The sequence below is a fragment of the Cryptomeria japonica genome, chromosome 3, assembly GCF_030272615.1.
Source record: "Cryptomeria japonica chromosome 3, Sugi_1.0, whole genome shotgun sequence".
Taxonomy (NCBI): domain Eukaryota; kingdom Viridiplantae; phylum Streptophyta; class Pinopsida; order Cupressales; family Cupressaceae; genus Cryptomeria; species Cryptomeria japonica.
Genome location: NC_081407.1, coordinates 841,303,330 through 841,375,418, shown reverse-complemented (window position 1 = coordinate 841,375,418; position 72,089 = coordinate 841,303,330).

Below are 72,089 nucleotides of genomic sequence, written 5' to 3'. Positions count from 1 at the left end.
AATCTTCAACACTATGGTTCTTTTTTTTTACCTACCCATAGTATTGATGATTAATGGTAATGTCCTCCATTTGTTCTGATGTAAGGTTTCTATTTTCACTCATGTAAATAAATGCTTTCCTTTGTTCTTCCATTGGCTTCGATCTGCTTCCAACATTGGAAAAGCTTGTACAAGAAATGAAAAGAAATATTAAATAAGGCAAACGGAAAAAAATAACCTAAAATATGAAAAACTGAATTCCATTACCTTGAGGATCCTAGTGCAAGATAGTGGATACTTATCTAAGACAGACAGAATGGGATGTTTGGGATGCATACAAATAAGTAACAAGTTAAGGGGAATATGAAAGTGGATCAAAGGCTGAAAGTACTGAAATAAGACTAGAGTTGGAATTAGCTCAACAAAATAATAAAGGAAGGGACAATCATGATGGTGCAATTTGTTATATAAATAAATTGAAAGGTTGTTATAGAAACATAACAACAAAGTTAAGACTGGGCACTGCACTAAAAATCCTAAAAAAGGAAACAACTAATAAAGGAGTAGTAATAGAATTATAATAAAAAAGATTAATATCATGAGCGAAAATAATCTTATCATACAAAAACAATAGAAAAATTCTTTAACTTTAGTATGAACCTTAGAAGCAGCCTTATTATAATTGATTATTAAAAATAAATTTTATTTTCTTACCTATTGATGTAATTTTTGAGTCGGTTAATTACCGAGTAGAAGTTCCATTTGACCATCCGCCTCTTTATATTCTCTACCGATGCCCATTTTCTTCAACGTCTTCTCATCTACCATAAAAATTTAGGGTTCACTTGTTTGAACGACTTATAAGGTGCAGATTTGGAAGCTACGACTCCATAGTAAAAATTGTGTTGTTGGGTTCTCACAGTGAAAAGCTCTCAATGGATCGAGGGAAGTCTGCAGGAGTTAAAAATTCAGTAAATAACCCTTATTTTTTATTATTTTGAGAAAAATGGAGGCCAACATTGGACCAAAAGTAGATATTAGAGTCTAATATGTAGGCTTCTGGAGACAGAAAGTACTTTAAAGCTTAGATAGCTGAGATAACTGCTGTGTTATAGGAATACGGAAGAGTATAAGTCAAAAATATATCTTATTGATTTCAAAAATGCAAGAATGAACAATCACAAGCCAGAAGCATGTAATTTTCCTACTGATATAGTTTTACATACTGTTACAGAGTTATATATAAATTACTAATAAAATTTTATGCAATACAAATTGGAAACAATTGAAATAATCCATGTAAAAAATATTGTTTTTGATTTAGAATTAAATTAATTTGTATATAAACATAAAATCCAATATATGTATAATCTCTGTGTTTTTTCTTGTCTAATGATAAATCACTGAGTTACAATCTGAAAAATAAAATAGAATGCTTGCCGAGTTAAATGCATGAATTCAGTAAGACTGTTTACCGTTTATCATACAAGATATTTAGGAAAATAATGATGTGGCTCAAAATTCTATTTCTTGTATTTCATTTTTGGAATTATCCAGTTGATACAAAATTATATTTTTCAGATTCCAATTGCCCTGCACAATCAAAGAAGTTAGAAGACAAGGTTTATGTAAAGGTAAATAATCGAAATTCTTGAACATTTTTACTTGTTTGATATGAAAATCATTGCATTATTAAATCATAACTTTGTCCATTCATGGATCAAGAAGAAGTAGTGTGGAGAACCTTAGAACTATTCCCTCTGCATCCTGACATAGGTGGTTTATTGTAGGCAATAAAACAACATCCTCATCCTTTGTAAATGCGTAAGAACTTTAGTATTCTTCCACAGAGAGATTCGGTCATATGTGTGAAAAATCTATTACAATTACTGATTATTATCCTCCTATCTTTGATAGATTATTTGAGCAAGAAATACTGGAAAATAACACAACTGTAATTTCACAAACTCATATGAATGCGCAACACAATGAACACAATATTTCTAGACAATTGTCCCTGGAAAAACCCGAAGGGAAAACCAGTACTGCAGATGAGGAATATATATTAACTACAGCAAATCAAGAGATACAAATACTGCTTGCCTGTTACTGGCAGAGCTTCGACGACCTCCCAATTTCTCCTACTGAGATTCCACCCTGCTAACACTGCAAGACTACTTGCTAACACTGCAAATTCTTCACACAATTCATTCATTCATTCATTGTTTTCCAAATGCCCCCTGACCCCCTTATATACTACTCTAATTGGAAAACCAACGGCCGAGATTAATTATCAATCAACGGCTGAGATTAAAACAACTAAACAACCCTAACCAAATTGGTTGCTAGAAGTTTCTAAAAAGAGTCAAATAATCAATAAGAATTGTTTGAACTCTAACTACATTTGTTAGCAAACAATTATTTACTAATTATTTAGCAAATGGACAACAGTTGTCCAAGCTAACAAACTAACACTCCCTCTTAGCGAGGAAGTTGTTCTGCATGACACCCAACTTCTCTCTGAAGAAGATGAATTTCGCCTTCCCCAATGCCTTTGTCAAAATGTCTGCTACCTGCTGATCTGTAGGTATAAACTATAGTTGAACAACTCCACGCTGTACACAATCTCTGATGAAGTGATACCTGATGTCTATATGTTTCGACCTATCATGAAACACCGGATTCTCAGTCAACTTAATGTAACTCTGATTGTCGCAGTGTATCACTGTAGTCTCCACCTTCTAACCAAACAAGGCTACTAGCAACTTCTGAAGCCATATAGCTTCACATGTTGCCATGCTAGCTGCTATGTATTCCGACTCTACAGAACTCAGAGCCACAGACTTCTGCTTCCTACTGAGCCAAGAGACAACTCCTGACCCCAGACTGAAACAACACCCTGAAGTGCTCCTCTTGTCTGTTGTATTGCCTGCCCAATCTGTGTCAGTATAGCCCATCAACCTGATTCCTTCACCTTGAGCATATCTAATCCCATACTCAATTGTACCTCGCAAATAACGCAGCACATGCTTTGCCACTATCCACTATACTCCCTTTGGCTCAACCATGAACTAACTAAGAGAGTTAACTACAAATGCTATATCTGGCCTGGTATTGACCAAATACATGAGAGAACCAATCAACTGCCTGTATAAGGTGGGATCTACATCCTTCTTCTTGGATGTATCTACCTTCCTCCAATTCGTGATCATAGGTGTAGACATGGCTTTGCAATCTTCCATCCTGAACCTTTTCAAGATTTCAATGCAATATTTCCCTTGTCCAAGGAAAATCTCTCCATTTGTCTGCCATACCTCCATGCCTAGAAAGTAGTGCATAAGTCCCAAATCCTTCATCTCGAACTCTGCTGCAAGGTCCCTCTTGCACTCTTCTATGAGCCCTAGTGAGCCTTTTAGAAACAAGTCATCCACATATAGAACAAGAATGAGAATCTCACTCCCAACCACAAAGTAGTAGAGATTAGCATCCGCCTCACTCTTCACAAAGCCCATTTCCTGCAAGTAACTATCAATGCATTCATACCACGCTCTAGGAGCCTGCTTGAGTCTGTACAAAGCTCTCTTTAATCTACACACGTGGGTCTCTTTGTTGTGTGCTACAAAGCCTTTTGGTTGTTCTATGTATACCTCCTCTTTCAACTCACCATTGAGGAACGTTGTCTTGACATCCATTTGATAGATCTACCATCCCATTTGTGCTGAAATTGAGATTATAGGTCGTATAGAAGTATACCTGGCAACTGGAGCAAATGTCTCCTCATAGTCTATTCCCTCCTTCTGAGAGAACTCTTTTGCCACAAACCTTGCCTTGTATTTCTCGATGCTACCATCTGCACCGTGCTTGATCATATAGATCTAACATGATCCAACCATAGCCCTATCTGTTGGTCTAGGCACTACCTCCCAAACATCATTCTGCATAATTGAAGTATACTCCTCAACCATAGCATCTTGCCACACTTGATGTTGTGCAGCCTCCTGATAGCTAGAAGGTTCACTATCTACCAACTGACTAACTAATGCAACATAGTCATCAAACTTGGCTGGTTGTTTTCGTTGTCTACTACTTCTCCTAGGAGTACCCACTAACTCCTGAGTATTTCTTTGTGTCTGTTGAACCTTATGGTTGTTGCTGGCAACTGTAGAAGATGAAATATCAACCTCCATGTCTTCTTGATGCATCTTTTCTTGCACCTGTTGCTCCATACTCTGAGAACTCTCACCTCTTGAGCCTATGCTTGTACTAGTAACTGTACTAGAGCTTTGCTAACCTTGATTCGGTTGAGTGATCCTTGGAGCTTGTGTTGGCTACTCACTCTGATCATTTGCGAGCAAATCTCTAGACCTTCTAAATGCCTTGTCCTCCATGAACTTGACATCACGTCGAACAATAATCCACCTGGTCCCTGGAATGAATATCCGATATGCCTTTGAGGTTTCACTGTACCCCACAAAGTACCCTCTTTTTGTAGTCTGATCTAACTTGGTACGTGTATCCTTTGGAATGTGACAATATGACAAACTCCCAAAGATCGTGAAGTGACTAACATCTGGCTTCTTCCCAGTGAATGCTTCCTCTGGTGTCATCTTTCCTAGCACCTTATGTGGAATCCTGTTCTGTATGTATACTATCGTACTACATGCTTATGCCCATAAGTAACGGGGCTGCTCCTGATCATGTAGCATATCCCTTGCTACCTCTGATATGGACCGATTCTTCCTCTCAGCAACCCCATTCTGTTGTGGGTTGTAAGGAACAGTCCACTCTCCCTTGATTCCTTCTCTAGTACAAAACTCTTGGAATTCATCCTTGGTCTTCAAGAAGTATATCGAGGTCTTCTTGGAGAAATCATCAATAAAAGTATTAAAGTACTCATACCCTCTGAGAGATTTCATCAACATTGGTCCACATACATCTGAATGTACTAGATCAAGAACACCCTTGGATCTAGTGTCACTCCTTGCAAAAGTTGCTTTCACAAACTTCCCCAACACACATCCCTTACATGCATCATCATGCTCTGTGCTCACCTCTGGAACACCTGTCACAGTCTCATGAAGCAATTTAAGTGCTCCATGATGTATATGGCCCATCCTCCTATGCCATAGCTCTCCAATGTCTCTAGGATTACTGCTGCTTATGAGTACCTTAGGAGTATCAAACTGCAACCTATAAAGTCAACCACTCCTAACTCCAATAGCTATGGGTGATTTCCAATCCTTATGCTTAATCAATACATTTGCCTCTCTAAAGAGTACATTGTACCCTTTGTCCTGAAGGACAGATACAGAAATCAAATTCATCCCTAAGCCTGGAACATGCAACACATCATGAAGAGGAATCATCTTACCATTCTCCCTCTGAAACTGAACAGTCCCTTTCCCAACTGAGTTGAGTTTGGACATGTTTCCCATAGAGATCTGGATTCTGGTGCTCTCCTCCTTATAACTGGAGAAGTATTCTGTAACTCCTGTCATATGAAATGATGCCCCACTATCTATGTACCAAATACTCTATGAGGTTGAGCTAACCATACACACTATGAGCGCAAACTCATCTTCCATTCTATTCGAGAGCTCATCTGCACTTGTTGAAGCTACAACTTGCTTCTTGCCTTTCTTGTCATTCTTCTGCCTTTCTGGGCAATTGCTGACATAGTGGCCAAACTCGTGATAGCTGTAGCACTTGATCTTCAACAAGTCTTTCTTCTTCTTCTCACCTTGTGGATTTGATCCTTTGTTGGACCCCTTCTTTTCTTTTCCTTTACCCGCTTGGGCAACGTTCTCCTATTCTGCCTCACTTTTCTGACTCTTATTGTTGGCTCCATTGACAAGGCTTAGTCTAAGCTCCTCCTAAGTGAAGTCACTCTAAAGTCGATCCCAACTTGGTAAGGTGTCTTGTCCATTCACAACTTGAACAAGGACATCCCACTGCTTAGAAAACCCATTCAGGGCTATCCGTACTAGCTCATCATCACTTGGTTTATCTCCAACAGCCGCTAACTCATCCTTGACAAGTCTGAGTCTAGTGAGGTAACTCGTCACGTCTTCTCCCTTATTCATTTGGGTATTCCTCAGTTTTTCTCTGAGAATCAGCTTCCAATTAGTGGTAGCATTCTGGTACAGATTCAGAATGGCATCCCACATCTTCTTTGCAGTATCTAACTCAGCAATATGTGGAACTATATGGTCCTTGACACCATCAAGGATTAGCCTCCTTGCCTTAGAATCATCCTTCTTCTATGCTGCAAGTTGTGTTGCATCTGTAGGTACAGTCACAACAGTGGTAACATATTCCTTGATACCATTCCCTTCTAGCAATCAAGAAATTTTGGCTTTCCAGACACCAAAATTAGAGGCTCCATCCAATCTATCCTGATCTCTTAAACCAACTGAGGCCATCTCAAAGGTTAAAGTAAATAAAAATTCTAAAGAGGTTAAACTAAGTTTTATAAACCCTCAGTTTCCTTCGCCTAGGGTAAATCTCTTCTACCCTTAACTTAGCTCTAATACCATGTGAAAAATCTATTAAAATTAATGATTATTATCCTCCTATCTTTGATAGATTATTTGAGCAAGAAATACTGGAAAATAACACAACTGTAATTTCACAAACTCATATGAATGCGCAACACAATGAACACAATATTTCTCGACAATTGTCCCTGGAAAAACCCTGAAGGGAAAACCAGTACTGCAGATGAGGAATATATATTAACTACAACAAATCAAGAGATACAAATACTGCTTGCCTGTTACTGGCAGAGCTTCAATGACCTCCCAATTTCTCCTGTTGAGATTCCACCCCGCTACTATCCCAACGTTATCAATGCGCCCTTGCTAACACTGCAAGACTACTTGCTAACAATATAAGTTCTTCACACAATTCATTCATTCATTCATTTTTTTCCAAATGCCCCCTGACCCCCTTATATACTACTCTCATTGGAAAACCAACGGCTGAGATTAAAACAACTAAACAACCCTAACCAAATTGGTTGCTAGAAGTTTCTAAAAAGAGTAGTTAGCAAACAACTATTTACTAATTATTTAGCAAATGGACAAACAGTTGTCCAAGCTAACAAACTAACAATATGGGATGGTAGAATGTCCTCCTATCTCAGTTTAAGGTGAAAGGACGACACAAACGATACAACTGATGGTTTTTTGCAAAGTAGTAAGAAAGTATGTAAATTAATTTCACATTTATGATGACAGTTTGATCAAAAATATAAATTTTTACATTATTAGAAATACATGTCAAGATTAATTATAAAATTATTATTTAAAATAGAAAAATATTATTTTTTATTAAAATATATCAAATTTATTTCTATTTTCTCTCTAAAAGTACAAGGAGAGAATACATGTCAAGAAAACTTACGTCTTACACTTTCTCCTTTCCAATGTCGATTATTCTATATTTTTATGCATCAAATATTAAAAATGGGGTTGTTCACTACATCAAGAATTGAAAGCTAAACAGAAATTCTGTTGTATTACTTGGCGCATACGCTAAAACAGTATGCTTATCACGTACAAAGCAATCAGGAATAAGATGCTTTCTACTGAAACTGAAACTATGTAGAACAAAACCTAATTCATTACTTGAGATCAATGGTATTTTTTAGACCATCATAGCAAAATAAGCCATTGATCACTACAATTTCAGACGAAAATAACAATAAAACAGAAATTCCGTGCTATTACTTGGTGCATACGCTAAAACAGTATGCTCCATTTTACCATCCCATATAAGCAGGAAACTCTCTGGAAAAAAACTAAAGTTCTAACGCATTTACAAAAGATTTGGCCCTTGCTTCATGGCCTATAATAAACCAGGATGCAGAGTATTGCAATGATTTTCATGTCAAACAAGAAAAAATTTAAATAAATTCGATTACTTATGGAACCATAAACCTTGTATTCCAGCTGCTTTGATTGTGCAGGGGAATCCAAATCTGAAAATAATATTTCTATGTCAACTGGATAATTGATTAAATGAAATCTAAACAATAGAACATTGAGCCCCATGATTCCTTTCAGATTGATTACCCTAACCTAGACCTAGCTTGATTGCTAAACACTAAACAGTCTTACTAAATTCATGCATTATATTTTATTTGTCAGATTCTAACTCAGTTACCCATCATCAGAAAGAGAAAAAACATACAGAGAATCACAGAGATTATTCAGATTTTATGTTTACTTACAAACCCTAATTACAGATTAAAAACAATAATTTTTAAATGGATTATTTCCACGGCATTGTGTTTCTAGAAGCCCACATAGAATCTAATATCTGATTTTGTTCCAATGTTGGCTTCCATTTTATCCATCTGACCACTCTTGAATATTGAAGCATCCCCTTCGCCTTCCACCTCCTCTACAAATTAAAAATTAAAAACCATCATTTTAATAGGAGAAAAGGGAGAAAAAAATCACAAAATTGAAAGGGTTATTTACTGAGTTTTTAACTCACCTGCGACTGTTAGGATGAAGAAACGAATTTAAACAGCAGATAAAACAGAATTATAAACACACAAAATAGACAATTGAGACACACAGATTTATCGTGGTTCAGCAATTGCCTACATCCACACTTGAAGCAGGGGAATCAATAGATTAATAACCAATCTGGTTTACACACATACACAGCTGCAAGCAGCTCCAGAAAATCACTCTACAAATGAAATACAATCAACTCTTAAAGAGCTTGCAAGGAGAAATTGAAGAGCCAAGAGTTTTGGCGGCAAGATGAAGGAGTCCGTTGGACTTCACTTCCAACAATCTCCCACTGAAGGCCAATGAACTGCTGCAACAAGTAGATTCCCCCACTAAGTCCTGCTATCAGTTATTGGAAAGGCAGAGAAGCTCGGCAGAAATCGAACTTCTCCCACTTAACTACTTTAGTGAGCACATCAGGCGGATTCTTGTCGGTATGAATTTTATCTACATAAAACTTGTCTTCTTTGACCATATGGCGAACATCAACATGTTTTGACCAAGGCTGAGATATCTTATGTTTAGTCATAAACATGGCACTGCTATTATCACAAAACAAAGCAAAATCTGATTGCTTCAAACCCAACTCGCTGAACAAGAGTTGCAACCATACAATCTCTTTTGCTCCCTCAGAAAGAGCTATATATTCAACCTCCGCAGTCAATTGAGCAACTGTATGTTGCAATTTTGAAGCCCAACTAATGGCTGCCCCGATGAATGTGAAAGCATAGCCTAAAGTAGACTTTCTTTTGTCTAAATCTCCAGCAAAATCAGAATTAGTAAACCCTTGCAAAACTACCTTGTCCTTTCCAAACCATAAACAAAAGTACCCTTGAGATACCACAAGATATACTTGACCGCCTCCCAATGTGATTTGCCTAGATTAGCCATAAATCTACTCACCACTCCCATGGCATGAGCAATGTCCAGACGAGTAAACACCATAGCGTACATAAGGCTGCCAACTGTAGATTTGTATGGAATTTTGTCCATAAACTCCTTATCTTCTTGTGTTTTTGGACACAATTGAGAAGACAACTGAAAATGAGAGGCTAAGGGTATGCAAATAGACTTAGCATCTACCATACCAAATATGTCCAATACTTTTTTAATGTAATCTTGCTGAGATAGTTTGAGTTCGCTCTTTTTCCTATCCCGAAAAATAGTCATTCCTAGAATCTTCTTCGCTGCCCCTAAATCTTTCATGGCAAATTCCTTTGCTAAGTGAGTTTTAAGTTCACTCACAATCCTCATGCTTGTGCCGACCACTAGCATATCATCCACATAAAAGAGAAGTATGACAAATTCGCCACTAGGAAGCCTTTTAAAGTAGATACAAGGATCAGACTCGCTGCGAGTAAACTTGTGATCAATCATGAATTTGTCAAATTTAAGATACCATTGGCAGGGGGCTTACTTAAGCCCATACAAACTATGTTTCAATCTACAATAGAGGTGTTCCTACCCCTTTTTAATGAACCCTTCCGATTGATGCATAAATAGTTCCTCGTCAAGATTGCCATGGAAAAATGTCGTCTTCACATCCAACTATTCAAGTTCAAGATCTCAGGCTACAACCAAGTCCAATACTGCTCAGATGGTAGTCATTTTCACTACTGGCAAGAAAATTTCTTTGAAATCGAGATCTTGTTGCTGAGCATATCCCTTTACAACTAGTCTTGCTCGAAACCTTTTGCAACCACCAGCTTCATCTTTGAGTTTATGCACCCATTTATTTCTTAATGCCTTTCTGTCAGGTAGAAGTGGCACCAAATCCCATGTCTGATTTTGCAAAAGTGCATCCATTTCTTCGCACATTGCAGCATGCCAGTTATCACAATCCGCAATTTTACAAGCTTCTTTGTATATTGCAGGCTCTGTTTGATCAGAAATTAGCAAAGTAGGCTCAACTTCTTCACAAAACAATAAATCATAGTCAAAGAACTTTGCAGGAGGTCACCTCTATTTGGTAGATTTCCTCAATTGATTCTCTGTTTGGGTAGTAGAATTATTTAATTTATGCAAATCAACATCACTCCTAGTATTAATGTGCCTGGTAATATCTCTGTTTTTGTGTCTGGTAATGTCTTTGTTTCTTTTCCTATCTGCATGGTATTCGAAGTCCTATGGATTTTTGTCCACATTGTGTGAAGGTAGATCAGAAATGTCCCCCATGGTCTGCACGGGAGGATGATGCCCCTGTTGTGTGTTCGCAAAGGAGGTCGCTCCAGTATTGAGCCCGCGACCACGTGAATGGTCTTCCACGAGACCATCACCATCAACAACAAAGGCATGTGGTGGCAGTGAACCTGTGGGAAAAGAATCTCGGGGCAAGCATGACAACCAATCTGCAGGTTGTGGAGAGTTCTCAGCAAATGGTGGTGAGTGCCCAGCCTCAAGTGACCCCCTTCCTTGCAGTGAAAGACCACTGAGCTGTGGAGTATGTGAGTTGGTGTTCTTGGAGAGGGCAGCAACATGGTAATGTGTAAGCATCAGCACTACCTAGTTGAAGACATCTTTAACAATCTTCCTGCAAGCCTGTGATGGTTCTGAGGAAGGTTGAGAGGTGTTATCCGGTCCCTCTATTCCATGGTGTGCTATTTTGAATGGTTGTGAACAGTCATGGTAAACACTTTCTTCTTCATCATTCTTAGACTGAGAATTGTATTCAATCGTGGTAGATGTCATAGGGGCTCCCACTAAATGAGAGACCGGAGGCAGAGCGCTGGTAGTCGAATTTTGAAACAAAGACATAGGGACATATTCTTTCTCTGATTTATTTGAATCTTGTAGCATGGGGAAGGAGGTCTCATAGAAAATTACATCCCTACTGCGAACAATCTTTTTGTTAACTGGATCCCACAATCTGAAACCAAATTGCTCTTCACCATACCCCACAAAAATACATTTCAGCAACTTTGGATCCAATTTGGTTCGCTTCTCCTTGGGTATATGTGAGAAGGCTTCACATCCAAACACATGAAGATGTGAGTATGAAATCCTCTTCCCTTTCCATTCCTCTTCAGTAATACCAAAATCCAATTTAGATGAGGGACTTCGGCTGATTAAGTACACTGTTGTGTTACATGCTTCTACCCAAAATTCCTTGCCTAAGCTTGCATTAGATAACATACATCATGCCTTTTCAAGAATTGTTCTATTCATCCTCTTGGCTAAACCATTTTCTTGAGGAGTGAAGGGAACAACCTTGATTCTTCTAATCCCATTATCAGCCCAAAAATCATCAAATTCATGTGAACAAAATTGTCCACCATTATCGATTTGTAAACATTTAATCTTATGCCCAATCTGATTTTCAACTAAGGCTTTGAAAATTTTAAATTTTGAAAAGACTTCAGATTTCCTAGATAGCATATAAATCCATACTTTTCTTGTACAATCATCAAGAAAGGTTACAAAATAGTTATCTCCTCCAATGGAGGTTACCTCGATAGGCCAAAAACATCCGAGTATACAAGCTCCAATGGTGTTGTCTTTGTGTCACGCCCACCTATCAAAAAATGACTCTCTTTTGTTTGCCATAAAGGCAATGTTCACAAAAGGCTAAGTCAACAAGTTTGAGGCTCGGAAGCTGATTTCTTGTATGCATAACATGGAGACCTTTCTTGCTAATGTGCCCAAGTCTTTCATGCCAAAGATCCACTTTTCTATTCTCAATCACTATTGCAGCTCCCACTTCACCATGAGTCTTAAATATGTATAAACTACCCACTTTATTGCCATTTGCAATCAGCATGGTACCATGAGTCACCTTCCATGTATCTGGGAGAATTTACATTAAGACCTTGATCATAGAGCTATCCAATGGATATCAAATTCTGCTTCAATTTTGGGACATGATGAACATCTTTGGGCAGCCATGTTTTACCACCTTCTAATGGCAACAATACATCCCCTTTGCCTGTAATTTCACAATCTTTGTTATCTCCTAAGAAAACATTTCCAAAATGACCTTCATGGTAGTTAATGAATGCTTCAAGACATGAGGTAGCATGATGGGAGGCACTGAAATCAAGCACCCATGAATATGGAGTAGTGTCAGTTGTTGAAAGGATTAGAACACTATCATCTTTATTGTAGACTATATTTGCTTCGTTGTCCCTCACCCTCTCTTGTGCCCTTTTGAAGTTTCTACAATCTTTCTTCACATGACTAGCTTTGCCACAAAACCAAAATTCACCATTTCTGTTTCTAGACTTAGATCTCCTTGCTGATTTCGAACATCTATGGTAATTATTTCTACCTCTATTATGAATTATACCTCTATTTTCAGTGCTGATCACCGTTAAGGCTTCACCAGATGAAGGTGCATCATTCTTTCTTCTCAAATCCTCGCTGAGAAGAGTAGCTACTACATCATTAAAAACAAATTTATTTTTATCAGATATAGATGTGCTAACTGCTATTACAATGCCATCCCAGCTCCTTGGCAAAGAACATAATAAAAGAACAACCTTGCTCTCATCATCTTGTGTCATCCCCACAGAAGTCACTTGACTAATCAATGTATTAAATTCATTGATGTGGTTTTCCATAGCACAACCTTCTTTCATTTTCAATTTGTACAAGCGCTTCATGATAAACACTTTATTTGCAGTCGATGCCATTTCATACATGGTTGTGAGTCTATACCCATACATCTTTTGTTGTTGCATCATCTGTAACATTGAAGAGAACATTGTTGGACAGCGAGAGAAAAATTATCACTCTTGCCTTCTTGTCTAATTTTTCCCATTCTTTATCAGCCATCCTAGCTAGCTTCTTTGCTTTCCCTTCAAGCGCAAGTGAAAGGTCTTTCTTTATCAGCAAATACTCCATCTGCACCTTCCATAACTCGAATCTTTGATTGGAGAACTTCTCTATCTTTGCTTCTTCCATGATTCTAGAATTTCAACCACCAAAATCTTAATAGCAATCTAACCTCGCTCTGATACCAATTTTTAGGATGAAGAAATGAATTTAAACAACAGATAAAACAGAATTATAAACACATAACATAGACAATTGAGACACATAGATTTATCATGGTTTGGAAATTGCTTACGTCCATACTTGAAGAAAGGGAATCAATAGATTAATAACCAATCTGGTTTGCACACATACACAGCTGCAAGCGGCTCCAGAAAATCACTCTACAAATAAAATACAATCAGCTCTTAAAGATCTTGCAAGGAGAAGTTGAAGAGCCAAGAGTTTTGGCGGCAAGATGAAGGAGTTTGTTGGACTTCACTTCCAACACCGACTTCCCTCAATCCATTGAGAGATTTACACTCTGAGAACCCTACAACACAAAATTTTTACTATGGAATCGTAGCTCCCAAACCTGCACCTTCTATGTCATTCAAACAAGTGAACCCTAAATTTTTACTATAGATGGACATGGCTAGATAGTATAAATAGGTGGATGGTCAAATGGAGTTTCTGCAATGCTATTTAACCGATCCAAAAATTATATTAGTAGGTAAAGAAATATTTTTTAATAATAATTTGGTGTAATTTTAAATGTTTGTCATTATCTTTTTGTCAATCTAATTTTTAGAAGTTCGTACAAATATTTGTTGTTTTGAAGGAAAAGTTCACAGGTTTCTAGATAAATTTGTGACCATAGATTTATGAATAGTAATCTATAGGAACATGTCACGTAGAATTTTCTAATACATAATCATTTTCATTGCCTTTTTTAAAAGTTCTATGATTAGCTAAATTAATAAATAACACTTTTTTCAATTTTTTTTAATGGCTGAACTATAAGGACACTACACTTTGATCAAATTCTTACAATTTTTAAAAATATAAAAAATAGTAGGCAATCATCTAACATATATTAGTTTACTAATTTTGTTACAAAATGTGTCAAGTATGACTGTTCTACATATGGATTGTGCTATAATTCAACTCAATCATTATAATGAATCTATTGTTTGTCTTTCAATATTATCCCATAACATCAAATTATTCCTCAAAATTGTATTTAATTAGACTATTGTAGAAGGGCGAAAGATCTTAGTTAATCAAATTTATTCTTTTAATTTTTAAATTTTAATGAAAATCTCATGAGTATAAGGTAACCACTACAGTTTGGGTCTTGTCCTATAATAAAATAACAACTACATGTAGGTTGTAAGTTAATAACTAGAGGTTAGTTCATAAATAGGCATCATAAACATGTAAGTAATGTGACTGTATAAGAGTTTTTAAATTGGTATGGTTGGGATTAATGCAAAGGGACACACTAATGTGTGAAGGGATATTTAGGTTCTATGACCCCAAAATCATACATGTAACAAGAATTATTTGTCACTATGTATATTTATCAAATTATGTCTTCAATATATACAAACAAATATAGGGATAGGTCTATATAGATTTGTTAGTTGTATTTTACCTCCACTTCTATGGACATGTGAATCATAAAGATGATAAATATTCAAGAACTAGCATATTATAAAACAACTCCATACAAGCACATCTTTGGAAATTTTAACTACCTTATGTAACCATTAGATCATGAGATAGACAACTCTTTGAAAATTGAAACTATTGATTTGCCTTGAAATGAAAACGTGTTTCCCTTACCTACCATATTTAACTATTGGACTACATATTTCAAACGATTTATTTCCTTTGTCTATCCACTACCTGTATATTTTCATTTAGCCATTCAACTATTTGTTTTGCTCTATCCCTTGATTTCCTCCAATTCATTCTCCTTCATCTCATGTCATTCACTTGTTTGAATGGCCAAGAAGGTGTAGGCTTGTGGATTAGAACCATAGAGAGTGTTAAAAAATGGATTGAAGAAAGTATACACGTGAGAGAAGAAGCCTTTCAATTTTGAGTTTTCTTTTTCCCTCTTTTTAATATTAAAATGTTTTTTTAAACCTCTACACTTCTTTCTACTATAGGGTCTTGGTTGGATTGTTCCTTGAGTGTAGTGGAGAACACCAACAGTGAGGAGGATACAAGCAGCTAAGTCTGTTCACAACATAGAAGCCAAAAGCCAAGGTAAGTATTATATTTCCTTTGTTTCTAATAGTTTTTTTTCAAAGATTATTGTAGTATAAAAATCATATCTACTAATTCATGCTCATGCACATTCATTAAGGAGAAGAGAATGGTGGGATTTGCTAAAATTATGCAATACATGTTTTTGAATTGAGAACCTTGGAATTATTTTCTCTGTGTTTTGATAGAGGAGGGTTAGTACGATATTATTGTGGTATGAAACAATGTTGGTAAATAGATTTGTCACTGTGAATTCTCCTTCAAAATTGACCCTATTTGCTCGACAAGAAGTGACAATTGTTCCAACAATTGGAGAGATTGCAATCAAACTGCAATCTTCCTCAGTGTTTGAGAGGGGCATGTCTATTGTATGATGGGGGATTTTGGGGATTTTTGTGTACTTTTAACCTGAAAGTAGATAAAGGAGAAAACACAAAACTAAAAAAGGATAACCAATGAAAACCCCAACAGTAGACATACGAATACCATTTATGATGAATAACAATTACAAAGAGGTTTTAATCACAAGATATCTTTTGGGTATGCAATGATGATAAAAGAATGACATAAAACATCAACATATGAAGAAATAAGTTGTACTAACACATACAATTCAAGATACCAAGAAATGATGTGTTTCATCAATTGCATATATTTTGGAATCCAAAAACAATGGATTCCACCAATGCACAAAAGGATTATCAACTTAACATATGAGAGATTAATAATCATAACTCATAAATACATTCCAGATATACAAATCAAATGTATTCTTTGTTATTCTTTTGAAAAATTTACAAGTCCAAAATCTTTGAGAATAAAATGTGAAACCAAAAGTTCTCCTGAATTTTCCCTCCATAAGAGTCCCACCCTTTGCAATGCAAAGCCTTGTATTTATAGGCATCCTGCAATAACTAATTCATAACCACTTAGTGTAACTACTTAGAATAACTACCGAGCTAATCCACTTAGGGTAACTACCTAGACCAATACTTAGAATAACTACCCTTTACAAATAAGTTAGGATTTATCTAACTTTTTACAAAGCTCAAGCCAAAAAGCTAACTTTAGTTACAATAAGTGATTTAAGTCACTTTTACAAAAGGCAATTTGAAACTTGTTACTTCAATGAAAAACCATGTCGTGAGTTATATTGAGTTACTTCTCCATCTTTATCTACTAACATATAGCCATTCAAGGACACAACACATATGTCTTTCCCTTTGAAAAGAAAATAGAAATCTAAGGGTCTCCTTAAGAATAAATAAAAATCCACCTTTCAAACGAGCACTATCATGAACAAGATGGTATTTTTTTGTTATTGCAATCCCTATATGCTATGACGTGACATTTCTTGCAGGTGGTCTTTCAAACGTTCGAACTGTATTGCCTGCAATTCCACATTTTATGTGTCTGTCTACAAGAGCAGTTGCAACTCGAACATCCGATCTATCTTTTTTTAGCATATATTCATATATGGTTTACAAGCACCAGGAACACACACCCAGACAATATCCACAAACTTGATTTGCATCGTAATAACAAGATTTACTGTGTCCTCAAGATAGCTGCAATGGGCATGAAGGCAAGCCAAGAATATCCATTGACCAACTATATATGCAGTCCATTCAACTAATTGGAGTACCGACAACACTCATTCATTAATAAAACACAAACAAAGCTAAGCTCATATTGTTGGGAGTGCTTCATCGATTCAAAGAATTTGACAGCTTCCTTGTGAAATCCATTTCATGTACATTCATAAATCATCTTATTGTGAACCTTGCGATGATGTTTCTTTCAGGCAAGACTTGCATACATGTCGACCAGATCATTCCAAACTATTCTGATAAAATCACCCTATCAAAATTTTTTGATGGATGCCCATGACCTCTTCTAAAGCTCCCATATTGGTTTGCAAGCAGAGAGGGTGTGTGCTAAGGTCATGGAATGTGGTTTTACACCTGCAAATTGCACTTGCTCGAGAGTTTATCAAACCTCAACAAGTCTATTCTTTGTTAAACTTGCAACCATTTCATTCAATATGATGACATCTCTAAATGAAGGTAATCAATATTTTGATACATGACCGTAACCTGTTCAAGAGCACATATTATGCATAGATAGGGAGAATATTGGCACGGTTTGCTTGAAACTTTCTAAAGTCTTTTCAACAAATCTATTTTGTGCGAACCTTGGAATCTTTACAATGCATGAGATGACATCCCCTTGTTGTATTCTATCAAACATTTCACTTATCTTTTTTTTATGCTTCTATTATTTGCATTCATGTCGATCCATGCATTTCAAACTATAATTACTGATAAAAATCTCCTTTCCATTATGCCTTGATGGATGTTGATAGGCTATTCCAAAGCTCTTTTTTTTGGCTAGAGTGGGAAGGATATTGGTAAAGGTTGCACGGAAGTTGGCTTCGAACCTACCAATTGTATTTTCTTGAAAACTATCTAAAAACTTTGTTATGAATCTTCCACCCAATGCTTGAATAAAGTAGTTATTTGCAAGTAGTTATAATAACTACCTCCCTCTTGGTCTTTGAGTACAAACAAAACTCCCTTTGGCTTTTTGTGCAAGATGGCCAACTTGTGTTTGTTGTCAACATTGCCGATAACTTTAAGGTTTGAGTATATCAAGATGTTTAAGAATTTGAGCATCTCACCGAAAAATTATGAACACAATAAATTACTATTTTTGTAAATCCACTCGACTTGCCAATGCTTTTACATTTGTATTTTCATCAGTGATTTGTGAAAGTGCTTCAAGTTGCCGATATTTGAATTCACTTACCGATTTCACGAACCCTTAGCAATAAGTTAGATATCGGTGACTTGGTGACACAAGCAACTTGTCGATAACAATTTCCAAATGATCTTCAACATTTGTGAATAACTAAAAATATCATTGACTAAGATGTTATCAATTTGAGGAGATTGGCATGAAAGTTTAAAATTTTGCAAGTTGAAAAATGGGGCTAACAACAGGCTCTTACTGGGGACAAGGACTGCAAGGGACTTAGGATGAACCTAGAATCTTAACCAACAAAGATCAGTGCATTATCTTTTGGGCAACATAGTCGCAAAAAGAGGAGACAACATAAGAGACTTATTGGAGAGACCAAGGACAAACCAAAAATGGAACCAACACAACAAAAACTTTTGACTAGATATGTACATGGTAGGTATCCCTACCTCTTGCGGCTCCAAAATGATCATACAAATCCATTTATAGGCTAGGAGAAGTAGGCACCTCTATGAAAAAGTGACATGCATCCATGTAACACCTTTAAGATCGATAGGTTGGAAACATTGAGAAATGTGAGATGTGGAGGAAGTTTGAACAACGAGCCGAGAAACCATATCTCATCATAAAATTGTGACTCCTCTTGAATGACATTGGTACCAAATTGAATATCATTGATCACAACTTCAGACATCATGTCAAGTATACCAATATCCTTTGTCTGAAGATCCTTCTGATAGTTTGGATTGGATGGAATCAATCCTCAAATTGGATATCCTTTATATAATTTGTGATGTGAAGAAACTTGAGTTGGTACAAGTATTGAATCTTTTCCTTCAATGTTAGCTTCCAAGAGGATAGGGACATCTTTTATCAAAATAATTTCCTCTTGATTTGTCATTAGAATTGCAAAAAACTCTTTCTCCATAGAATATGAGAATGAAGAAGAAGGGAGCACATCTGCATCTCTAGAATTATTTATAGAAATGGATCCACTAGAGGGCTTAAAAGAATCTAGGTAGCTAACTTCACCACATAGAAAATAATCTTCTTCAAGAGTTTCCAAAAGTATTTCATCAAAATGGAAAGATTCAAAAGTTGGCCAATTAACCACCTCCTTTATCAACCTTTCTTTATTATTATCTTTTCCAATGAATTTGAATTCTTTATATTCAAGTTGCAAGCATGATGAAGAATGTAAACTTGATGATTCATCTCCTTGTGCTTGAAGGTGATTTTTAGCTTTCATGTTAGCTATGCCACTAATCAAATCTTCATCATCTTCAAAAATGAAGGTCTTCATTTCTGAAACTAAGGAGGGTATTTGCAAAGGTTCACTCATGGCTTCCTCTCCATCAATTAGAGAAAAATATTGGCTACTAGTCTTCAAATCTTTGACTTCATCAATGGAGCCATCATCTTCTATAATTAATGATGAGCAAATAGGAATATCTTCTCCATGAATTAAGTCATCATCAGAAGCACGAATACACCAATTTGGAATAAAAACCGTATGAGATTCATCTTTATTCCTCTCCTCTTTATCATTTTCTTGAAGCTTGGGCTGCATGGAAGTCTTGAAATCATTTACTTCTCCTTCAATCTCCTTGTTTTCAGGTTCATGGAAGACTTCTTCCTTGTTATGGTAATCTTCATAATGCTCATGGCATACATGGATGTGATCTTCTTTTTTTCCCTCACTCACTTCATCTTGATCTTTTTTTTGACATGTGTCCTTATGAGCTGATATAGCTTAATCTTCCTTGACACATGCATATTGTGATAGATCTTTTTCAAAACTTGGATCACAAGACATCTCATCTGGAATATGCACATCTTTGAGAAAATAATTTTCTCCCTCCTATTTTTGTTCAATCATTTGGAATTTTTGAAGCAAGCAAGGATGCACTTTATTAAGATAAAGTTGCCTATTACCATAGAATCTTTTCAAAAATTGAACTTGTTCAGCATCATTAAGATCTTGATTTCTTTGAGCAACAAGTGAAATAGAAGGATCTTCTTCTTCATCATTGTTGTTGTTTACCTCTGGTTCAAGTGAATGATATGAGAAAGAAACAATTTTACTCTTCCCTCTTTCTCTTCAATCACTTGCAAAGATTGGAGTAGAGAAGGATGAATTTTATTAGGATCAAGTTGCTTTCCACCATAGAAATTTTTCAAGAAGTAGACTTGTTTAGGACCATCAAGACTTTGATTGTGTTGAGCAACTGGTACAGGAGAAATATCACTTTTATCTTCATCTCTCTTGATTGTTGTTGATTTCAAAAAATGATCATAAGCAAGAAAACCAATCTCTTTTCCATGCTTTTCTTCATTATCTTGCAACACTTGACTTAAGGAGGGGTGAATCTTACCAAGAGTAAACTGCATGCCACCATAAAAGTTCTTCAAGAAAATAACTTGCATGAGCTCATCAGGAACTTGCTTCGTTTGATATAAATAGTCTTCATCATCACTTTCACTATCACTTTCCAATTTTTCTTTGTACCAAACCATCGTTCTAAATTTGATCTTTCAGATAGAGTCACCAACCTTCATTTTGAAGAAGATACTTTGAAATTTCTGACGAACAAAACACACTGGTATTTCGCTCCCCAACAAAGTCACCAAAATCTGCTGGTAAACACATTTGTCATTGTGAATTCTCCTTCAAAATTGACCCTATTTTCCTGAAGAGTAGTGACAACCATTCCAACAATTGGAGAGATTGGAATCAAACTGCAATCTTCCTCTGCGTTTGAGAGGGGCAGCTCCCTCATATGATAGGGGATTTTTAGGATTTTTGTGTACTTTTAACTTGAAAGTGCATAGAGGAGAAAACAAAAAATTAAAGAAAGATAACGAATAAAAACCCCAACAGTAGACATACGAATACCATTTGAGATTTATGATGAATAGTAATTACAAAGGGTTTTTAAGAACAAGATATGTTTTGGATATGCAATGATTATGAAAGAAAGACAATAAATGTCAACATACGAAGAAATAAGTTGTACTAACACATACAATTCAAGATACCAAGAAATGATGTGTTTCATCAATTCCATATATTTTGGAATTGAAAAACAATATATTCCACCAATACACAAAAGGATTATCAACTTAACATACGAGAGATTGATAGTCATAAATCATAAATGCATTCCAGACATACGAATCAAATGCATTATTTGTTATTCTTTTGAAAGATATACAAGTCCAAAATCTTTGAGTATAAAATGTCAAGCCAAAAGTTCTCATAAATTTTCCCTCCATAAGAGTCCCCCACTTTACAATGCAAAGCCTTGTATTTATAGGCCTCCAATAACTAATTCATAACCACTTTTTGGTAACCACTTAGTCTAACTACTTAGGATGACTACCTGGCTAATCCACTTGGGGTAACTACCTAGGCCAACACTTAGAATAACTACCCTTTACAAATAAGTTAGGATTTACCTAACGTTTTACAAAGCTCAAGCCAAAAAGCTAACTTTAGTTATAATAAGTGACTTAAGTCACTTCTACAAAAGGCAATTTGAAACTTTTGACTTCAATGAAAAACCATGTCGTGAGTTATATTGAGTTACTTCTCCATCTTCATCTGCTGTCATATAGCCATTCTAGGATGCAACACATGTCTTTCCCCTTGAAAAGAAAATAGAAATACAAGGGTCTCCATAAGAATAAATGAAAATCCACCTTGCAAATGAGCACTATCATGAACAATATGCAATTTTTTGTTACTGTAATCCCTATACTCTATGACATGACATTTCTTTAAGGTGGTCTGTCAAACTTTCGAACTGTATTGCCTGCGATTCCACATTTTATGTGTGTGTCAACGAGAGCAGTTGCAACTCGAACATCTGATCTATCTTCTTTTAGCATATATTCATATATGGTTTACAAGCACCAAGAACACACACCCACACAATATCCACGAACTTGATTGGCATCGTAATAACAAGATTTATTGTGTCCTCAATATAGTTGCAATGGGCACGAAGGCCAACCAATAATATCCATTGACCAACTATATATGCAGTGCATTCAACTGGTTGGAGTACCGACAATGCTCATTCATTAATAAAACACAAACAAAGCTAAGCTCGCATTATTGGGAGTGCTTCATCGATTCAAAGATTTTGAGAGCTTCGTTGTGAAATCTATTTCATGTAAATTTTGCATTCATCTTATTGTGAACCTTGCGATGATGTCTCTTTCAGGTGGCCCTTGCATACATGTCGACCAGATCATTCCAAACTATTATGATTAAATCACCTTATCAAAATTCTTTGATGGATGCCCATGACCAGTTCTAAAGCTCCCATATTGGTTTGCAAGCAGAGAGGGTGCATGCTAAGGTCATGGAATGCGATTTTACACCTGCAAATTGCACTTGCTCGAGAGTTTATCAAACCCCAACAAGTCATTTTTAAGTTAAACTTGCAACCATTACATTCAATATGATGACATCTCTAAATGAAGCGTACTCAATATTTTGATGCATGACCGTAACCTGTTCAAGAGCACCTATTCTACATAGACAGGGAGAATATTGGCACGGTCTGATTGAAACTTTCTAAAGCCTTTTCAACAAATCTATTTTGTGCGAACCTTGGAATCTTTACAATGCATGAGATGACATCTCTTTGTTGTATTCTATCAAACAATTTCACTTGCCTTGTTTTATGCTTCCATAGTTTGCATTCATGTCGATCCATGCATTTCAAACTATAATTACTATCAAAAATCTCCTTTCCATTACGCCTTGATGGATGTTGATAGGCTATTCCAAAGCTAAAAACTTTGTTATGAATCTTGCACCCAATGCTTCGATAAAGTAGTTATTTGCAAGTAGTTATGATAACTACCTCTCTCTTGGTCTTTGAGTACAAACCAAAACTCCCTTCAGCATTTTGTGCAAGATGGCCAACTTGCGTTTTTTGTCAACGTTGCCGATAACATTATGGTTTGAGTATATCGGTATTTTAAAAAATTTGAGCAACTCACCAAAAATTATGAACATAATAAATCACTGTTTTTGTAAAGCCATCTGCCTTGCCAATGCTTTTACATTGTAATCTCCATCGGTGATTTGTGAAAGTGCTTCAAGTTGCTAATATTTGAATTCACTTACTGATTTCGCCAACCCTTAGTGATAAGTTAGATATCGATGACATGGTGACACAAGCAACTTGTCGATATGAATTTCCTAACGATCTTCTGACTAAGATGTTATCAATTTGAGGAGCTTGGCATGAAAGTTTAAAATTTTGCAATTTGAAAAATGGGGCTAACAAATAAGAAGGCATGTAATGTGCTCAGCCGGTTAATGTGATCTTATTTTTTCTTTTACAACAAAAGTTACTATCCTAAATAGCTGAAAGTGGTTTTTATGAAGCTTGCTAATAGAAATAAGAATTTCAAAATAAAATAAAATAAAATTATTTACTTCATTTCATAATGCCGCTTATTTTATAGTTTAGAATCATTTTTATTTATTTTAATACTTATTAATTTCAAATCACTTAATGTGTATTATAGCATTGCAAAATAATGTCAGTAGATTTCTACAATCCATTAGTATATCTATATGAGCTTTTGGATTTGATTGTGTGATATTTTTTTCATCAACATTTGGAAACATTGATGCAAAAAAGCTCACACAATCAAATCCAAAAGCTCATATAGAGAAATTCTCTCCCACCACACCGCAAGCCAAATTGGATTCAATGCAAACAAATAATTTACAACAAAAGGGAGAGATGCATTGATAAACATAGATATGAGTAAGAGAACGTGGTGGTTGGTTTCTTTATTAAATGAGGTGATATTTTTATTTATTAGGAGTTACTATGAAATACAATTTTTTAATTCTTTCAATATGTAATAGTGAAGCAACTCGTAGTGCATATTTTAAGGGTTGTTGTCACTATTTAATGTTAATTATTTATTGCTATTAACTTTTTTATCAATTTGTTAAATATTTGTTTTTCTCATTTTTTAATGCATGTGAAGATATTTTTTTAGCATGTCAGAAATTAATAATACATCAAAAATATATCACTTATTAATATATAAAGATATTAAATAAATATTTTAAAGTGTTTTTTTTTTTGTGGTCAATAAAGGCAGAGCCGAGTAATTTTATATTTATTAGCATATTCAAATAAAAAATAAAACCATACGAGCAATATCAGCCAGTCATTAAACGAGTCTGAACAGAGAAATAGGAAATAAAACAAAATGGAGGATTCATACCTCCACCAAGTCCATTTTGAACTGATAAAACATAAAACCTAAAATGCCCAAAAAGAAACTAAATTCTTATCAATGCAGCTTAAACCTAGATTGAAACACCTCTATTAATGGCTTTCCAAAGAGGTTCCAGCTCGACCACCACTTTTGTAGAGTGGAGGGAGACCTCTGCCTCTGCCACAACCTCGACCCCATTTGTGGCTACCTGCTCCAATTCAACCCTGCAAGTGCGCCCATGGCCATGGACTCCCACATTTTCCATTTGATATTCCACCAACCTGTCACCATTTTCATTATCACCTTTAGTTGCAATTTGATTTTCTACCAGCCAAACTCCACTATTCTTCTCATCAGTCTTAAGGAAGCCATTCAAAATGGTGAAATGTTTAAAATCTCGTCCTTATCTTGGTCCAGGGACATATTGGTCAGAACCTGCCATTTGAGATAATATGTCGCCATCCAAGAAAATTACCCGTGACTCTTGAGCACAAGTCCTTTTAGGTCTAGAAGAAGAGGGTAGAAAGTTACAATGTTTCTAGTTCATTCAAAGCATCAAGTCCTCTCGTCTAGGCAAGCCCGCACACTTCAAAGAATATTTTAAAATTATTTCTAACCTGCCAAGAAATTCAGCCTCAAACAATTTCCTAGCTAGAGCTCTAGCCTCATCTTTAGAAATTCTGCAATCCAGTAAAGAGGCAATAAATCTAGATGAGATCTGCATATTATCTCGATAATAGTCCTTCCTATCCAAATGACCTTGTCCAAGCACCATTTCAGTTGCAAAAATTACCATGGGGTTGACACTGTAGAGAATTCGCTTAAGCCTCAAGTCTAAAATATCCTTAAAGGTGCACTATCGACCCCAAAACGGGCTACTTGGTCTAGGAAGATTCTTATGATGATTCTAGAAGTGCCCTCATAGGATTCTACCATCATCAAGAAAATTACCAGAGCTCTACTTTTTCAAACGAGATGGAGAAAGATTGATTATGTTGAAATAACTTAACCAGGAAGCTAGGAATAATGCTTATGATAGACGACACAACATGTTCTGTCATCATTAATGAAGGCAGCTAACATCTCCTTGCATACATAACATCTTCAAACACAAAACACTTCAACGAAAAGAAAAGTCAGACAAGAAATTTAAAGCATTAACCACTCCATCCATAACAGGCACAAATCAAGGAAAGTGGGTTATAAAGCCGTTGTCAACAAAGCAAATATGAACTTGCTCGAGAATCAATTTTTTTTACTCAGATCTTATGAATCCTAATTTCAAACACCTTGCCAGTGATCATGATGCATTTAATGAGTGCCACCCTACTTCACTTAAATAAAATTTATCCCTTCGCTAATTTTATAGGCCCTCCAGCTTGAATAGAAAGTTTAGGTCCAGTTGCCAAATATAGTTAGCCTCTCTTAGCAAGAATGAGAAGGGAGTTGGGCCTATAAGTACAACCTAGGAATAATAAGCACATATACAAATCCACATCAGCCAACATTTCTGGAAAAAGTCTAGATCATTCAGAAATAAGAATGAATAAAAGAAAAGTAACTTTGAACCCCGATTTTCTTTGCCAACAATCTATCCATGTTCTGTCGTAGCCTCAACATTCAGATCAATATCAAATCTATAGGGAAGATTTGTTAGCTTCTCTAATGGTGGTTTTAACCTAGTCTTTCCTTCTTATAGTTTGATGGTAGTTTCCCTCTAATAGTCTTCTACTTCCTGCTTCCCATTAACTATTTAATTTTTGTGTTGCAGCTTATTATGAATAGGATTGGGGGGGCTTAAAAGCTTCTTAAACCCTCGGGCCATGTGATTGTGTTACTTTTATGGAAGACCCTCTAGTGGCAGATTTGCCATGTCATCTTTCTGCTCCCCAATACTGGCATGATGTTTTTACAGAACTTGAATCAGGGTCCTATGTAGATATGCTTATGGGCGGGAGCCCTGGAAAGATGGGGAAAGCTTTTGATAGTTCGTCTCATCCTATTACCTGTGTGATCAGTGAGAATAAATTTGAGGTTCCAGATGTGTTAGTTAATACGTCCATTGTTGAACATGGTCTCTCCGTAGTGGGGAAGTTCTTGGCCTTTCAACCCACTTTAGAACTGGTGAAAAAGTGGGTGTTCTCTAATTGGAAGCTGAAAGGAAGCATTTCTTCTAGTGCCATGGTTGGTTGGATCTTCCTCTTTAGCTTCACAAACCAAGCTAACCTAGATAGTATTCTTATTAGTGGGCCTTGGGTCTTCGAGTGTTTGAACTATCTCTCTATGCAAATGGAAACCTAACCTTGACCCCTAGAAGGGTCTAGGTGTAGTTGCCCCTACTTGGATTCATCTTTCGGGGCTCCCCCTGGAATTCTAGAATGTGGAAATTCTCAAGGGAGTTGCAAACTCTTTTGGTAAGTTCTTGGCTATTGATAGCATAACTCAAAGTAGATCCAGGATTTTGTTTGCACGATTTTGTGTGAATGTTGCTATTAATATTGTTTTTCCTACCAAAATTATTGTGCTATCCAGGCGTAGTTCTTGGGTTCAATAAATTGAATATGAAAATGTGAAAACTTGTCAAATTTGTGGCAGATATGGTCATTTTATCTTTGCCTGCAAGAAGAGTAACAACCAGATACCTCTTCAGCCTAACAACTCTGAGAAGGTTGGGAAGAATACTAATAACATGGTTGAATCCAATTTGGTGATTTTTTTCCTCTATTAAGCATACTCGTTCGAATGAGGAGATTGTTACCAATCTACTAAAAGATAAAAATAAATTTATTGATGACCTTATGACTTCCACATCTGTTATTGAGATGCTTGTGGAGGCTCCTGCTCCTCCTCCCGCTAGAATGGAACCTCTCACAAGGATCTCCCTTTGTGTGAGTGAGATTGTCATTGATATTTTTCAAGCGGGTGGGAAGGGACTATGCACTACGAAGTTGAAGGAAGATGATATTATCTCTAAGGAAGTTATTCTACCTAACTCTCTAAGTGAGGTGGAGCTTTCCCATAAAATCTTGTTGGTGAATCCTAAAAAGAAGACCCTCGGTGGCTTTGGTAACCTCAAGGAAAACCTGCAAATATTGGGATTCTCTGCTACCCCCTGCCAGCTAAATCAAAGCTCTAGTTTGCTAAAGAATAAAAATAAGACAAGGGGTCGGAGCAAGTACCAATCAAGAACAAGAACAAGAAAAAGTAGATGTAGGCGACAACAACAAGATGGGTAGACCAACTAACAAATATTCTAGACAGAAGGATGTAGATTAGGAGGTGGCAATAGGGAAACAAAAAACCCTCGATGGTATCCCTAAAAATAAGAAAAATAAGACCTAATCCCCTGGGAATTGTTTTTCTCTCTATTCAAGTGAGTAGGGAGTTTTTTTTTTTCATTTGTGTTAATGATTATTATCTCTTGGAAAGTTAGGGGCCTGAATAGCCCGTTAAAATAGCATAAATTTAAGTGCAAACTTATGGAACAAAAGGTGGATATTCTTATGATACAAGAAACCAAGATGAACAAGGATAACTTCTAGAAGGCCATTAACTCTTTTTAGCCCTCTACTAACTTCCTGAATAGTGACTCTGTTGGCACTTTGGGGGGAATAGCCACCCTCTGGAATCCCACCCTTTTTGAAGGAAATCTGGTTTTCTCTATAAAAAATTACCTGATTATCAAAATGAAGGATATCAAGTCCAATGTGTAGAGGTATATGGTCAATGTTTAAGTCCTGAATGCTCATGCTACTCATGTTAGATTATGGAACTTCATTACCAATCATATTGGTAACAAAATTGATGAGTTATGGATGGTTGCTAGAGATTTTAACTCCTCCCTATTCCTCTCAGGGAAAGCTGGTGGGATTGAGAATTTTTCAGATAGCATGTCATAGCTAGTTGAGTTTATATCCTCTTTGAGGTTATTGGATATCCCTCTCATTGGATCTAAGTTCACTTGGACCAACAGAAGGTTCTGGGATCGGTTGATTCAAGTCAAGTTAGATAGAGTGTTGATCTCTTCCAACTCGAATATCCTTGATTCCTTCTCTCTCTAGTCCTCTCCTCAATCAGGGTCTGATCATAATTATATCCTTTTAAGGTTGGATGAGGATGGGAACTGTAAATTCTATCCTTTCAGGTATGAGATGATGTGGGCCCAGCACAAGGACTTTAGTATGCTGGTTGAGAAATGGTGGAATACCCTTGTTTTGGGCACCCCCTTGTTTAAAATTTCTCAAAAACTCAAAATCCTTAAAGAAAACGTTAAAGGCTAGAATCGATACTCATTTGGTAACATCTTCGAACAAAAAAAGAATGTCATAAATGGTCTAAGTGCTATTCAAACTAAAATGGAAGATAAAACATATGAGGAAGAATATTTTAAAGAAGAAATGGACTTAAGAAACCAATGGCTCATACTTAATAGAAAAGAAGAAGTGTTCTAGAAATAGAAGTCAAGGTTACATTGGCTCAAGGAGGGGGACAATAACACTAATTTCTTCCACCAATCTACTTTGAAGCATAGAAGCCAGAATAGAATAAGGAAACTCCTAAGAGAAGATGGATCTACGATGGAGAATGAATATGATATGGCTGCCTTGTTCATTGAATCTCTAAGTCTAAACATTCTCATGTACCACGGTGGTGGTAAGGATCAGAACAATATTTTGGATGTCATCCCAGAGATTATTGGGGACACTAATATTCTTCATCTCAATAAAAGAGTAACTTTGCAAGAGGTGAAGATTTCTTTGTTTTATCCATTGCCCCTTGCAAGTCCCTTGGTCTGGATGGGTTCCCTCCAGCCTTCTTTCAAGATCATTGGGATATTGTGGGAAGTGACATCTTCAACATTGTTAGAGACTTCTTCAGAATAAGTAAACTTCATAAACAGATAAATGCAACCTTTATAGCTCTGATTTTTAAAAATGATAATGTTGTTTCCACTAAAGATTTTAGACCCATTAGTTTATAAAATACTATTTACAAAATTATTTGTAAAGTGATGGTAAATAGAATGAAACACCTATTAGATAAAATGATCTCTAGCAATTAGAAAAGGTTTGCGAAAGAAAGACATATTCTGGATGCAATCATTATGGCACATGAACTCATTCATTCTATGGAAAACAACAAGAAACCTACTATGGTCTTAAAATTGGATATCTCCAAGGCTTATGATAGAGTGTCTTGGGACTTCCTTCTTGAAGTCCTTAGGAGATTCGAGTTTAAAGGTAGATTCTTAGGAATGATAGAACAATGTGTTTGTACTCTGAAAATCTCTATTCTCCTAAATGGATATCCTAGGGGCTACTTCTCTTGTGAAAAAGGTCTAAGACAGGGTAACCCCCTCTCCCCCTATCTATTTATTATTGTTGCTGAAGTGTTTGAAAGAAATATAGAAAAACTCAGAAGAGAGGGCTCCCTCAAATGCTTCAAGGTGGCCTCCACCCTAAACCCCATTACTCACCAACAATTTGTGAACGACACTATAAATTTTGGAGAAGTTTTTTTCTCGGAGGAAAAGTAGTGAAAAAAAACTTAGACAACTATGCTTCAATTTTAGGATAGTATATAAACTTTGTCAAAAGAAAATTGTTCTTTATGAATGTCAACTCTAGCCTTAAAGCTAAAATATCCTCTATCCTTGGCTGTCAAGCTACTACCCTCTCAGATTCCTATCTTGGGCTCCCCCTCATCTCCAAACGCCCTTCCCTGAACTTTTGGAACAACATGCTTGAAAGGTTCCAAAATAAATTGGTTGGCTAGAAAGGAAAGCTCCTTAGTATGGCAGGAAAATTACAACTTGTCAAGTCCTATTTGCAGAATATGTCGATCTATTACCTCTCTCTATTCAAAATGTTAGGCTTTAATGTTGATAAGATAGAGAAGATTCAAAAAAGGTTTCTATGGGCTGGCACTGAAGAAAGAAGTACACTTTCCTTGGTTGCTTGGGAAAAATTTTGTAAACTCTTGAAGTGTGGAGGGTTGGGTATAAGGAAGATCAAGTCCTTTAACAAATCCCTCATCACCAAAATTGGCTGGCAATTAGCTGAAGCACAAAAAGATTGCAATGGAATCTTTAAAGCTAAGTACTTCCCTAGCCAGAGTGAGGATAATTTCTTCAATCATATGGATCTCCCTGTTGGTTATATTATCTAGAATTATGTGGCTAAAACCATAAATGACATCAAAAGAAATGGCAAGATATTAATAGCAAATGTTATAAAGACTGAGTTTTGGAAGGACACTTCGTTGTACAATTTGCCCCTCGATCATATCCCACAATTTTGGAATATCAAGCAATTCTTAAGTAGTCACTATGGAAAGAATGTCCACGACTACATAATTTGGAACAACAATTGTGCTTCTTGGAAAGATTTGAATATAATTGTTTCCTCCTAGTTGAATGTTCATACCACCAGTAAAAATCAACTTTTCCTTGAGGCTTTTGAACTCTCTGCTCTTCTGCCCAACTGCTCCCTTTTCTCTCCCTTGGTGGAAGATGAGTGGATTTGAAAACCTAATGCCTAGGCGAATTTCATGATAAAATCGACTTACCAAATTTTGGAAGAAGACACTGCTGAAGACTTCAATTGGAAAGCTATTTGGATCAAGGGTCTCATCTCGAAAATCAATTGTTTCTAGTGGGATACAACCCATGGAAGGAGCCTCACAATTGATAATTTGAGTAGACGAGGATTCTTTCTTGCTAACAGATTGGAGCTCTACCAAAAGGAAATGGAAATTATTGAACACATATTCCTTCATTGTGTTTATGCCCAAGAAATTTGGAAAGAAGTTCTAATCAAGCTGAAAACTAGCTAGACTCAACCTAGAAATATGAAAGACTTTATAGAAGCTTGGAATTTATATCCTTACTCGCACCCGATGGGAAAAATTATTTGGTATCAAATTGCCTTATTCATGGCATGGAATATCTAGAAGGAAAGGAACTATAAGGTCTTCAGAGAAAGGAGAAGCAACATGATCCTTGCAAACATCATATTAATTTTTTTTGGGGGGCTTTTTATCATTTTTTAAAAATTAATATTAATGTAAACATACGATTGAGAGAGACAAATTCAATCATCTTCCATCCTTCTAGTCAAATTTGAACCATTGATTTCAATAAGTAAGTTGAAAACTTCATATAGGGTATGCCTTCGGCATAATAAAATATTTTTGGGGGTTTTTTTGTCATTTTTATAAAATTAATATTAATGTAAACATAAGATTGAGATCAATTCAATCTTCTTGCATCCTTCTAGTCAATTTTGAACCATTGATTTCAATAAGTAAGTTGAAAACTTCATATCAGATATTCCTTTAGCATAATTACCTCAAATTTATCTTGGAACTATGAGGTGAACTCATAAAGAGAGTGGGATTGAGAAATTTGTTCGTTGTTACAAGGCATTCAAAACCATTTAAATTATCAATTATATATCCTTCCCCAACATACCCTCCTTTAGTATCTTATTTTTTCTGTGATTTTTTCAATTTTTAATCATTTTGTTCTACAAATCAATTAGGGAATTCAATACAATAGGTCTCTATACATCAATTAGTCAAATCAGATGCATAGAATATAAAATAGTTTTACATATACAAATATGTTAGCAAAATATAATCAATGGGTAAACCTAGAAGAACATGACCCTCATAATCTAATAATCTCCCTAAAGTATTGTTCAAATGGTAGATGTCAATATACATTAATCAACCAATTAAATTCTACATATCATGAGATAGTTCTTCATATTACAACATTTTAGTAAGTTGTAATCCACTATATTTACCTTAGATAACATCACCCTTGCTATTGAGAATTCTCATTAAGATATTATTCAATACTGTCAGTTTTGTTGGCATTGAGTTGTCACTGATGTCAACCGGTATTTCAGGCTACCGGTAGAGGTATGTCAACCCAGTATGAAGAAGATTCAAAGCAACATAAGGAAGATTAACATGAAGGCTTGTCAACTAGTATGATGGAAGACAAGTAGGTATTAAGACTATTAGTGACATCACCGGTAAGAGGTGATATGAAGTTGTGTGTTGGCGTGACAAGTTGAAACCGGTATAAAGGCTGGTTGTTTGCTTGTGATAATGTTTGTGATAAAGAGGTAGAGTGACAAAGAGATCACAAACCACCGGAGGTGAAGTTGTGTTATTGGTGTAGTGTATATTGTCGATTACCAACACGAGAAGGTCTCACCGGTAAGGGCTTGTGTTGGTATCATTTTTTTGAATGTTTAAATTTTAAACTGACCTTGTGTCGGTGAGCTGAGTGTATATTGATGTGATGCCACATGGTGTTGAGGTGGCGATCATGAAGAGGTCAGTTAATTTTCCATCAACATGGTTGTTGGAGTAGTTAGTCAACATTAAATGAAACAGCCACAAATCATGGGTCGATAATAGATTGATGGGGCTCAAAGAAGAATGAACGAAAGAGAAAGATCAGGGAGTTGTTGGCACCTGGATCGAATCAAGCGAATCGGATTGCAAGAGGACCTCGAGAAGGAAACAGCTGGGTCATAAATGAGTCAATAGATTTCAAGGCCGGAAATCATGGTCGGGTTTCGTATTTTTGGAAAACATACTTTAGACAGATGGAAAATGCGTGATGGCTTATTACTCCGATGTAGGTGTGCAATCCAAGGCGGATCGGATCACATTGGATGCAGATTTGGTCAGGAGAAGGAAACCCTAGCTACCCTCTATTTGAATTGGTTTTTGGCAGGAAAGCTTTGGTTTAAATATGGCGATCTACGATAGATAAAGTTGTTATTGTTGAAGGGTAAAGAAGAGTGTGAAATTGTTGTCTGGGAGCTGAAGAAAAAAACACTTGAAGTGTTTGTGAGTGAAGATTGTACCAGTAAGGAGAAGAAAGGTAAACCAGTGTAAGGAACAAATCGACAGAGTGAGCATAGAATGTAGAGGTGACAAATTGAAAGAAGAAGTACCTGATAGGGAGTAACTAAGTGTAATTTGAATTCAGCAGAACATAGAGAGAGAAGATTAAGGAAAATTAGAACCAGCAAGAAGGCTAAGTTGTAGTATGTGATGAGATGATTCAAACCAGTAAGATAGAAATTGGTAGTGTAGAGCTTTGGAGGGTTGCAAAACTTCATTTTTAGCAAGGATCTCATTTGTATATCTGAGTTTTCATATTACTTCCACTGAGTAGGTGCTTAGTGCAGGGTTGTATCTCCTTTAGGTTGTAGCCTATAAATTGTGTAGGGGTTGGTGCTCCTTGGGTTGGTGCCCTAAAATTTGTAATCAAATATTTTCATTGTGAGGCTGGATTGGAGCAAAAGATCTCAAGCAGCTATTCTCACCGAGGTTTTTCCCACATTGGGTTTTCCTCGTATATCTGGTGTTATGTGTTGCATCTTCATGTGTGTGAAGTATTAATCCTATTTCTTTGGCAATTGGTCTGCATCTTGTGCATTTCATATAGAAAATGGTATAGCTCTGATTAAGAAAAGAAACTATTTAACTCACTAATTCACCCCCCTCTCAGTGATCCATTGTGTCCAATAATTGGTATGAGAGCCTAGGTGTTGGCATTTGTACTGAGTATGTTGACATGATGATATTATATTGTCATTGATGTCAATATGATTGAAGAGTGAATCAGCAATATGCTAAAATGTGAACCGGTACAATGTGGTGAACCAGTATATGTGCAAAGAAGTAAACCAGTATAATGATATCAACTGGTATATTGAGCAATAGGTGAAGTGGTATATTAGTCCAATAGAGCCAGTATGATGAAATGTGAACTGGCATATGGAATGTTCTCTATGAGGACTGAACATGATATGATTACCGAATGGTAGTCTTAGCTTAAGGGTTTCCGGTTGAAGTGTTCCAAGCCTGTGTGACTCAACCGATGATATTGTGTGATGAGTTAGCATTGTAATGAAGATCCGATCATGTTGCCACGTCAGCTTGAGCACGTGAAGGAACTTGCATGAAGGAGATTGATCCTATCTACCTCGGGAATGTGTGAAGTCCCTATAAATGGTGGAGAACGTGTGATGGGTTACGAGCCGCCATGAAAATGGTGAAGAATGAATGATGGAGAATGTCTTGAGATATGTTTAAGACTTTCGTATTCAAATGCAAAGTGTTCAATGGCCAAGATTGAACCACCTGAATTGCTTAACCTAAATGTTTAGGGTTTAGGGTTTATGCCACCGACCTATCTGTTTCCTATAAGGTCAATGTTGTGTTTCTTTCTGAGGTTGTTGGCAAATGGTGTGTGTGTATCCAAGTGAAGAGGTACGTGATTCTCGCCAAACCAGATGAGATAAGAGGATTGATTCCTGCATTGTATGTGTGCAGAATGAAGGAACTTCAGTGGATCTTTAACCACTTCAATAGTTGGAAAATCCCTTAACTGGGTAGCTTTAATCAGCTTGTTGTAAATCCTTTAACAGGGTGACTCAAACTAATTGAGTTCTTGAAATCCTCTAAAAAGGTAACCTCTAACAGGGTTTAACCCTTAACTGGGTATTCAGCCATCCCTTAACTGGGTGATCCCTAACAGGATCAGTTCTTAGCAGAACTTGTTGTATCAATCTCTAACCAGACTAGGCTCCTAACAGAGCAGACTTCTAAAGAGTTCAAAAGTAGCTTGTGGGTATTCATCCCCACTGTGTTTTTTCCCAGTTGGGTTTCCACGTGAAAAATCTGTGTGTCATGTGTAGTATTTTTCATGTGATGATTTAAGTGATTTGTGTCTAAAGGTAAATCATGTTGAGCTAGCTGTTATTATATTTCTAGTGATAGATTACCTATTTGTGCACAAGGGTGAAATGGAAGTATAGTATTAAGTTGAGTAGAAAGCTAAGTGTTTAATTGGTTAATTCTTGTCATAGTCATTCTTAACTTTATAGGTTGCACTCTGTTTCAGACTGGTGTTACTGTCTATCAGACATTTGCAGTGTTTGCAGTAAAATTGGTTTTAGAGAAGAAATTGTGCCTGTATTGATTCACCCCCCCCCCCTCTCAGTACAAGTTTGGTACTTATTATTCATCATTGAGTTATCAATTGGTATCAGAGCATCCTCCAGGTCCTCTGTGTTGTAAGCTTAATCGCTTGAGGGAAAGATCTTATTGTAATGATGAAGAGAGAAGGTCCAAAGTTCAATAGAGATAACTTCAAGATTTGGAAGGACAGAATGAAGACTTACATCAAAAGCATGGGTGCTCAACACTAGAGCTATGTTGAGAATGTTTTTGTTATTCCTACCGATACTCTCACTGATGATCAAAAGAGAGAAATACAGGAGAATGGGAAAGTCATTGAAGCCCAAATCAGCAACTTATTTGACATTGAGTTTATTGATGTCCAGGATAGAGATAATCCCAAAGAAGTATGGGACACACTTGAGAATATCTATGGTGGTGATGAGCATGTAAAACAAGCTAAGGAAGAAACTCTTAGAGGGAAGTTTGAAGACATGCGGATGGTTGAAGGTGACACCATTCAACAGTATGGAATAAGAATCAAAACTGTTGTTGGAGATATCAAGAGTGCAGGTGGTAAAATGGAAGATTCCACTATGGTAAGAAAAGTTTTGAGATCCTTATTACCGGTCTATGCAATAAGGGTTTCTGCTATTCAGGAGTTGAGATCAATAGACAAGACTAAGGTATCCCTAGACTCCATCATTGCAAAGTTGACAGCCTATGAGCTAAATAGTTTTGATGGCAGCATTCAAAAGACTGAATCAGCTTTTAAAGCTTCTGTTGTACCATCTAGAAAAGGAAAAGAAGCATGTACTAGTGGTGAACCAAGACATAGCAGAGAAATGGATGATGAGGAGATCCTGATGGAATTTGAAGCTCTTCTTGTCAGGAAACTTCCTAAAGGAACCGGTAAATACAAAGGTAAGATCCCTTTGAAATACTTTTCTTATAATCAGATAGGACATATTGCTATAAACTGTCCTAATGGTGATAGCAAGGACAAACTAGAGAGGTTCAAGAATTCAAAGGAGGAAATCAGAGAAACTATTTTGTTGTAGTTGATGAAGGTGTCATGGATGAGGAATCAGAAGATGAAGAGAATGAAGATATTGTGTTCATTGCCGTAAAGGAAGATTTGTCAGACAAGAAGGCTCTTGTCTCCCTCTTTGATAATTCCAATGAGTGGATTATTGATAGTGGTTGTTCTAACCATATGACTGGTGACTGGAGCAAGTTTCTATCTTTGGAAGAATATGATGGTGGTGTGGTTTCTTTTTGGTAATGATGCACCATGTATGGTTAAAGGAAGAGGGTCCATCTCTCTGAATGGAAAGAGCAGTGCTGACAATGTGTATTGTGTGGAAGGTCTCAGACACAATCTATTGAGTGTTGCCTAGCTAAATGACAGTGGACTCACTCTGGAATTCAAAAATGGAGCATGCAAAATCAAAGGAAAGAATGGTGAATTGATGGCCACCGGTATGCAGACCAAAGGTAACCTATTTCAGCTGAATGCAAATATAAGTACATGTCTTATGGCTAAATTTGATGATAGCTAGATATGGCACAGGAGACTCTGCCATGTAAGCTTTAATAACATTGTGAAGGCCAGTAAGACCAAGGCAGTCAGAGGATTACCGGTGTTGAGAAAACTGGAAAATCCTTTGTGCAGAGAATGTCAACTAGGGAAAATGTCTTCCACAACTTTTAAAGGTAAATCTTTCACAGCAAATAATTTACTTGATCTTGTGCATACTAATTTGTGTTGTCCTATGAAAACTAGGAGTGTGAAGGGAGATAGGTATTTTATGATTCTTACAGATGATTTCTCAAGAATGATGTGGGTCACATTCTTGAAGGACAAGTCTGAAGCCTTTGGAAAGTTCAAAGCGTTCAGAGCATTGGTAGAAAAGGAAAGTGGAAGAAGAATCAAATGCCTTAGAATTGATCAAGGAGGGGAATTCACTTATGGTGAATTCAACAAATATTGTGAAGAGAATGGTATCAAGAGGCAATTGTCTGCCCCTAGGACTCCATAGCAGAACGGCTTAGTAGAGAGAAATGACTGAACTGTGGATGAAGCAGCTAGAACCATGTTGATCCAAGTAAAAGTTGCTCACACCTTTTGGAGAGAAGCGGTGAGCACTGCAGTATACACAATGAACCGAGTACTCATCAAGAAAGGAAAGGATGAGACTCCTTATGAGTATTAGACTGGTAAGACACCAGTGGTAAGCTACTTTAGAATGTTTGGTAGCAAATGTTATATAAAGAGGAGTGAACGTCAGAGCAAGTTCAATGCAAAATGTGATGAAGGAATATTCCTAGGATATTCCACCAAGAGCAAAGCTCTCAAATGTTTCAACAATAGGACTCAGAGAATTGTTGAAAGCATCAATGTTAGAGTTGATGAAAACTCTGGAAAACTTGAGGAAAGCGGCACTAAGCAACTAAAAAATGAACCAGTAGTAACCTTCTGGGAACCGGTTGCTAATCAGCCAAGTACCAGTAACAGTGTTCCCACACCAATAGATGTTGATGCTGATGAAGATGAGGATGAAGAAGAAAATCAGGAGGAATCAGTCAAGAGCATTCCTCGATATGTCAAACTGAATCATGATCTAAAGCAGATCATAGGAGATAAGGATGCAGGAATCCTTACAATGGATGAGTTGTATGGTTCCCTAACTACTTATGAAATGAGGACTATTGGTATTGCGGCTGTGAAGAAAGAAGATTCATTCAAAACATCAAGAAAAGGAAAAGAAGAGTCTGCTCATGATGGAACCGGTCAAGACTCTGATGATAACATGGAAAAAATTGTCAGAAGACTCTAGATGGGTTCCGGAAAATACAAAGGCAAGCTGGCCTTGAAATATTTTAATTGTGGAAAGATTGGACATTTTGCTGCCAAATGTCCCTATGCTGATAGGAATGAAGATGATCAAGCAAGTGGTAGCAGATCATACGGTAAAGACGGGAAGAATAATGTCTACCGGTATGGTAGAAGAGGCAACTAGAAGTAGAACAGTCTCTACAAACATGAAAATGATACCACCGATGAGGAGAGTATCTCAGATGACTGTTGTAGTGAAGAGGATATCAGTGCAACCCTTTTTATGGCCCAAGAAGCTTGAGTACCTGAAGAAGGAGAAGAGGAAGAGCAATAAGGAGAAGTAGATCTTGAAGAAGAGATCATCAGTGCCTTGGAAGAGCTGAAGAAAACAAGACGAGATTTGAATAAGGTGAAAAAGGTTGCAGTTGAAGAATAAGAGATGTTGGAAAAATCTCTTGAAGAATCTAAGAAAATAATTGCAGATCTAAAACTTCAATTGGAAGAAGCCAAGAGGATCGGTGAAGTTACTAACACTGTTTTGAGTAAAAAGGAGAGGGAGCATCAGAACCTACAAGAAAAAATTGTCCATCTCCAAAAGGAATTAGAGAAAAGAAAGGAAGAAATGAAAGTAAGAAGCAAATATGAAGCCAACACCGAAGATTTAGACAAAATGTTAAGCAAATAGAAGCAATCTAAGTATACCGGTGGCCTAGGATTTGAAGATGGTCAAAGTTCAAATGGCAAAGACACATCCAGTAAGGAGATATTGTTTACTTCTTCAAATGAAAGTGAGGAGAAGAAGACATTCACAGTAAGAAAAGATACTGGTAAGAAGACATATGCAAATGTTGTTAAGAATTGCCACACAAACTGGTATACACGATCAATGAACCGAAGACCATACTCAATACACTGACATACAGATCCAAGGAGAAATGCAAGAGCTGATCATGAAGGATTGACCAAAGTTAACAGCATAAAAGGAAGACCTCTGGTGAGGTAGTGAATTGCAGGACCAAGACAATCTAATCTGTATGTTCCAAACTTTCATGGTTATTGTCACCGGTGTAATAAGTTCAGTCATAGAATGGCAGACTATAGGAAAATGAATGTAAATCCCATTTTTGAGAGCAGAAACTCATTTGCTTCATTACAAGGTACAAATGTCACTTGCTACAATTGCAATGAGTTTGGTCATAAGAGTTATGAGTGTAGGAGAAGTGTGCAAATGTCCTACAAGAATGTTCTGGATACATCTTTCAATACTAATGTAAGATGTTACAAGTGTCAAAAGTTTAGTCACATAGAAAGGAATTGTAAGCTAAGAACTGGTGAGCAAAAGAAAAATGTATCAGATTAGAAGATAGAGACTAAACCGGAACACAAGATGGCAGAAGAGGAGAAGAAAGAAGAGAAACAGGTTTGGATAGAGAAGGAGAAGAACAAGGTAGTCTCAAGCTTGATTGTGCAAACTGCTCTACACATTGAAAGAAAGAATTTATGGGTAGTTGATAGTGGCTACTCAAATCACATGACCAGAGACAAGAAAAAGTTTATCAAGCTTGATGATTGGAATGGTGGTTCTATCTGTTTTGGTGACAACTCCTCCATCAAGATTAAAGGTCATGGTAAATTGAATATTGATGCCAAGATTAAGGCTCATTATGTGTACTATGTGGAGGGACTGAAGCATAATCTGTTGAGTGTAAGTCAGATGTGTGACAAAGGGTACAATTTCACATTTGATGCTACCAGTTGTCAGATAAGAAAGTAGAGTACTGGTCAAGTTGTGGCAAAAGGAAAGAGAACAAATGAAAATCTCTACAATCTAAAGGAATTCTATGAGTCTCAATGCATGATGGGACAGGTTGATGAAAGCTAGTTATGGCACCAAAGATTAGGTCATGTGAACTTTGACAATTTGGTGAAGATAAGCAAGAACCGATATGTAAGAAACATTCCACAAATAACAAAATCAGCAAGTACTTTTTGTGATAAATGCATCAGAGGCAAGCAAATCAAAGTAAGTTGCAAAACAAAAGAGTACGATACCTCAAGACCTCTAGAATCGGTGCATACAGATTTGTGTGGGCCATTAAGGATAAGGGCTCTAACCGGTGAGAGATACTTCATGATGTTCATTGATGACTACTCAAGGATGACTTGGGTGACATTTTTGCATGAAAAATCACATGCATTTGAAAGATTCAAGATTTTTAGAAGGATGGTTGAAAATGATAGTGGACATCAATTAAAGTGTTTAAGATCAGATTGGTTCAAATGAGTTTATTGACTACTGTGAGAAACATGGAATCTGGAAACAATATTTAGCAACACAAACACCATAGTACAATGGTGTGGCAGAAAGGAAGAATAGGACAGTAAAGGAAATGGCTAGAGCAATGTTAAATGAGGCTAGCATACTGGATACATATTGGAAGGAAGCAATTCATACTGATGTCTATACATTAAACTGAGTACAGCTAAGAGTAAACAATAGAATGACTCCCTATGAGTTATGGTACAACCGGAAACCATCACTCAAGCATTTTAGAGTGTTTGGAAGTAAGTACTTCATCAAGAGAGATGTAGATGGATTAGGAAGTTTTTATTCTAGAAGTGATGAAGGAATTACTCAACCAAGAGAAAAGCCTACAAATGCTACAACAAGAATTTGAGAAAAATGGTTGATAGTATAAATGTGAGAATAGATGAAGACCTACATAAGAAAGAATCTACATCATCACCCTATATTGATGTTTCAGATGATGAGCATGGAGATCACTCCAAAAATGGACCAGTAGAGGAAGCACCAAGAAAGATCTCCAACTGCTATGTGCAGAAGAACCATCTAGAAGAACAAATCATGGGAGATAAAAATGAAGGTGTGCAAACCAGAAGAAGACTAACCTGGAATGATGAGCAGGTAAATTTCTGCCTCATGATAGAACTTGAACCCAAAACTTTTGATGAAGCTAGAAAAAGTGAGAAATGGGTAGATGCCATGGATGAAGAGTTGACACAAATTGAGAACAATCAAACATGGGAACTTGTTCCTAGACCAGAAGACAAGAATGTAATAGGTACCAAGTGGGTCTACCGAAATAAGATGAATGAAGAAGGCAAGATAATCCAGCATGAAGAAAGGTGAGTTTGCAAAGGGTATGCTCAAGTGGAAGGTATTGACTTTGAAGAAACCTTTGCACTGGTTGCTAGGTTAGAGGCAACAAGAATGTTTTTAGCTTTCTCTGCCTATAAAGGTTACAAGGTCTACCAAATGGACGTCGAATCTACCTTTTTGAATGGTAACCTTGAAGAAGAGGTATATATGGAACAACTAGAGGGTTATCTTTTGCATGATGATGAGAGTTTTGTATGTCGGTTGAAGAAAGCCTTATATGGTTTGAAGCAGGCTCCCAGAGCATGGTATTCCTGGTTGGATAAATACTTGAAGGAGCAAGGATTCCACAAATGGAATGCAAACAGTAACTTGTATGTCAAGATAAATGGAGATCACATGATTATAGTGGTTGTATATGTGGATGACATTATCTTTGGTGGAGACAAGGACATCATGTTCAAAGACTTTACAGATTAGATGAAGACAGATTTTGAGATGTCCATGCTGGGTGAGTTGTCCTATTTTCTTAGTTTGTAGATCTCATAGTAGGAGAAAGGAATTTTAGTCTCCCAAACCAAGCATGCAAAAGACATGCTGAAGAAATTTCAAATGGAGGACAACAAACTGGTAAGTACTCCAATGGTCATCGGTTGTAAGTTGAGAAAACTAGATGAGTAACCGGAAGTTGAGAAAATATTGTATAGGTATATGATTGGTAGTATGTTATATTTAACAGCATCTAGGCTACATATTGTACAAGTTGTTTGCATGGTAGCAAGATTCCAAGCTGCTCCTAAATAGTCTCACCTAAATGCAGTCAGAAGAATATTCAGGTATCTACAAGGAACTATCAGCTATGGCCTGTGGCATCCAAGGAAAGGAGACTTCTCTTTGTAGGCTTATATTGATGCAATTTAGGCGATGACCAAAAAAGTACAAGTGGGGGTGCTTTCTACTTAGGAGATCAATTAGTATCATGGCACAGCAAAAAGAAAGACCCGGTGTCATTATCCACTGCTGAGGCCAAACATATAGTTGCTTCTACATGTTGTTCACAAGTGCTATGGATGAAGCAACATTAAAGGACATATAACTGGAGATACCAGATCCTATTCCAATCTGGTGTGATAACTCAAGTGCAATCAACATACATCTTCAAGAATCCAGTAATGCACTCAAGAAAAAAATACATTGCAATCAAGTATCACTTTCTGAGGGAGAAGGTAGCAGACAAGGAGGTCATTGTTGAATATGTTCCAACTAGTGAGCAGATTGCTGACATATTTACCAAGCCACTTCCTTTGGCCCCATTTGAGTACTTGAGACAAAAGATGGGAGTTGTCCCACCATCTAACAACACTTAAATGCATAGGAGGATGTATGATTTAGGGGGAGTCAACCATTGTTACTATCTTATGACTCTTTAATCATGAAGCATGGACACAAGGGGAGATTGTATCCTAACCGGGTGTAGCCAAGGGAGAGATTATTAGTGTCAGACTAAGTTTCCCTTTCCCATTACTATCAAAGGGGGAGATAAACCAGAACAGACAATGTTGACATCAATGCCAAAGGGGGAGATTGTTGGCATTGAGTTATCATTGATGCAAACTAGTATTGTAGGCTACCAATAGAGGTATGTCAACCCAGTATGAAGAATATTGAATTGGCATAAGGAATATTAACATGAAGGTTTGTCAACCGGTATGGTGGAAGACAAGTAGGTATTGAGAGTGTCAATGACATCACCAATAAGAGGTGATATGAAGTTGTGTTTTGGCATGACAAGTTGTAACCCATATAAAGGTTGGTTGTTTGCTTATGATAATGTTTGTGATAAAGAGGTAGAGTGACAAAGAGATCACAAACCACCAAAGGTGAAGTTGTGCTACCAGTGTAGTGTATACTGTCGATTAGCAGCAAGAGAAGGTCTCACCGATAAAGGCTTGTGCCGGTATCAGTTTGTTGAATGTTTAAGTTTAAACCGACCTTGTGTCGATGACTTGAGTGTATGCTGATGTGATGCCACATGGAGCAAAGGTCGGTGAAGTTTCCATCGACATGGTTGTTGGAGTAGTTAGTCAACATTAAATGAAACAGCCACAAATCATTGATCGATAACAGATTGATGCGGCTCGAGGAAGAATGAATGACAGAGAAATATCAAAGAGTTGTTGGCGTCTGGATTAAAGAAAGGACATCAGATTGTAAGAAGACCTTGAGAAGGAAACAACTGGGTCATAAATGAGTTGACAAATTTTAAGGCCGAAAATCATGGTCAAGTTTGCTATTTTTGGCAAACATACTTTGGACGGATGGAAAATGTGTGATGGCTTATTCCTCCAATGCAGGTATATGATCCAAGGTGGATCGGATTAGATTGAATGTATATTTGGTCGGGAGAAGGAAATCCTAGCCACCCTCTGTTTGAATTGGTTTTTGGCTGTAAAGCTTCGGTTTAAATATGGTGACCTAAGATAGATAGAGTTGCTATTGCTGAAGGGTAAAGAAGAGTGTGAAATTGTTGTCTGAGAGCCAAAGAAAAAAACACTTCAAGTGTTTGTGAGTGAATATTGTACCGATAAGGAGAAGCAGGATAAACCGGTGTAAGGAACAAACCGGTAGAGCATAGAATTCAAAGATGACAAACTGAAAGAAATAGTACCTGATAGAGAGTGACCAAATGTGATTTGAATTTAGGAGAACAGAGGGAGAGAAGATTAAGAATAATTAGAACCAGCAGGAAGGCTAAGTTATAGTGTGTGTTGAGCTGATTCAAACCTGTAAGATAGAAACTGGTAGTGCAAACCTTTGAAGGGTTGCAAAAATTCATTTGTAGCAAGGATATCATTTGTATATGTGAGTTTTCATATTGCTTCCACTAAGAAGGTTCTTAGTGCAGGGGTTGTAGCTCCTTTAGGTTGTAGCCTATAAATTGTGTAGGGGTTGGTGCTCCTTTGAGTTGGTGCTCCTTAGGTTGGTGCCCTAAAATTTGTAATCAAATATTTTCATTGTGAGGCTGGATTGGAGCAGAAGATCTCCAACAACTATTCTCACCCAAGTTTTTTCCACGATGGGTTTTCCTCGTACATCTAGTGTTATGTGTTGCATCTTCATGTATGTGAAGTATTAATCCTTTAGTTATTTTTCCTACACACATTATTTTCATCAGCAACATTCAGGTTCTTCTTCAAGGTATAGACATTACTTCTAGCTACATCAAGATCCTCAAGTGCCACATTGAGTTGTCTCTGAAAACTAGAATACATTGAATCAATCTCCTAGATCTTCCTCAAGTAGTTAAGCTTCCTCAGAGGAACTAGACTCTGATACCAATTTTTAGAATCAAAGATCACTAATATGGGGGGTGAATCAGTGATCTACCAGAAGTTAAAACCACAACTTATTCTTTATCCACCAGTTAAAAATGCATAATAGAAAGGAACATAAACATGCAACTAAGAATAGACAAATCCACAACACTAAAATTTTTATGTGGAAACCCGAAAAGGGAAAAACCACGGTGGATCTAGAACCCACAATATTCATATACTATGCCCAAGAGTACATAAATATTACATAGATGGGGAATGCACTTGCATTCCCCATCACTGCCTAGAGCTCACTACTCAAGTATAGTTGCCTAGAAGGCTACAACCTTTAGGGAAGCCTCACTGACTTACAATTTTTTACAATGAGGAAATATAATGAAATAGAATCTCAATTAGCATCTAACTATGAAAGAATGAGTTTTGGTTAAGCTCTGAATCTCTAACTGTCTCTGCTCTGCTGAAATCTCAGTCAACTAGTGGTTGGTTTGAAAGAAAAATGTGCATGTGAAATTGTGTTCAATCACACCATAATAGATCACCACACCTCTAACATACCTAAAATCAATCACCAAATCGATCTTATATATCTTATTTTTACAAAAAAGCAATCTCCTTCAATTCAGCTTCAAAAGGTGTAATGTGTAGCTCCAAGTCGTCTTCAATCTTAAACAAAGCATAGCACTGAACCAAAAGATTATTATCACACGATTCCTAAAGGTCTTCCCAATCACCAAGATCACAAAAACAATTACCAAAAATACCACAATCATTGGAAATCATTCTAAATCAAAACATTACCGAAATAACCTATTTTACCAATTAACTAACTACCGGTTACCACCAACTTCTGGATAAGATGAATCACGATTTCTTGATGGAATGACCACAAAGATTTGTCTTCAATGACAACCCTATACCAATATGCAACTTTCAGATGTCACCTAAACTCACCAGATGATTGATAATTGCCAACAAATGTGTCATTTGGGTCAGGTATGGTATGTATAGGTGTTGAGGTCAACTTCTATTTTAGTAAGTTGAAAGCTTGCTCACATTTATATGTCCAATCAAATCTCTTTTCCTTTCTTTGGAGTGCATTTATAGGAGCTTCTATTTTAGAGAACCCCACCATAAATTTCATGTAATATTCGGCTAACCCCATAAAGCTATAGACCTCATAAACATTTCGTGGGGCTATCCATTCTATGATTGCTTTGATCTTTCCAGGATCAACAGAGACTCTATCTTGAAAAATGATATGCGCTAGGTAATGGACTTTCCCTTGGAAAAAAGTAAATTTAGATAATTTACCATAGAGATTATGCTCCCTTAACCACTGCAAGACTAGCCTTAAGTGCTTCTCATGCCCCTCTATGGATTTTGAGTAGACGAGGATATCATCTATGAAAATCAGGATGAAATCATCTACACAATCTTGGAAGACACTGTTCATAAGGTTCATAAAAGTTGTCAGAGCATTAGTCAATCTAAAAGGTAACACTACAAAATAATAATTTCCATAGCGAGTTAAAAAGGCTCTTTTGCATATATCTTCATCCTTTATTCATAGTTGGTGGTATCCTGACCTGAGATCAATCTTCGAGAACGATTTTCTACCTTTCATCTATTCTAGGGAGTGGGTACCTATTCTTGATGGTGACTTTATTCAATATTCTATAATCAATGCACAAATGGAATGTGTCATTCTTCTTCTTGATGAAGATCACTAGTGCTCGCCATGGTGATAAACTTGGTCTGATTAGGCCCTTATCCAATAACTTTTGCTACTGTACCTATAGCTCATATAATTTTGTGGTTGCCATTCTATAGGGATCCTTAGATTCAGGTTCAGTTAATGAATGTATATCAATTTTAAAGTCAAATTCCCTCTTAGGAGGCAATCCTGGAAATTCCTCGAAAAAGAATTTTGGTACTCTTGGAGGATATCTTGTGCATGAGGTCTAGTTTTATTACCCTCTAAGTCCTTGATGTAGACTATGTAGATTTCACAACCTTTCTTTTGGGCACTCTTTAGTTGTATTTCTAAAACTTGTCTAAGTTGTACAGGCTTCTTAACCCCTTGTATCTCCACTTGATTTTCTAAATCATCAATGTATGTTACAAGTTTGTCTTGGCAATTCACTATGGCCTTATGCTAAATTAACCAATTGATTCCTAGAATGACATCATAACTTCCTAATGGATCCATATAAAGGTTCACTTCAGTTAGGAAGTTGGGAAGCTATAATTTGCTGCATGCCAAACATCTGTCTACCCTTCTCTCTATCTGTTTTCTACATTGAATATGTTCCAAGGTTTAAACATATAACCAGTCTTAATATTCAGTCTAGATACAATTGTGGGATCCACAAAATATTTAGTAGCACCTCTGTCTATAAGAGTGTAGACTACATGATCAAAATCTTTACCATTAAGTTGAAGTGGTGAAGCTTGAAAGTCTTCTTGTTGGTTGTCAACTGCAGCATGAATGTGGTGTTCAGTCTGTCTCTTCCCTCCTGATTCAGTTGTGTGTGGATCAAACTAGTTATCATAATGGTTTCCTCCACATAAAACATCCATCTATAGGTCCCTTCTTATACTCTGGCTTATCCTTCCCATTATTGTTCCTTTTGTTGTACCTATCATTGCCATATTATTGTTCCCTCTATTGTTATTCCTATTAAAATTATGTCCTTTGTTGTCCCCAGTGTTGTTCTTCTTCATATTTTGGATGCTGAGTTCCACCCTTCTGATTGTTGTTTTGAAATTTCCTCTTCTTGAATTTTGAGTTTTTGTTCCTAGCTTCATATATCTATTTTGATTTTTGGTCCTTCTTAGTGGCCTTCTCAAATGTTGCTGCCATGGTTTCAGGACTATGAATGTCCACTTCTGCCCCAATATGTGGTTTTAGTCCTAATATGAACTTAGAGACTCTGAAGTTGTCATTCATTTGATATTGTGGAACATACTTTAGTAGACGAGAAAACTTTTCCCAATATTGTGTTACTGTCATGTCTCCTTGAGTCATATTTTGAAACTCAATTATCTTGCCATCAAAGAAATGTTGTGGAAGCCACCTCTTTCGGAAAAGTTAGAGAAAATTCTCCCAAGTTCCCCAGGTTGAAATTTGTTTTGTGTTTTTTCATTGCCCCACCATGTAGTTTCTTTTCCTAAAAATTGATGGGTAACCCAAACCTCTCTAGTCTCATCCGATAGATTCCTAAGCTCAAAGTATTTTTCCATCTCAATAATCAATGCTTCTTCTTCATCACCTATGGTCTTTCTATCAAATTTTGGTGGAGTAACTTTCTTGAGGTCCTTTCCTAATTCTTCTAAAATCTTCCCTTTGTTGTATTCCTCTTCCACCTTAGGTTATTCTTCTTGCCTTACCTCTTTTATCCTAGGTCATTTATTATGGGATGTTTGTTCATTCCTAATATTTACATTAAGAACCTTTTGCATTTCCTATTACATATTGTTCATTCGGGTCTCTTGACGATTGAGGAGCCAAATATCTAATCCAATCTCTCACTAGGTTTATTGCTAGGTCCATTGTTAGGTTTAGCTTTGTTCCTTGTTTGCACCATGTTGTCCTATTAAGTACCCAGAAAGATAAGAAACTAAGTCTTAACATAGAAGACACAAGGTCCTAGAGTTTAAATCTAAGGCTCTAATACCAAAATGTAAGGACCCGCTAGTTTTGACCTCAATTAAACTATCATATTAAAGTTTCACATACATTAATTAAGAATACCATACATCTTTATCATAAATGCAATATTATCTTGCATACATAAGAAATATGAACAAAAAATAAACTAGGTGTTGCATGCATGTGAAAATTACAAAATGCCATGCAAATTGATGATTTTTGTAAAACCCTTAGTTATCGTGCATATGATTAAAGTAAACTTAGGAAACTTAAATAAGCATCAACATAACCAATCATCCTAAACATTCATGAGATGAAAAGATAGAAACTAAACGACAAAAACACATAAACAATGAGTCATGCACATGTTAGTAGGTTAGTGGGTTAGTGTTTCCTTACTTTTTTTTAAGTTACATCTTAAGGGGTGACTTCCTATTGCATTTATGACAGTAGACCTCATAGGTCCTTTACATAGCTTATTCATGAGACCACATAGGTCATTTCACAATTTCATCATAAGTATAATCATACATAATACAATGATATGATAGTCCATAGGACTTTAAAAAGCAATATATATAAATCTATGTCTCTGGATGTAGTGTCTCTATTTCTATCGGACTCACCTCCATCTACAAACTGGAAGACAGACATATGACCCAGGCATTTTATCCACTCAACCAATTGAAGCTTTCACTTCCCGGTGCTTATGATGAGCTCTTGTCCCTCACGACGGAATTCCCTAGAAAATCGGGACCAACTATCAAGAATGGAACCTGTACATGCATGTAGTATCTAACAACCAAATTGTTGAACTTAGGTACATGTGTTATTGTAGAGAACGAATTATTTAAGTTATTTGGCCAATTTAACCCTTTTGGAGTAGGGGAAAACACCCTTCCCTAGTCTAACCCATAACAATCACATCTTTCCTAATACATCCATTATGGACAATGAGATAAAATTTTACCCTCCCTAGTTAGTTTATATTTATAATAATATATTGCTTTGCATGTGATATATCTTTCTTATTCATATTTATTTACATAATTTAATTCCATGATGCAAATCTACGTATATATAGTTCTGTTTGAAAATAAGTTTCATGCTATCATAATCACTGATAAATCTGAACAATCTCAATAAAGGTCATTGCATGAAATAAATCAATGAAAGGATCTGCAGGTTAGAGTTAACTGGCTCGAATTTGAAGAAAACATTCAAGATCTCAGCCAAAAGAAAATTAAATTATGGCAAATCAGATCATGTTCAAGGTACATACACTGCGATTTTCATGACGAATGCTTAGCAAATAATAAAAAAGAAAAATTTAAAAATAAGACGCGGTGGTACAACGAAACTACTTGTTATCTTATGCAATATAGATTTGGTAGACAAGTCATGAATTAAGGAGAATTTCTTTGCAGGCACAATAGCACATAGAGTCGACTGTGCCACATAGAAATCGACTGGGTTAAATCTATTCAAAAAACAAATCAATTTCCAACCAAATCAATTTGGAGAGGAAGCTACATGAAATGAATTAAAGAAGAAAATAAAACTGCAAAGATAGATAAAGGGGTGCGATTTAACCAACATGGGGAATCGACTTGCATCGACTTCCCTCAGCAACCAAATAGGGAAAATCTACAGTGATTACCCCTAAAATAAGATAAATTCCAAGTATTCCATAAAGAGTCTCATCTGGATGCTGGGGTTAAGTAATGCGGTACCATTTAAGAAATTTGTAGCAAATTGTATTTATAGCAAATATTTTTTCTATGTTTGACCTTAATAGACTGCTCACAGGTGTGCGATATGCCCACATAGAGTTGACTGGCCTCAAACAGATTCAAACACTTGAAAACATCAGTAAACAAGTAATCATAAATCGATGCCAATTATGCCATGATTTCAAGAAAACCAGCAGGAACAATGAAATGGAAACAAAAAAAAATACCAGAGGTATTGCCTAGCAAATTCGTGGTGAGGAGAGGGGAAGAGAGGCGTGGTCATCCTCTGGTCTGCTCGGTTTCCCTTATCTTTTTTCTCCCCAAATCAATTTTGAAAGGATAATATGGAGACGGGGTGCAATTATGAAAGAAGCCCCCAATATCGATTTCCACCCTATGAAAAATTTGAACTGCCGCCCCAAATTCATGGTGAAGAAATAAAAGGCGACTCAAAAGAAATTGAATTTCCAATCTCTTGCGGGGATACAAAGAATAGTATCTTAGCTTGATTTAAATTTTTCTTGGCTTAGAAAATCGATCCATAATGCATGGATCAAAAATTGATGAGAACATGAGTGATTGGTGAATTCAAGTGAAGAAAATTGAATCGGAATAGCCTATTATGGGAGACTTGTGCATTCATGGTGTAGACTAAGTTAACCTCCCCCTTTACTTATGCAATTGGAGAGTTTAGTCTCAGCTATAGGAGAGTTATCTCTGGTTTTAAATTTCAAATTATATTTTAGTGTTTTAATTTTCAAATTTAATATTTTAATATTCAAAGATCATATGTTCTAATTATATATATATATGATAAAAGTGGATAGAACCACTGAATTATATTAAATTTTAAAAGTTTTTTTACAGAGTCTGGTTCAAAAACCACTAAAGGGAAAGAACCAGTAAGAAAACCCTTTAGTATTGCTTAAGTAACACAAGCCTATTCTACCCAATACCAAATGCCCATTGGCATAGTACATCAAAAAACCCATCCCAATTACATAAGCCACATTAGATATAAAGGAAGCCGCCAATAGAAGCATATAGAAGAAAGATTAAAGTATGATCACCGAAGGATGCATATCCATTGCTGCCAAAAAACACCAGTCTGAACCACCCCTGTCTATGAAACACAATTCTCCAAACCACTGGTTAGAATGATACCACATAGCAGAAATGAAACCATAATCAGAGACCCTATCAAAATAAACATTGTGATCAAGCATAGCAGAACCCACACCAAATAAGGAGGTTGATGAAGACTACAACTATGCCCTTCTTTACTTCAAATATTCCAAAACCGAGGAAGGGATCTCATCCACACTTACCTCCCGCATATTAGCTTCACTGTCAATGGCTAAGTTAGCCAAGAAATCTGCAATCTTATTCACTTCCCTATAACAGTGGGAAATCAAAAAGGAATCAAAAAAATCTAATTTTTGCAAAATATGATCAAGTATATATGGTAATTGCCAACAATTCGACTTCTTTTTCATGACACTTTGAATAATAATCATAGAATCACCCTCAATTATCAAGTCCTTAATTCTCAAAGATATAGCCATATCCAAACCAAAGGACAAAGCAAAGAATTATGCACAATTGTTAGACTTGAAACCAATCACATGACAACGAGCCTGAACAAATCTTACCTTATGATCATAAATTACCATACCTGCCCCTGCCAGGCTAGGGGTCCCATGAGAAGCACCATCAAAATTCAATTTAAAATGCCCTTGCGGAGGAGGTTTCCAGCAAGCAAAATTTCTCTTACTTATAGCATTAGTCTTATTTAAAATAGATCCATGAGAAGGTAAGATTGATAACATTCTCCAAACTCGAGTTACCCTACCATCCCAATGAGAAAAAGAGGTAAGGGTTTCCAAATTCTTATAGATAAAAGACAAAGCAACTTCAAAGATGGAAGATTCAATCCTCAATAAAACCTCAGCCAAGGAAGAACATGTTTGTTTAAAAATCCTATTATTATGCTCTAACCAAATATTCCAAATCACAATAGATGGAGAAATAATCCAAAGACATGCATAGAAAAATGAGGCAAACAGGAGAGGCCAAGCTCTAAAGTGGGAAAGGAGATCCTTACCAATAACAAAGGATAGATTAAGCTTTTCAAACAACCACTACCAACAAGCATAGGCAAAATCATAGTGAAGAAACAAGTGTGCAGAGGATTCTAAATTTTTATTACAAAAGACACAAGAAAATACTGCAGTAATACCCAACCTGTCCAACCTCAATCCTGTAAGGACCCTGTCCTGCTCTGCTAACCAAGCAAAAGCACCAGCCTTTGGGAGGCAAGCCATATGCCAAAACAGCTTGTATGGCCAAGTAGATAAATCTTTAGCAACCAAGAGAGAGTTATAGCCATCCTTAACTATGTACTTACCAGAGATATTCCTTGTCCAAATAAGCTCATTGTCAACATCAGAAAGAATTATTACTCTCTCCCCCAACATCTTTTCATATTCCAATTTCACATTTTGATCAATATCTAAAAACTCAATTGATTTCCATTTTGCCACCTTAAGATTCCCACTATACTCAATTTCAAAATAATTAGCCACAAAGACACCCCAAAGGGAAGAAAGAGTAGAAATTGAAGGAGACCAATCCCTCAAGCTCACCAAAGGGGGATGTCCATTCCAAACTTCCTCCCAAAACCTGACCTTTCTACCATTATGAACAATCCATGAGAGATGAGGCAAAATCAATGATCTACATTTACATAGAAAATTTCAAATAGCTGAACCAGACGGTAAATTAGAAACTTGAAAAATGTACTCTTTTGGTCCGTTATTTAAATATTTAGCAAACATAATTTGTGCCCAAAAGGAGAATGGTCTCTTATACAATTTCCAAACCAACTTAGCACCTAAGGCTAGATTTTGACTTTTCAAACTCCTAATGCCTGTGCCCCCAAGGTTTTTAAGCAAACAAACTTTATCCCATGCTACCAGAAAGAGTTTCTTCTTACATTCTTTATTATTACTCCAAAGGAAGGACCTAAGAGTATCTTGCAAACTAACAAGAGCCACTTTCGGAGACTGCAATACAGACATGAGATAAATAGGAACAGCATTTAGGATAGACTTAATAAGAACAATCTTACCAGCCAAAGATAACCATCTATGATTCCAGGATAGGATCCTTCTAGAGATAACTGAAATGATCGTATCCCAAAACTCAACTCTATCCTTCTTAATGAAGAAAGGTATACCAAGATAAGAACAAGGAAGATTTCTAGATGCAAATCCCAAAAAAATCTTCAACCTATCCTCAACCAATTGTGAAGCATGAAGGAAAAAAATCTTTGACTTATCAACATTGACTCTCTGACCAAAAAAGGATGCATAATTTTGTATTATCCCCTTTATCACTCTTGCCTCACCCAAAGAGGCCTGACCAAATAAGAAGGTATCATCTACAAACAAGCAATGTGAAATGCTTTGTGGAACATTATGAATCCTAATTCCCTTCCAAAGCCCTCCCAGCTTAGCGGCTCTTATAGCCCAACTGAACGTTTCAGCTAAAAGAATGAACAAGAAAGGAGACAGGGGATCCCCCTGCCTCAAACCCCTAGAAGAGGAGAAAAAACCACAAGGGGAGCCATTAATTAGAACCGAGAACCTTGCAGAAGAAATACAAGCACGAATCCATTTGACCCATGCCTTGGAAAAGCCCAATTTAAATAGAACAACACACAATTCCCCCCATTCTACTCTATCATATGCTTTCATCATATCTAATTTGAGGATCATGGTCGAGGTTCTCTGAGTAGAAATAGAATGCAAAACCTCATGTGCCACTATAGCTCCCTCTATTGTCTCCCTTCCTGGAACAAAACCACCTTGTTCTAAAGAAATGATCCTAGGTAGAATTTTAGCCAACCTTAAAGAAATAGCCTTGGTAAAAATCTTGTACAAAGTATTACATAAAGCAATAGGGCGAAAATCAGCAAATGCCTTGATAGCCTCTTTTTTAGGAATAATTGCAATCATTGTAGTATTAAGCTCTTTCAAAATAGACCTATTCCTTCTACCTTCCTCAAGGGCCAATAAAACATCATTCCCCACAAAATCCCAGCATTTCTGAAAAAATAAAGGAGTAAATCCATCCAGTCTCAGAACCTTATTAGGGTTCATTGCAAAAACAACATTCTTAACTTCATCCAAAGAAAAAGGAGACATCAACATTTTATTATCTTCCGAAGATACCAAAGAAGGAATATTAGAAGAAATGTTATTATGAAGATCTCCATGCTCCGAAGACAATAGTGACTTAAAAAACCTAACTGTCTTTGAAGCAATATCCTCCTGATCTGTTAAAAGTCTGCCATTTGGACACTCAATACAAGATATCCTATTTCTACTTCTCTTAATTTTTGTTGAAGAGTGAAAAAAATTTGTATTTCTATCACCATCTGAAAGCCAGATCTCCCTCGATTTTTGTCTCCAATAGATTTCTTCTCTAGACAAAACTTCTTCAAGCTCTGCTTTTAGCAATTTTAGTTCATCAAAAACAAGAGGCACCATACCATGTTGAATCACATGTGAATTAAGACATTCAATCATATCTTGAATCCTCTATTTTTCCTGAAAGATGTTCTTAAAATGCAAGATATTCCATTCTCTAATATTAAATTTCAAAAATCTCAACTTCTTAGCAATCTGAAACATTCAGGATCCAAAGCAATAAGGAGCAAAACTCCACCATTTTTTGAGCAAAGGTAAAAAGGAAGAATCTCTAAACCACATAGGTTCAAATTTAAAAGGTGACTTAAAAGGAGCTTTATCTTCCAGAATTGAAAGGGAAATTGGAAAATGATCTGACCCCGAAACTGGAAGAATAGAGGAAAAAAATTCGAACTCTGAATCAATCCAAACATCTGATAACAAAAACCGGTCTAACCTTTCCACAATCTGAGAAAAATCTCTTCGCATATTTGTCCATGTGAAAATCCCATTATGAAACTAACAATCAAAAAGACGCATGTCCTTAATGAACATCCCAAAGTCTTCCATAATTTTTTTATTAGGAAGAATACCTCCTTTCTTTTCTCCCAAGTCAGTGATAGCATTAAAATCCCCCCCAAAGATTATAAAGGGACCATGCCTTAAAGGGGAGGAAATCCTCTTAAGTTCTCCCCATAATTTAGTCTTCCTTTGAATACCAAAAGGAGCATAAATATTAAAAAGCTAAAACTTAACCTTCGAAAGCTTGCTTTTAACTAAGGCCAACATTCAGTTTATAGTAGAAGCAACTAGCTCAACTTCAATGTTATAGTTATTCAAAAGCAATGCCAAACTCCCTAACGCACCACAAGCTGGAGAGGAGAGGAATTCCCACTTTCTCCAAGAAGAAAAAACCAAATCAGCAAATTCCTTTGACAATTTTGTCTCTTGCAACATGAAAATATCACACTTAACTAAGTCCATCTGGGACTTAATTAAGAACCTCTTGTTAGGGGCATTTAAGCCCCTAACATTCCAAGATATAATTCTCATTGCTCTCGAGGGGAGACCGAAGCTCCCCTCTTTCCTTTAGATGAAGAAGACTTTCCTTCTCCAAAACTACTTTGAAGATTACGCTCACAGCCCCCGACCTAGTCATAGGAAGACTGATAATAGACCTCTTACTCCTCTTACCCTTAGGAGTACCACTTCCTTTCATAGTGTCACCAAGAGAAACTAAATGCTTCCCTTTCCCAACACCAGGAGAAAGAGACAAAGTCTACTGAATCCTAGCATCAATTTCCAATTGAGTCTTTTGATTCTTTGGAGGCCTACCCTTACCAGGAGAAACCACAGATGAAGCCCTAAATAGAGTAGTTTGAACAATTGGTAAACCCTTACTTGACTTAGGAGAAATCATTGCTAAATTATCTATGATGCCCACTTCTGATGAGGCCAAAACCTCAAAAGGGTTAGCAGATGCAGAAATAGGAAGGGTCGATTTAATTCCCCCCAAGTCATTCTCAATGGAACAAATTACCCTATTCGTAATGTCCTCATCCATCTGATGCTCATGATCTTTAAAAAGATCATTTACTTGGTGGATCAGATTTTCATCTGGCACAATAATAGGAATGTCCCCCAATTGAATATTATTTCCTAAGGTGGTGTTATTATCCACATCCACATCAACATGCTACGAAGAATTAGACACCAATTCTTTGACTTGTTGAGCAAGGATAGCATCATCAGGAAACCCTAGAGAAGAAATCCCAACATTAGACTCTGAAACAACCCCATCATTCTTCGCAAAAATCTGACCAATCCCCTGACAACTTTCTAAGTATTCTTTTGACTTCATAGGACAGACAAGATTCCCACCACCATCATTTAGTGACTTATCCAAGGAATTCAAGGTAGTGAGATTTGGAAGCAGATCATCCACATTGTTGTCCCCTGAAACCACAATATTCTGGTGAGCTACTATCTTATCATTACTTGTAAAAGACCCTACAGACTCTGGATCGTGAGACACAACATAAACCTCTTGCTTCCCAACATCCCTCATAGCCTGGTTAACCTCAAAAGTAGCAGGAGGTTTCCTAGTGGAACCATTAACTAATAGTTTATCCAGAAATGGATTATCGTTACTACCCAAGCAATGTTCTGCCTTATCCAGAACAGAGGATTTCAAAAAATCCATAAGCAAAGAAGCATCCAATTGCAAGGAAGTTTTACCAAAGTCTTTCTCCAACTTATTAATTGGTTGTTTCCAGATACCCTCATGAGATTTAATGATACAGGTTCGAGGGCAAACATTATTAGGGTTAGTCAAGACACAAATTTTTACCAAAACCTCCCCCTCCACAAAATCAAATCTTGATGATAAGAAAGAACCACAATTATTACCAATTTGTTCCAAAACCTCTGGGTCCATAAATTCAAATGGTAATTTGAGCAAGCCAAACCAGAAAGGAACTAATTTAAAGCTTGACCAAGTAGGGACATAAAATGGTTCCAAGCCGAAACAAACACTAAATTTTTACCAAACCAGTAATGTGAAGATTTTAAAACTTCATCCCTAACAGAAGAAAAGTTGAAAACAATAATAAATGCATTTGTAGAGAGTAATTGAAAATAACACATATTAGACCACTTTTTCTGCAATTTATGATGAAATTTAGATAAACTAGTTGCATCCCCTCATATTTCCCCAGAAATAGCATGTGTATGCAAACAACGAGCTTTCAAATCCACAACAGAATCAAGTAAATCAATGTATGGAACAGGAGCCCATACCTGTGAAGACCCACCTCCTAAATCAAAGCCGGTTTGATTTTCACTTACCTTATCATCTTTTCCTGATGTTAAAAATTCCCTTACCTTATTCCCCCTTTGATGTGACGAAGATAACTCAAGCGAGTTACTGTTAGACTATTTGTCCATCATCTTTTCACCAGTGTTCAGCCGAGAAGCCCTAATTGCCTCATTTACAGATGAAAACTTCACAACTTTCGCATAAGACGGTTTTCCTCCCAGCTCTATAGACTGTTTACCCGGAAGCTCCTTTAAATGATTTGGGATAAAATTTTGCCACGGGCACTGACCAAAATGCCTACGATCCAAAAATCGTTGATGCCCTTCACCAGATCTGTCCATACTCCGCCAATTTCCACTGCTTGGACCTCTGAAAAAACCCCGAAAATACTTGGAGACTGGTCTGAAATTTCATAAGTTTTCCCTCAACCAATTCTGCACCGCCATATCTACCCATTTGCCCTTTGTGAAGACCAGCTGTGGGACATGCGGCGGATCATCCCAGCCCACATCAGCCCACGCACCAATAACACTAGATTCGTCCATGCAGAGCACTTTTAAAATTTGAAAGATCTAGATTGCGCAAAACCAAATTTACTACACCTTTTGCTTCTAAGTCTTTGAAAGTATTATTTTGCCCTTATACTTGGTTCGCAGCAAAAAATGTCAAGATATAAAAATGCCAAGAAGAGGCACCATGTGTGGCATGTAAGGTCGAAGCTGCTTCTAGAGGTCAATGTCAATGTCAAGATTTGCCCTGCTATGGCCTGCAACAATTCACGTGCCCTAGCCAACTTATGTCCTTTTCCCCTGCATTTCGCAGTTCTAGCCTAAAAGGGTAGTGTGCCCTAGTGCTAACTGTGAAATCATGCTCACTTCTTTTCAAATCGCACCCATTTTCTTGCAATTTTCTCCCGCATTATTCAGCACATGAAAATACTCCAGTTTTCACCTTACACACCCTCCTTGGCGCACCTTCACCATTTTTACAAAACCCTTGCTATCACACCTCTAAGAGATTCAATTGACTCTTGAACGCGATCCATGAGATTCAGTTACATTATCCATTTTCCTTGCAATTTTATCTTCCATCATTGGGGTTATTTTTTTTTGATCTGACTCGCAACTTGTTGTTGGCATCCTTCAATAACTTGTTTAACCTAGAGCTATTGGAGAAGTAAATGTTTACGCATCATGGCTAACCTGAATGAGGCGGAATATCTCCTGTAATCGTGACCGGTCGGTAGCACATCAAATGTGTGATCGAAATTAAAACATTTTTGCTCTATGTTCTAATTATATTTATTTAATATTATAATTTATTTATTATAACTTTTTAAATTGATTTAATTATTATTATCATTTGTGTGTATGCATAGGTTTCTATTCCGTGAGGTGTTGTCTACAAGCTAGGAGACCCCGTTTCAGTTATATGTTGACGGTAGACCCTGCATCCACTTCATACTCAACGAAATTGTCAGATCATAATATAAAAATTCATTAATTCATTATCACATAATTAACATTTAAAAATGTCATCAATAATATAACATCATAATTAACATCACATTAAAATAATGTCGTCAAGCACATTTATTACTATCATAATATTAAATATCATCAATAATATCAATATCTAATATAATAAATTAGTCTAAAACTTATTAGCCTAAAACTAATTTGCGACAAAACTCTAGTTTGGTTCTACTCACTGGTCACTACTCTAGCATTTGAAATGTTCTACAATGCTTGAAAAGAACTAAAAAACTTGATAGGGACTCTAGCACCATTAAAAGTCACCCCCATAGTCCATAGTCCATACGGAGCTGCCGGGATCATAAAAGATGGAAAACAAAAATAAGATTGAAATGGGCATTTTATTTATGAACGAGTAGAATTTAGCAGGCCGCTGATTAAGTCAGTCAACAATGATAAGACTTGCCGTGAATGAAGGGACGGGTTTAACATTTTTTAAGCGTAGAGAAGATGCTTAGAAAGACCCCTGCAATTTCTACGAATTTACCTAGTCAATGCTTCAACCATTTGGGAACTTCAATTCGCAATGAATGTCCTTTCTATGAAATTGCATTCCTATTGTGAGAAATATTCCTTGATATATCTATGAGTGTCCTCAGCATTTGAAAATTTTGAGAGTTTGGGCTTGAACTCATCATAAAAAATCACCGAGCTGTCCGGATCATAAAAGATGAGCGACAAAAATAAAATTGAAGTGGACATTTCAGAATTTAGCAGGCCGTTCATTAAGTCAGTCAACAATGATATGAGTTGGCGTGAATGGAGGGACAGGCTTAACATTTTTTTAATGGTAGAGAAGATGCTTAGAAAGGCCCCTGCCCCTGCGATTTCTGCGAATTTACTTAGTCAATGCTTCAACCATTTAGGTACTTCAGTTATTGGTCCTGAGATGATGAACTTCAATTCTACAACGAATGCCCTTACTGTTAGAATTTAATCCCAATTGCAGGGAACTTTAATGCATCCGTATACTCCTCCTGCAAGCTCAACTACTCCTCTCTCTTCTCGCCTCCATTTTTAGGACAGTTTTTGAATTTGTTTTGATGGCATATCTTGATCAAATCCTTCTCTGCACGGTAGCTGCTAAGTCAGCATTAAATATATTTAATTTGTTTTTGTTTTCCCTCCCATACGATGGAAGCTTATCAAAGCATTAAGACAGAGATATATGTAAAAAAAAAGGGCATCGCACGGGTAAGAAAAACAGGGCAGAACAGAGAGAACAGAGAGCAGAATCAGAACAGGGGTTTACATTTTTTATGTCTAAGAAACTATTTGAAGAGCTCAAGCTCTGTCTTATTTGTATGGTTTGATATTTGAATGAATGAAGAGAAGGACTGGTTATTTGAATGTTTTTTGTCTCTTGTTTTCAGAGCAGATTAACTTTAGATTTGTTCTAGTATTTTCTGTTTCTGTTTTGCCCTTCTCTGTTTGTTCATCTCTGCCTCCAGAACCAGCACGTGGTATCAGAGCAGGTTGATCAGAGCCAAAGGTTGCTCAAGGAAAGCTTTAAGGAAGAACTGAAGGTTATTAGTGCAGGAGCTTCATCAACAAAAGGCTTCAACAAAGTTTATTTTCTAATCAAGGGTATTCACAGCCAACAATGGCAAGCACAAGCTTGACAAACCCACAAATTCCTCAATTTAATGGCAAGAACTATGACTACTGGGCAATCACAATGAAGGCATTGTTTAGTGCTCAAGATTTATGGGAGCTTGTTGAGAATGGCTACCCAGAACCAATAGACACAGCAGCATATAATGCATTGTCTCAAGCAGATAAAGATTTATTGAAGGAAAATAGAAAGAAGGATTCAAAAGCTCTCTTCTTCATCTTTCAAGGAGTTCATGAAAGCATTTTTCCAAGGATTCAAGGTGCATCAAAATCAAAACAAGCATGGGATATTCTCCAAACAGCCTACCAAGGAATGACAAAGGTGAAGACAGCCAAACTACAAATGTTGAGAAGGGACTTTGAAACAATATATATGAAGGACACTGAATCAGTAGATTCATTCTTCACTCAAATCATTGGATTAGTAAATCAAATCAGATCTCATGGAGAGACACTTGAAGATCAAAGAGTGGTTGAAAAGATTTTAAGGAGTTTGCCCACAAAATTTGAATCAATTGCTGTAACCATAGAGGAGACAAAAGATCTCTCACAGTTTTCAGTTGATGAGCTTCATGCATCTCTTATTTCTCACGAACATAGGCTGAGTAGGACAGCAAACACTTCGTTGGAGCATGCATTCAAGTCTCAAGTTTCAATCAGCCATGGTAGAGGCAGAGGTAGATCAAATTTCAGAGGTAGAGGAAGAAATTTTCATAGAGGAAGAGGAGGCAGCCCATCAAGCTCAAGTGGAAGAGGTAGCAGCCAATATTCATGTCAAAATCCATCTCAAAATCACCTTCAAATCCAAAGGTATGACAAATCTCAAGTCCAATGTCACTATTGCAAGAAATTTGGGCATTATATGAATGAATGTAGAAAGAAACAATATGACTCTAGGCAGCAAAATGCAAATTTCATAAAAGAAAATCAAAACCAAAAATCAGAACAGCCCACTATGTTTTTGGCATGCAATGTTGCTCAAGCAAATGAAAAAGATGTATGGTTCTTAGATTCGGGTTGTAGCAATCATATGACAGGGAATTTAGAAATGTTTTCTAGTTTGGATAACAACATAAAGTCTGATGTAACTTTGGGCAATGATAATAAAGTTGAAGTCAAAGGAAAAGGGAACATCAACATTCTAACCAAGAAGGGGGAGAAGAAACATATAACCGATGTCTATTTTGTTCCCGGTTTAAAACATAATCTAATGAGCATTGGGCAGCTTGTCCAAAAGGGTTATAGAGTCTCTTTCAAAAACAAAGAGTGCATAATTTTAGACAAATATCCAAGCAATCAGCTCATAGCAAAGGTTCAAATGACAAACAATAGGATGTTTCCATTAAGGATAAAACCTGATTTAAAAATTGAATTTGCTCAAGGACCCCCCTCAACAAACTCACAAGAGGATGAAGAAAAAACTACAGCAGTTACTCAAGTAATCTTTCAAGCAGAAATTAAAGATGAAAATTGGCTTTGGCATCTAAGATTTGGGCATTTAAATTTTGCAGCTTTAAATCTACTTCATAGGAAAAGCATGGTCAATGGATTGCCTTTAATTGAGAAACCGGAAAGAGTATGTGAAGGGTGCATCTTTGGAAAGCAGCATAGAGAATTATTTCCAGCAGGTATGTCAATGAGAGCTAAGGCACCTTTGGAGATAATCCATTCAGATTTGTGTGGCCCAATGCAAACACCCTCAATAGGTGGTAGATTCTACTTTTTAACATTTATTGATGATTACTCAAGGAAAACATGGGTTTACTTTCTAAAGCATAAAAGTGAAGTGTTTGAATATTTTTGTCAATTCAAAGCTCTAGTTGAAAAACAAAGTGGTCACTACATCAAAGCATTGAGAACGGATAGAGGTGGTGAATACATCTCAAATGATCTTCTAAGTTTTTGCAAGAAACATGGAATCCACAAGCAATTCACCACTAGCTACACACCTCAACAAAATGGGGTAGCTGAAAGAAAAAATAGGACAATCATGGAAATGGCTAGAAGCATGTTGAAGGCCAAACATTTGCCAAATGAGTATTGGGCTGAAGCTATATCATGTGCAGCCTATATAATGAATAGATGTCCAACAAAAAGTGTGAAGAATATGATTCCGGAAGAAGCTTGGAGTGGAAGAAAACATAATGTTGCTCACATGAGAGTTTTTGGATGTGTTGCATATGCACATGTACCTAATCAATTGAGAAGAAAATTAGACAACAAAGGAGAAAAATGCATATTTGTGGGATATAGTAATGAATCCAAGGCATACAAGCTATATAATCCAATCAGCAAGAAGGTAATAATCAGCAGGGATGTTCAATTTGTAGAAGATGAAGCATGGGATGGAACCATGGATAAAACCATTAATATTGTAGCCACTTTACCACAAGAAGAAAATGAAAATGATATAGCAGCAGGCAGTCTTCCAAATGTCAGTCCTCCTACACCCATTCAAGGACAACAAGGTAGTCAAGCAACACCATCATCAAGTGTAAGAACAACGTCACATATGCAAACAAACACTCAAGCAAATAGGCAGCAAACACCATCAACAATAGGGATTTTTAGTGCAGGGACAGCAAGTCCACATTCCACAGGGTCTACATCAAGTGACATGTCAAATCCTACATTGGCAAGCTTAAGAAGACAAAAAATCAAAAGTTTAAGAGAGATTTATGAGCAAAATGAAAGTGGAAACAATGAAGGACAGACTTCTCTTTTTGCTTTATATTCACATGTAGATGATCCAATTCATTTTGAAGAAGCAATTAAAGAAGAAAAATGGATGCTTGCAATGGATGAAGAAATAGATTCTATTGAAAAGAATCAAACATGGGAGTTGGTGAATCTTCCACAAGGAAAAGAGGTGATTGGAGTGAAATGGGTTTACAAAACCAAATTGAATGCAAATGGTGATGTCCAAAAACATAAGGCAAGGTTAGTAGCAAAGGGTTACTCTCAACAACCCGGAATAGACTACAATGAGACATTTGCACCGGTTGCTCGTATGGACACTGTAAGAACAATATTGGCCATAGCAGCTCAAAACAAATGGGCAGTATATCAAATGGACGTGAAATCAGCTTTCTTGAATGGCATTTTAGAAGAAGAAGTCTATGTGGAACAGCCACCTGGTTATGAGACTTTGGGTCATGAAAACAAGGTTTACAAGCTCAAGAAGGCTCTTTATGGACTCAAACAAGCCCCAAGGGCATGGTATAGCAGAATTGACTCTTATCTTTTACAAAATGGATTCAATAGGTGCAGCAGTGAGCCTACTTTATACACCAAAATGAATGAGCAAGGTGAGATCATAATTGTTTGCTTATATGTTGATGACTTAGTATTCACGGGTGATCTATCAATTGACAAGTTCAAATCAAATATGAAGAAAGAATTTGAGATGACTGATTTGGGTTTAATGAAGTATTTTCTTGGCATTGAGGTGAATCAAAATGAAAATGGTATATTCATCTCTCAAACAAAATATGCAAATGACATTTTGAAGAGGTTTAATATGATGAATTGCAAATCAGCCCCAACACCAATTGTGACAGGTTTGAAATTGAGTAAAGATGACAAAGGAACTGAGGTAAATCCAACTTTGTATAAAAAACTTGTTGGAAGCCTCATGTATTTAACAGCAACAAGGCCAGACATTATGTATGGTGTAAGTTTGATTTCAAGGTTCATGGAGTCTCCAAAAGTTTCACATTGGCAAGCTAGTAAAAGAATTTTGAGATATGTGAGTGGAACCAAGAATTATGGGATCCAATATTCAAGTTCAAAAGAGTTCAAACTCATAGGATACACGGATAGTGATAGTGCTGGAAGCATTGATGATAGGAAGAGCACTTCCGGCTATGTCTTTCATTTTGGAACGGGTGTAGTTTCATGGTCTTCAAAGAAACAACCAATTGTTACTCTTTCATCAGCTGAAGCAGAGTATGTAGCAGCCACAAGTGCATCATGTCAAGCAGTTTGGATGAGAAGAGTTTTGAAAGATCTCAAACAAGAACAAGAGGAGGCAACAAAGATCTACTGTGACAACAATTCAGCCATAGCATTGTCAAAGAATCCAGTATTCCACAAGAGAAGCAAACATATTGACACTAGATATCATTTCATTAGAGAACTAATCAACAATGGAGAAATCTTTTTGGAATTTTGCAGGTCTCAAGATCAATGTGCAGATATCTTCACCAAGGCATTGGGAAAAGAAAGTTTTGTCTATCAAAGAGATCGATTGGGCATCATAGATGGTAGCAATTGTGATTAAGGGGGAGTGTTAGAATTTAATCCCAATTGCAGGGAACTTTAATGCATCCGTATACTCCTCCTGCAAGCTCAACTACTCCTCTCTCTTCTCGCCTCCATTTTTAGGACAGTTTTTGAATTTGTTTTGATGGCATATCTTGATCAAATCCTTCTCTGCACGGTAGCTGCTAAGTCAGCATTAAATATATTTAATTTGTTTTTGTTTTCCCTCCCATACGATGGAAGCTTATCAAAGCATTAAGACAGAGATATATGTAAAAAAAAAGGGCATCGCACGGGTAAGAAAAACAGGGCAGAACAGAGAGAACAGAGAGCAGAATCAGAACAGGGGTTTACATTTTTTATGTCTAAGAAACTATTTGAAGAGCTCAAGCTCTGTCTTATTTGTATGGTTTGATATTTGAATGAATGAAGAGAAGGACTGGTTATTTGAATGTTTTTTGTCTCTTGTTTTCAGAGCAGATTAACTTTAGATTTGTTCTAGTATTTTCTGTTTCTGTTTTGCCCTTCTCTGTTTGTTCATCTCTGCCTCCAGAACCAGCACTTACAATGAAATTGCATTCCTACTGTGTGAAATTAGTATTCCTTGATATATCTATAAGTGTCCTCACTCATTGAAAAATTTGAGAGTTTGACCTGAACGATTCTCATTGCAACCACAATCACAATTATCAGAAAGAGGCAAGTCGGTTTTTCTTTGCAGCTCTCAATAAACATTTTTCACCACTTTCGAATTTGCAATAGTATAGAGTACAATCAATAAACATTTGACAGTCAATCATTCAATAAAATGAATGAAATCTCAAGTTTTTTTTAACAACTATTGGCTACAATAGACAAGAACACGGATAACAGTTGATAAAACCATATTAATGGTTTGACTGAATTTCGGTACTCTGGGTGTCTGCAATTGAAAATTCAAATTGGGTGTCTGCTTAGATGCCGATTTTCCTGCTGGTGGATCAGATTTTCTGAGATTTTTGCAGCAAGTAACTTCTAGAACATTCCCTGCGCAATTAGCACATGATTCCAACTTCTCCACAGCCGATTTTAAGTGATTTTGCATGACTTCTTTGTTGTTGATGTCTGCCATAAGAATTTTATGTCGAGCGGAGACATGAACAATAAATATCGAATTCAGCGAGAGAAGCGCTGCTACGAATTTGATAAGCTGTGATTTCCCCATGCTTTAGAGCTTTTGTTAACTGGGAAACGTCAGTTAACAAGTAAAATATATGAGCAGAAGCAATAGCAGAATGGATAGGGTTAGAGACAGAATGCAAAAGCGGGTGAACATACAAATTGAGATGCTCATATTTATAAAGATTCAGTTAGAACCGTTCAACGTAGCGAAAATGTAGTGAAAGTTCAGAGATGACCGTTCAAAGATAGAAAGCGTGTGGAAGAGTACGCAGCTTTTAATTTAAACCATTCAAATGGTTACTTGTTTTATTTGCTTAGTTCGTCAACAGACCTAGTCACTAAGAATATCCCCATTCTAATGGTAGATTGACATTGACTTGAGTCTACAACATTTAAATAAACGGATTATGATTGACATTTCAAATTTATTAAATTACAAGCTAAAATTATCATAAATAAGGGAATAAATAATTGGCTATGTACATAAAATAGTAAATTTGAATTCTACAATTTACAAACATAAATTGTTTAATGTATGATATTACTATGAGGGTTCAACTGTGTAGTTTTTGAGTCAAACTCATTGACCCATGTTTCATGAGTAGTGGTTCACAAGAACCCATCTCTCATGAGAATGAATGGTCCACTTAGCACCCACTGCATCTAGGTGATGCTCACAGGGGTGAAGCATTGGGACTTCTTGGGAGGTCACCCATCCCAGTACTACTCCAACTCAAGCGCACTTAACCACAGAGTTCCATCCAAGGTTAAACCCACTTAGCTTGCAACCCCATTTGCAATACCTTTAGCATGTTTTCTGCCTTATGAACCATTCATTATAGAGCCCCTTTAGCTCATCAATTGATAAGTAGGAGGTATTTTCCACAGCAAGTCAAACTATGATATTGCTATCAAGGTTCAACTGTGTAGTTTTTGAGTCAAACTCATTGAGCCATGTTTCATGAGTAGTGGCTCACAAGAACCCATCTCTGAGAATGAATGGTCCACTTAGCACTCATTGCATCTAGGTGATACTCATAGGGGTGAAGCATTGGGACTTCTCGGGAGGTCACCCATCTCAGTACTACTCCAACTCAAGCGTGATTAACCACAGAGTTCCCTCAAAGGTTAAACTCACTTAGCTTGCAACCCCATTTGCAAAACCTTCAACAAGTTTTGTGCCTTATGAACCACTCATTATAGAGCCCCATTAGCTCATCAATTGATAAGTAGGAGGTATTTTCCACAGCAAGTAAAACTATGATATTGCTCTCAAGGTTCAACTATGTAGTTTTTTAGTCAAACTCAATGACCCATGTTTCATGAGTAGTGTTTCACAAGAACCCATCTCTAATGAGAATGAATGGTCCACTTAGCACTCATTGCATCTAGGTGATGCCTACATGGGTGAAGCATTGGGACTTCCCGAGAGGTCACCCTATTGGCAATTGACACTCATTGGATTCATTTTGTTGTCATTGATGGCAACACATTCAGATAGAAGGCAACAAGACTTGATGGAAGTCACAAACTGGCACTAGGAGGCATATACCGGTAGATACAAGCACTGGAAGCATTCAGGGCTACACCGGCACCGGCATCAGTACTTCAAGAAGCCGACATCAAGGAAGATTTATTTTGTAAATCATTTTGTAATTATTGTTGAGGCCGACATTGAATATCTTTTGTAAATGCATTGTAAGCCAACATAAGGCATATCATATGTAATAGGTATATAAGTCAATCTGCTAGGTCAATTTAATATACATAGAGAAGATGGTATCATGATGGTATAGAGATAGACATATAGCAGAACTGTGAGATGCCAAATATATGTATGGAGATCATTTTTGTATGCGAACATTGTATCATGCAATGATCTATAGATAGCTAGGAAAGCACTCTTGGAGGAGAAGCAATACCGATAATAGTTCAAGACTGTGAACCAGTACAGAGCAGAACCAGAACCGGAATTCTATCTGGCATAGCAGATACATTGTTGAGTTCATTTTCAATAATTTACTTTAGCAAAAAGCTTGCAGTTAGTGAGGCTCTTTAGTGATGAGTAGTATGCTCTAAGTAGTATGCCTTCCTACAAGTGCAAACCCATGTTTATGCAATATCTTTTCATATGGCCAGTGGACTGATATTGTGGGTCACAAATCTCATCGTGATTTTTCCTCATTGAGGTTTTCCACATATAAATTATGTGTGCTATGGTGTTCATTTATGTGGATGGTTTATTTGCTTCTTGTTATATGCTTATATTTATTTACCGCTACATACATGCATGGTTTAGAAAGTTAAATATTGTTGATTCCAGCAGAACACTGATTCACCCCCCTCTCAGTGTTCTCATATCCCAACAATTGGTATCAGAGCTTGGTTCCTTGGAAGAATTTTAACACCTTGAGGAAGATACTGAAACTGGAATCTTTGAATATGTCTATGGAAAGGCAACTTGAGATAGCTCTTGGGGATTATGATGTTGAAAGGATGAAGAACTTGAAATCACAAGAAGAACTGAATTCTGCAAATGAATTCATTCTTATCCTACAAGAAAGGTTGTCATTTGCTCAAGCCAAGAGGAAAGAACGTTTGCAACAACTGGATGATGAGGAGAAGAATGCTCTTAAGGAACAATGTCAAAAACTAAGTCAAGCAAATATGCTCATGAAGAATGAAATGCAAGATCTGACCATGAGGTTATCAAAAGATATTGAGGACATAAAGAAGAAGGAAGATAGTCTTACTTTATCCTTGAAGAATAAATTTGATGAATGTAGAAGATTGACTCATGAGAATAATCTATTGAGAACTGATTTGGCACACTCCTGGAACAGTGAACAAGAACTTGAAAGGCAAATAACTACTCTTAGAGATGATCTGACTACTACAAGTGAATATAAAGAAAAGTTTAGGATCAGTGCTACAAAATTGGATGACTTACTGAAAAGACAAAGACAGATTGATGATTCTAGAGGACTTGGATTTGTACAAGGTGAAAGCTCCAGTATTGCTAATAAAGATCAGACAACTGGTATGCAGAACTCATCCGAATAGAGGAAACCGGTAAGACAATCTAATTCTTATAAATTCAATGGTAGATGCTTTGTTTGCAATAAATTTGGGTATATGGCTAAACAATGTAGAAATAAGGCAAATCAAAACTACAATTATGTTCCTGGTCAATGCACAAACTGCAAGAAATGTGGTCATAAATTAGAGGACTACAGAATGAATGTTAAATGTCATGCATGTGGAAAGTTTGGACATTTTTCTGATCATTGTAGGTCAAGAAATAATAATAATACTGGATATGTCAAGGCAATTCAGAAGAACAATATTACATGTTATGCATGCAACAAAATAGGTCATATTGCTAAGTATTGCAGAAGCAAGACTCAACCAGCTAATAATGATAAAGATAATGAGAAAGGGAAGCAGAAGGTAAATGAAATACAACAAGATCATACCAAGAGATGGGTTAGAAAATCTGAAGAACAAAGTGGAGATGGATCTATACTGGCAAATCCACCGGTAGAACAAAGTATTCCTCCACCGGCAGAAAATTCCACTGATAACTGAGGCTTAAGCCTTAGGGGTTGGCAAAGTCACTGCTAAATATTGCATATTACCCCGGAAGAGATCTAAGGAGATCTGGAAAGAGATATGGAGAATTGTGTTTATCATCGATGAAGGTTACACCGGCACTCAACTGTGAAACCAGCATCTGTAGGGTTGTTGGTGAAGCATTAATGATAGAAAATTAGGGTTTTATTCACTGATAAAAGAAGCTAAGTGAATTCATTTTCACTCACCGAGAATTCAAGCAATCAGAGAAAAGTAAAGGCGAACTAAGAGTGAGCAAGCATTGAGAGAGGATTTTGAGCAGTTATCTGAAGCACTCAAATCATCCACCGGCATTCACTCAGGTATTTTTTGACATGGCATCTAGATCTTTTGCTCCTACTTTTATTGCAAATCCAACAATCGTCGAAGTTAAGGATAGGTTAAGGCTAGTCTTTAAGGAGGTTCCCAAAATTATGAAGAACAAAGACTTTGTGGGAGCATTTTCTAGGGTTCCTGAAGGAGTAATGTATGTTGAAGATGTGAGGGAATACATCCACTGCACTCTTGAGGATCTGTGCACCTAAGACATAAAAATCTTGTATCAATCAGTGATACTGGGAAACACCGGAAAGATCAATCCAGAATTTAAGGCAATTGAGGATCTAAGATTAACCGATATTTTGTATTTACCGGAATTCAAGGATGAAGTTATCAGATATGTCCTGAGAAAGGTTCATAATGAATTTATATGATTAGACAGACCCTACATGATCACAAAGGAAGCTATACAAGCTGTCACCGGCTTACCTAGGGCTGAATAAGAACCTAGTAAGAAAATCTCCAATACAAAGGCTCAAAAACTCACTAGTTCCACACCACATAACAAATTAATGAGGATTAGCACAATAACCGACTCGGACATAAAATTTGCAAGCATGATCATAGGATATAAGGTAACTCAATCCAACAGATTAAAATTTATTGCAAGTTCAAGCATTCATGTCACATATCAAATATTGAGAAATAATGTGAAGTATGACTTATGTGAATGGATGAGGAGTGAGTTAATGTTAAACCTTAAAAAGATCAAAGGAACCAAGAAAGGAACATTCAGATATGGAAACTTAATTGTCTGTTTGATGATTTATTTCCTGAATGAGCTACCTGGTTTAGGAAAGAAGCAATGGGCTCATGACATACCGGTAGGTATGCAAATCAAAATGGCTATCTTCGGTCTTGGTACCGATAGGTATGAAAAGCTTTGGGGTTACTTCAAGACATTTCAGGAGAATATGAGGCAAAGGGAAAGAATCTCTAAGAACATTGTGGAGAAGTACTCCACTGACATATGTTTCATTGTGAAAACTGATGAAACACTCATGGAAGCAGTTGAACCTAGGCAAATCTGGATCACCGAGATTGGATATGAGGTAGATGATAGTATTTTTGAGCTTTATGCAAAGATGTTATTAGATGCCTCATTGGATGACAAAACAGAGCACTTCGGTATAGCAGGAGAAAAGTCTCTTGAAGTGAAAATAGGTTTCAATAGAAAAAGGAGAGAGAACAAAATTGATAAAATATCTTCATATGTGCAAAATGTGATTTACGAAATAGATACTCAGCTAGGTTCCCAATCTAAATAGGCAGTCAAACCGGTAGAGGTTGCTATTGAAGAAGTGAAGAAGCCACAAGCTCACATTTCCCCAATCACTTTGGACTCTAACCTTGAGGATAATGAGCCTCTGGCTTTCAGAAGGGTGAAAAGGAAGGTTGTGGTAAAACCACTGGTAGAGAAACAAAAGGCATAACCAAGGAGGAGACTTGTTAGAAAGGCAGCACAGCCTACTACACCTCCACCACCAGTAAGGAAGCCTATGTAGAAGAGGAAACCAGTCACACCGGCAACAACAAGTAAAAAGAAGAAGGGTGATGATACCGGATCCGGTAAGACATCAATGACCTATGCTGAAATTATTGATGAAGTGACAAAAGATGGGATATTAAAGAATATTTCAAAATATTATGAAGTTTTTGAAGAGAGTGAGAAAAATGAGTTAGAGGAAGCTATTTTATTGTATATAGATATCTATAAGAAGGCATTAGTTGAAATCTTGAATGAGATACCTTTATCTCAATACAATAAAATTGAAGCTAGGAGACTTGATGTTATCAAGAAGGATAAGGAAATCAAGGAAGTTGCACTTTTGGAACAATGTGGCTCTATAAATAATGAAGAGATGAAAAGATGTATAGATACTACTAATAAGACAATTTTTAGTAGTAAAAACCGGGAAATAAGTCTTATGTTGGGTAGAGTAAATGAGGTGGTAAATGAGACAACTAAGGGGTGGACAAAATTCTTTCAGATAAACCCAAACTTTCTCACATCTCAGGAAGAATTTGCAAAGGCAACATCCCCTACAATGCCTA